The sequence below is a fragment of the Juglans microcarpa x Juglans regia genome, chromosome 7D, assembly GCF_004785595.1.
Source record: "Juglans microcarpa x Juglans regia isolate MS1-56 chromosome 7D, Jm3101_v1.0, whole genome shotgun sequence".
In the NCBI taxonomy this organism is placed as follows: domain Eukaryota; kingdom Viridiplantae; phylum Streptophyta; class Magnoliopsida; order Fagales; family Juglandaceae; genus Juglans; species Juglans microcarpa x Juglans regia.
Genome location: NC_054606.1, coordinates 8605686 through 8675184, shown reverse-complemented (window position 1 = coordinate 8675184; position 69499 = coordinate 8605686). Strand labels below are relative to the sequence as shown.

The 69499-nt window shown below is 34.5% G+C and overlaps 9 protein-coding genes, 1 long non-coding RNA gene and 1 other non-coding gene across 16 annotated transcripts in view; 5 read left to right on the top strand and 6 right to left on the bottom strand.

Annotated features, from left to right (window-relative positions):
- The window catches only part of LOC121239860 (outer envelope pore protein 16, chloroplastic-like), a 2287-nt gene extending 2184 nt beyond the window's left edge, over positions 1 to 103 (bottom strand). Inside the window, exon 1 of the mRNA XM_041137209.1 lies at positions 1 to 103. This exon is cut by the window's left edge and continues 207 nt beyond it. The gene's annotated coding sequence lies outside the window, so the exon portion shown is untranslated.
- A 2399-nt stretch (positions 104 to 2502) lies between these two features.
- On the top strand, positions 2503 to 2576 carry TRNAV-CAC. Its single transcript has one exon. It is a non-coding gene; the product is annotated as a tRNA-Val (tRNA).
- Positions 2577 to 2626: 50 nt separating this feature from the next.
- LOC121239859 (outer envelope pore protein 16, chloroplastic) lies at positions 2627 to 4480 on the bottom strand. Its single transcript, XM_041137208.1, has 6 exons — positions 4277 to 4480; positions 4104 to 4155; positions 3781 to 3812; positions 3603 to 3636; positions 3414 to 3481; positions 2627 to 2922 (listed from the first exon to the last, which is right to left on the bottom strand). The coding sequence occupies exons 1-6, from the start codon at positions 4388 to 4390 to the stop codon at positions 2782 to 2784; spliced, it is 441 nt and encodes a 146-aa protein (XP_040993142.1). The 5' UTR covers positions 4391 to 4480; the 3' UTR covers positions 2627 to 2781.
- Positions 4481 to 7060: 2580 nt separating this feature from the next.
- On the bottom strand, positions 7061 to 10783 carry LOC121239858 (CAX-interacting protein 4-like). Of its 4 annotated transcripts, none has more exons than XM_041137204.1 (3): positions 10594 to 10783; positions 9116 to 10125; positions 7061 to 7317 (listed from the first exon to the last, which is right to left on the bottom strand). In XM_041137204.1, exon 2 carries the CDS (start codon positions 10096 to 10098, stop codon positions 9133 to 9135), a length of 966 nt encoding a protein of 321 aa, XP_040993138.1. In that variant the 5' UTR covers positions 10099 to 10125; positions 10594 to 10783; the 3' UTR covers positions 7061 to 7317; positions 9116 to 9132. The 4 variants fall into 4 exon arrangements, with proteins under 4 accessions (XP_040993138.1, XP_040993140.1, XP_040993139.1 ...); XM_041137206.1 differs by having other exon boundaries at positions 7061 to 7309; XM_041137205.1 differs by having other exon boundaries at positions 9116 to 10120.
- A 2903-nt stretch (positions 10784 to 13686) lies between these two features.
- Positions 13687 to 16097, bottom strand: LOC121239857 (glucan endo-1,3-beta-glucosidase-like). The gene is made up of 3 exons (XM_041137203.1): positions 14989 to 16097; positions 14180 to 14591; positions 13687 to 14080 (listed from the first exon to the last, which is right to left on the bottom strand). Exons 1-3 carry the CDS (start codon positions 16036 to 16038, stop codon positions 13926 to 13928), a joined length of 1617 nt encoding a protein of 538 aa, XP_040993137.1. The 5' UTR covers positions 16039 to 16097; the 3' UTR covers positions 13687 to 13925.
- A 14489-nt stretch (positions 16098 to 30586) lies between these two features.
- LOC121240058 (pentatricopeptide repeat-containing protein At4g11690) lies at positions 30587 to 33289 on the top strand. Its single transcript, XM_041137510.1, has one exon. The coding sequence runs from the start codon at positions 30701 to 30703 to the stop codon at positions 32387 to 32389; it is 1689 nt and encodes a 562-aa protein (XP_040993444.1). The 5' UTR covers positions 30587 to 30700; the 3' UTR covers positions 32390 to 33289.
- Positions 33290 to 34575: 1286 nt separating this feature from the next.
- On the top strand, positions 34576 to 38565 carry LOC121239949 (methyl-CpG-binding domain-containing protein 5-like). 2 transcript variants are annotated; one of them, XR_005935413.1, is made up of 4 exons: positions 34576 to 35252; positions 36743 to 36865; positions 36979 to 37267; positions 38415 to 38565. XR_005935413.1 is itself a non-coding variant. In XM_041137362.1 (3 exons), the coding sequence occupies exons 1-3, from the start codon at positions 34872 to 34874 to the stop codon at positions 37207 to 37209; spliced, it is 735 nt and encodes a 244-aa protein (XP_040993296.1). In that variant the 5' UTR covers positions 34577 to 34871; the 3' UTR covers positions 37210 to 37423. The 2 variants fall into 2 exon arrangements, 1 of the variants encoding a protein (XP_040993296.1); XM_041137362.1 differs by lacking the exon at positions 38415 to 38565 and having other exon boundaries at positions 34577 to 35252; positions 36979 to 37423.
- Positions 35761 to 38439, bottom strand: LOC121239950. Its single transcript, XR_005935414.1, has 3 exons — positions 38309 to 38439; positions 35988 to 36066; positions 35761 to 35894 (listed from the first exon to the last, which is right to left on the bottom strand). It is a non-coding gene; the product is annotated as an uncharacterized LOC121239950 (long non-coding RNA).
- Positions 38566 to 41037: 2472 nt separating the features above from the next.
- Positions 41038 to 45076, top strand: LOC121239601 (triosephosphate isomerase, cytosolic). The gene is made up of 9 exons (XM_041136876.1): positions 41038 to 41202; positions 41454 to 41529; positions 41608 to 41731; positions 42235 to 42319; positions 42482 to 42614; positions 42940 to 43034; positions 43586 to 43664; positions 44568 to 44650; positions 44740 to 45076. The coding sequence occupies exons 1-9, from the start codon at positions 41164 to 41166 to the stop codon at positions 44788 to 44790; spliced, it is 765 nt and encodes a 254-aa protein (XP_040992810.1). The 5' UTR covers positions 41038 to 41163; the 3' UTR covers positions 44791 to 45076.
- A 9235-nt stretch (positions 45077 to 54311) lies between these two features.
- LOC121238798 (probable serine/threonine-protein kinase PBL9) lies at positions 54312 to 57890 on the top strand. Of its 2 annotated transcripts, none has more exons than XM_041135829.1 (7): positions 54312 to 54536; positions 54785 to 54868; positions 55357 to 55682; positions 55984 to 56119; positions 56209 to 56351; positions 56478 to 56601; positions 56978 to 57890. In XM_041135829.1, exons 2-7 carry the CDS (start codon positions 54817 to 54819, stop codon positions 57412 to 57414), a joined length of 1218 nt encoding a protein of 405 aa, XP_040991763.1. In that variant the 5' UTR covers positions 54312 to 54536; positions 54785 to 54816; the 3' UTR covers positions 57415 to 57890. The 2 variants fall into 2 exon arrangements, with proteins under 2 accessions (XP_040991763.1, XP_040991764.1); XM_041135830.1 differs by lacking the exon at positions 54312 to 54536 and adding an exon at positions 54976 to 55111 and having other exon boundaries at positions 54796 to 54868.
- Positions 57891 to 60844: 2954 nt separating this feature from the next.
- On the bottom strand, positions 60845 to 63769 carry LOC121238797 (serine/threonine-protein kinase PCRK1). The gene is made up of 4 exons (XM_041135827.1): positions 63217 to 63769; positions 62371 to 62631; positions 61816 to 61938; positions 60845 to 61605 (listed from the first exon to the last, which is right to left on the bottom strand). Exons 1-4 carry the CDS (start codon positions 63613 to 63615, stop codon positions 61027 to 61029), a joined length of 1362 nt encoding a protein of 453 aa, XP_040991761.1. The 5' UTR covers positions 63616 to 63769; the 3' UTR covers positions 60845 to 61026.
- Between the last annotated feature and the right edge of the window lie 5730 nt (positions 63770 to 69499).

Here is a 69499-nt window from a genome sequence, read left to right as displayed (position 1 = left end):
AAATTAGACGAATTAATTGGGATTTTATAGGGCTGTTGGATTAACAGATGAGACAAGAATAGTTGTTAGATATTTTTGTAAGTAACAGTAAAATGAGATATTTATAGGATTTTAAAAATGAGAGATGATAATTATAGTCGTAAGTGTGTAAGTACTGTATAATCATTTTAAAAAAATGAATAAATTTAAAATTTATATGAAAAATATTAATTTTTAATGGTAGACTTTACTCTTTTTTAAAGCAAGTGCAGTACTTGTACATTCTACGACTGTATATAATATTACATTTAAAAAATTGAGAGATAAAAAATTGAATAAAAATATTGTAATGTTAAACTATTATTAGAATTTTTTTTTTGTTTTTAAATTTAAAAAAATTAAATTATTTTTTATATTTTGTTTGGAAGTTTGGAGAATTTGTAAAATTAGGTAATAATTAAATGAAAAAGTTAAAAAATTAAATTAAAAATTAAAAAGTGTTTATGTTTAAATAGTATTTTAGTATTGAGATGAGATGGGACTAGATGGATTGAAACCATCTATAGAACCAAACGGGGCCTTAACTAAACAATGATTTTTTTTTCAATTGTTTTTGTCCTAAGTTCCATACCGTAGGAAAATAAATGGATAATTTGTAAGATATTTATTTTTCTACAAAATCACAAGCTATGCTAAACAATCACTCATTTGAGCAATTCAATTCAAACTGACGATTGATAGTCATGAAGAATTTTAGTTTTTGTTTTTTTTTAACTTTTTTTTATGTGTAGACAAAAAATGAAGTGGCATTGTAAAGTAATTAATTATTTTCAATGATTTTTCTTCACATATTTGATTCCATGGAAGGGAATAAAGATGATTATTCTATGAAATATAAAAATGAAATACTCTAATTACAAATGGATTAGATAAAAGTAATCGCATAAATTGATTCAATCTAATGTTGTTCATCAGATTATAAAGATATTTTTATTGTAAAATAAATCTTATAGATCACATAAAATCACATCAATTTATAAGATTTTTTTTTTATATAATTTTTTTATGGTTGTAATACAGTCTAAAAAGAAATAAAAAAAGAAAAAGAAAAGAGAAGAGAAGGCCGCCCGAGATCTCTGCATGAGCCGGTAGTTGGGGCGTGGGAAAATGTGGGTGTGCATGTCGGTAGTTCTGTGTCTCACTACTACACTTGGGCTTTTTGTTGTTAGGTTGGTCAAAAGTGAAAATTGGGTTTGGCCCATTTGATAACCACAAATCTGACTGATAATAATGTATGGTCCAGGCCCTTAATCTTCCAACTGATAGGCCCCGTAAGTTTACAAAGCAAAGTTAGACCCAGAATATTTTGCACAAATAAAGTAGAACACCAAGATGTAAATCAAAATGTCAGTGAAGTTGGGGTTTTGAGCATCAAAAAGGAACATATTTGTTCTGTGATGTAGCACTGCAGCCTGAGCATATATGGGCATAAAATATGTGAAACTTTGACAATTTTTTTATCCTGCTAACAACTGAAACGAGTAAAATATGAAAGACCTTATAAACACGTACTGTGTAACTGTAGGACGCACTCTTATCTTGGAAAAATGCAAAGTTTTGTATAGCCTAAAATACTCACATCCAAAAAGAGAGCTTAATCTTGCAAGTAACGCCCCCCAAGAGCTTTTTGGTAGCGGTACTAGCTAGGTTAAATTGTGACACCAAAATATACTACTAAGCCTCTGGTTTTTGAGTCACCTACTCTTTATGTCATTCACTCAAACATTAAATGTTATTTAAGCCATAAAAATACTATATGACTAAGTAATTCACAAAAATAATCAGATCCAATCACAACTACAGTACAGTCAACAGAGATATTTAGTTCTAAAGAAACAGATTGTACGAGGCTAACAGAATACTATTTTTTTCCTCTAGGAGAAGAATATGAACAAACCCTTTTTCAAATCATTGTAACTATAAGGCCTCGTTTGTTTTTATAATTATTCTATTATCATCTCATCTCATCTAATCTAATCATTATAACTTTTTCAAATTTTTACAAATAAAATAAATAATTCAACTTTTTCAAATTCTAAAACAAAAATAATATTAAAAAATTATATTCTAACAATATTTTATTCAACTTTCAACTTTTATCTTAACTAATCTCATCTCATCTGCGAAAACAAACCAGGCAGATTGAACCAAATAGTTGGAATTCATTAACTATCAACGTTCGGTTGTCTTTCTTACTATCAAGACATCCATTGACATTCCAGATCACAAGCAAGACTTCGGCAACACACATACTCCTACCAGTAACTCATCTACACAACAACCCGATAACTCCAAGTCCACAAGATAGAATCTGCTGCCCTTAAGATACTATCTGTTATGTTTCAAATGTATTTGTTATAGTTTAAATTTCAAATATTCAAGTGTACTTATCTCTCAATGTAATTATCACTTGTAACAAACTCTTATCAATATAAATAGAAACTAAGAAATTTGTTTTCTAACGTCTGGGTGGTGTAGTGGGTTATCACGCTAGTCTCACACACTAGAGGTCCACGGTTTGAACCCGGGCTCAGACATCTATCAATTATCCTTTATTACTTATCAAAAAAAAAAATAGAAGAGCACGTCCACCAAATCAAGTGGAAAGACTTATTCAAAATTCAGTTCAGTTTCTATACTTACAAACTTACTATTTCACAAGGAAATGACAGTAAAAGGCCGTACATTCTTCCTTCTCGGAGTGTTATGATAGAGATAAGGGAGAACATTAGAGCCATCAGTTCAGACGAGGTAGTTGAGGAACTCTGCAGCAGTGGCAACCGCACCGCCTGTAATGGCATCCATCATAATCTTGTCTTTGCTGTTGTTGCTGGCTGCAGATACCAGGGCACCTGTCACCACACCGCCCATCATGGCATTCTTCTGCGATACATCCAACGAAAATCAAAGTTCGATATGGATTTTTTGATTGCCAATCAATGATGTAGGTAAATGCTTGGTGCTTTGAAACTATTCTAACCTCAATGATTACTACATCGATCTTGCAATGAACACATAGGTTTTTGCTTACAGATTAGAGCAGAGTATCTAAGCATGAAAAAAGAAAAAGAAAAAGAATAGAACTAAACCGATGCAATCAATTTTGCTTAACAAGAACCACCTCTTGTTAGTGAACAAGTAGCAATCTAATTTAGTGCAATCCAGTACATACAAGCGGGGTTATCTGGTCTTATTTCTCAGCTCTGATTTTTGAAGCTTCATAAACAGGTTAACTATAGGCACAAACAGCAGGAAACTGAGAAACAGAGTGGAAGCCAAAATATTCAGAATCAGTGGCCATGCCTGAACCCTGATACCAAATTGCTCAAGTGTGGACTACAGAAAACTAAACAAGCACTTTATAGCAAACATACCCAGTCTCTTGTGCCACGAATCCTCTCTGCTCCATACTCCATTCCCACATACACTCCAGCCACAGTTCCTGTAAATCAAAGGGATTCTTAGTTTAGCTCCTCATTTTGCACAAGTTAGCTGAAGCATTAACCTAAGAAACTTTCATTATCTCATAGAATTAAAAAACATGCAATATGACTCGCACTTACCCCAATACGCGCCTTCTTTACACATCTTCTTCAGCTGCAATAACAGTAGTTTGCATTAGCAGAGCAAGTTTAGCATGCCAGATTCATCTCTTTCAAAAAAATAGTGTCAACGTCCAAAATGTGGAAACCACGAGGTCAATCATGGTTGAAAAATCAGATCTAGTCAACAGATACTCACCGTGTGCTCAAGATTGTGCTTAGAAATATTCCCTGAAATCAGCATGTTACATTAGAAGAGAAATTGTAACAAGATCATCTTAGTAGGTGAAAATATCAGAGAGACGGAAAAAAGCGTCAGACAAGTTGAATATGAGATTTTTCATCGGTCCAATCTATTTAATTTGGCAAAACAGCGTAGCGTAGAATACTAGAGTGGCATTAATTCCGGTGAAATTGAATTCTCCGTGAAGATGCGGAAAACCAAAACGATGTCAAAACCAGCCATTTTTCTCAGTTTTCTCGGCGACAAAATTCATTGGAGAGAGAGAGAGAGAGAGATACCTTTTCTAAGGACGTGATAGGCATCCTCTGCAGCTGCTCTGGTAGCGGCGACCTGAGCAAAAAAATGAAGAAGGAAGCCGTCAAGTTCTCTTAAAAACGTTACCCAGAAGGAGAAGAAGAAGGAAACTGAGAGAGGGATAGAGATAGAATGAAGAGGGAAGGAATAATATTACGGTGCCGATCTTCAAGAAACCATCGACGGTGAGGTTGAGGAAAGGGTTGCCCATGTCAATCGCGACGTCGACTTTAGGAGTAGTCACAGAACCAGAAAAGCTGCTCCGCGGCATCCTTCTCCACTTTCACACAACACACTCTCGCTCAGAGACTGCCTCTCGCTGTCTCTCTTCTCTCCGTTTTGTTAATCTCTCCTGTACAATTTGGCCTCCTCAGTTCTCAGAAAATATTTTATGTCGTTTAATTCTATCTTATCGTTATAATTTTTTTAAAATTTTATATAAAATAAAATAAAAAATTTAATTTTTTTAAATTTTAAAACAAAAATAATATTAAAAAATATATATTCTAACAATATTTTATTTAATTTTTTAATTTTAATCTCATCTCAATTCATCTTTAAAAATAAACGAACCGACGAAATAATTGAGATTTTATCCGTCTATTTAACTAACGCCCGTTTGTTGGATTAAACAGGTGAGACAAGAATAGTAGTTATATATTTTGTAAATAATTTAAATTAAGATGTTTATAAGGTTTTAAAAAATAAGAGATAAAAAATTAAATATAAATAAAAAAATTTTATTTGTAATCTCTATTTAAGAATTTTATGTTCAGGCCTTTTATTAAATATGAAAAAATATTATATTAAAAGAGATATTTTTATAATTTTAAAATTAAAAATATCTAAACTTATATTATTGTTTTCAAAAATGAAGATCATACGTACTATTACTTCTATAAAAAGAAAAATGTTAAAAAATCCGTTTTGAGCTCCCGTTTATAGTTCCGTTTGAGGTGTAAAGGCCTTTACACTACTTTTTTTTTTTTTTTAATCTTTTTCTTCTCAACCGTGACCCTTTCCTCTCTTTTTTTTATTTTATTATTATTATTTTGTTTGTCTTCTATCTTTTCTTTTCTCACCTGCCCCTCCCTGACACCTCTCCATTTCTTTTCTTTTCTTTCCTTTCTCTCTCTCTCCTTCCTTCCCATCAACCAGCTTTTCGCAGTTCAGTATTGTTACTGGATACAAAAACAATTCAATCAAATTTCAAAATTATAAAGTTGTGACCAAAATTTTGAAATCTTAGAATTTTATTAAATCTATTTTTGTACCCGATGACAATACTGAATTGCGAAAAGCTGGGGGAGGGGCAGCGCATACAGGTGAGAGAGGAAAGAAAGAAAATAAGAGGAAAGGGGTCAGGGAAGGGACAGGTGAGAAAAGAGAAAGAAAGAAAGACAAAAAAAAAAAAAAAAAAATACAAAAAGGTAGAGGGGGAGGGGCCACGGGAGAGAAAAAAAGATTAAAAAAATATAAAATAAAAATGTAGTGTAAAGGCCTTTACACCTCAAGGAAATCATAAAAGGAAGCATGTTATAAAGTTAAATTATTATTAGGATATATATATTTTTTTTAATTTAAAAAAATTAAATTATTTTTTATATTTTATTTAAAAATTTATAATGTTATAAAATTAGATAATGATTAGATGAAAAAATTAAAAAGTTAAATTTAAAAATTAAAAATTAAAAAATATTTGTGTTTGAATAATATTTTAATGTTGAGATGAGATGAGATAAAACGAGATGAATTGGACTATATGTAAAACCAAACAGGGCCTTAACTGAACAATAATTTTTTTTTTAATTGTTTTTGTCTTAAGTTCCATATCATAGGAAAATAAATGGATAATTTGTAAGATATTTATTTTTCTTAAAAATCACAAGTTATCCTAAACAATCACTCGTCTAGCAATTCAATTCAAAGTGACAATTGATAGTCATGAAAAATTTTATTTTATTTTTTATTTTTTTTTTATGTGTAGACCAAAAATGAAGTGGTATTGTAAGTAATTAATTATTTTCAATTATTTTTCTTCACATATTTGATTCCATGGAAGGGAATAAAGATGATTATTCTATAAAATATAAAAGGGAAGTACTCTATCATAAATTGATATAATTTGATGTGATTTATCATATTATAAAATTATTTTTATTATAAAATAGATCTAACGGATAAGAAAAAATCATTATGTAATATGGACTCGTTGAAAATGATTCTGATCTAGTTAATGGCCTATTAGTATACATAATAATTATTAGTTAGTAATATTTGTTTTTAAGAGTTGTACAATGAATCGAATCTGTTGATTCGGAATCATGGGATGAATAGATATCACAGATGATGAATTGATTTCTTACCTATGTCACTCTATTTTTGTTGTCGGTCTAAAAAGAAATTAATAAGAAAAGAGAAGAGAAGAGAAGGCCGCCCGAGATCTCTGCATGCGCTGGCAGTTGGGGCGTGGGAAAACGTGGGTGCGCATGTGATCCACATTGAGTTTGCGCAAGTCGGTAGTTCTGTGTCTCACTACTACACTTGGGCTATTTGTTGTTAAGTTGGTCAAAGTGAAAATTGGGCTTGGCCCATTTGATAACAACAAATCTGACTGATAATAATGTATGGTCCAGGCCCTTAATCTTCCAACTGATAGGCCCCGTAAGTTTACAAAGCAAAGTTAGACCCAGAGTATTGCACAAAGAAAAATTCTATTCATCATCTTTTTTCTCATCATCCTCTCATCATCATATAATATAATATTAAATGATAAATTCACAAATAAAATATAATAAATAGCTTTCAATCATCTAATGCCACATCATGAGCTTTTTGGTAGAGAGAGCTTAATCTTGCAAGTAACGCCCCCCAAGAGCTTTTTGGTAGCGTACTTGCTAGGTTAAATTGTGACACCAAAATATACTACATGACTAAGTAATTCACAAAAATAGTCAAATCCAATCACAACTACAGTACAGTCAAACAAGTTCGGATTAAGTAGAATATACAATGCAATAGGCACCCCAATACAATAGGTTAATATGTTGAGGCTCCTCAATACACAAATTAAACACCTCGCACCTTCAAACAATCCAAATACAAAAGCAGGTATAGATTTTGGTTTGCCCACCATTTGGGTTCCATCACTGATTTGCCGACTTTAAGAGAGATCACCATATCCATTAACCTGCATTTCTGCAAATTCAATCATTTTTTAAGGCAATAAGCAACCGATGCATGTGTTATACACAACATTCTAACAACAGAACCTCCCAAGGCATAATAAGATTATATCCAGTTGCGTCAACTACAAAATAGAAACAAAAAAAATGCTTCCCAAGTCCAAATAAACAACAATAAACCCACCAATCGATGGCCATCAAAATGCATGGTAAACTAGACAAGAAAAACTCATTTGATTATGTTGACAAGCAGCAGAGACTGGAAATTCTTCCAGATTTCTGACTATCAAAAGCTATTTCCTTCTCTGTGTTTATTGATGATCCTTCTTCGTATTGATTGCTCATTACTGATTAAAACCATATTCAATACAAGCTCATTGGGCTTGTTTATGTAGCAAGGTGTTCTCAGATATTTCCTTCCCAAACATCACTACTTAACACAAAATACTTTTTTTGATAGGTCACTCTTAACACAAAATACTTTTCAATTATAAATCTTCATCTTTTTCATCTAACCATTACAACTTTCCCAAACTTCCAAATATAACACAAAAAATAATACAAAATTTTTCAAATCTCAAAACAAAAATAATATTAAAAAATTGTATTCAAATTTAAATTTATAAAATTTTTATTCTCTCTCCTTCCCCAAACCTAATAAAATATTTTAACTCAAAACATTTCACTACTATTCACAAATATTCTGAGATATTCTAAGTGTCCAAACTTCATCTTAGGGTCGATAAAGCCACACTTTAACTTTTTTTTTATAAGTAAGAATAATTTATTAATCCACATAATTAGGCATATCCCAAATATACAGGAAGTATACAAGAGAAAAACCTAATTACAACCTAAAGCCACACTTTAACTATACTTATCAAAAAAAAAAAAAAAACCACTCTTTAACTAAGGATGGGATCCGACTCCGAGTTGAACTAACTCCGGCTCTGCTCTACATGGCTGGTGTCAGAGCAAAATTGGGGTCATTGTTCAGAGTTGGGCTAACCAAAGAAGAACTTGCACTACACATTTGTGTATGAAAATTAATCAAAACTTCAGGAAAATCAACTACTGCAATAAATAGAAATGATTGCATAACAGAGCACAAGGAAACAACAAACAAACAGAACCATAAGCGATAATCATAGACCTTTTTTTTACTGGTAATATCATAAAATACCTGGCAAGAACACAAACAAAAGAACTGAAAAGAAGACTGCTCAAAAAAATAGACCTAATCAGAACCATACAGCAGGAGAGCACGTGATCCAGGCAACAACTCAACATCAAGTCAATGGTTAAGCACTAGAGATTGTCAGCAAGATCATGAGAAGTACTCGTGGAAAAGACAGCATGTAGACCAATAAAGATAAAGAAAAGGGGAAAAAAGAGAAAGAACACTGAGACCAGTTAGGCAAACCCAAGCTCTTTTTTTTTTTGATGACGGGAGAATCACCCCACGGCTGAGCCCTTAGGACTCACCCATGGAACCTAAACCCCGGGGAGACTAGCACAGGAACCTACCGCCATGGCCTCCCACTTAAATTGCAGTTTGATCCCAGGAGGAATCGAACCTATGACATAGGACACATGCACACAAGTTTGCCCTTACCACTTGGGCTACCCAAGCTCTTTATTAGCAATCAAATAATGGTGTATTCATCTTGTAGGAAAAGAATTTAAACCAAAGTTCTAGTAAGCAAACTGACAAAACTAAAGCAAAAGGTACACACATTCCTTATTCAACCATTTCATGGCATACTGCAAAAGATTAGAAAGGAACTCATTAAAGTAACGAGTAAAAATACCTTTCCCAGAACAAATTCTACGCATCCTCATAATGACGTCGTTTTCTGCTCTTCTTCTCATATCTCTTCTTGTCCCTGCCAACCCATGAATCATCTAAACCACTTGAATCTGAATCAGATGGTGAAGCTGCCCTCCTGCTTGTTCGCTTACGCTCTCTACCAGAGTCCTCAGATGCATCAGAGTCAGAATTGTCTGAATGCCGGTGACTTCGCCGCCTCCTCTTCTCTTTCCTACTCTTCCTATGCCGTCGTCGATACTCGTAATCCTTGTTTGAGGACTCATCCTTATAACTGCGCTTCTTTCTCCTCTTCCTACCTCCATCCGAATCATCCGAATTACCATTTCCTCTCTTCCCACTCCGCTTCTTAGATCTACCTCTTTTCTTTCTTTCTGAATCTGTATCCGATTCATCTTCATCTAAATCCTTCTTTCTCAACAACCGACCCTTGCCACTAATCTTCTTCCCATTTCTCACAGCAATAATCCTCTCAATCTCTGAATCTACAGCTGAATCTGAACTCTCACTATCCTCTTCATCACTCTCATCAGAGCTCTCAACTGCACTTTTCCCTTTCATCTTACCCACATTCCCCTTCAACTTATCCAACTCAGCCAAAGCTGCAGCCTCGATAGCTTCTGGGTCTTTATCCTTACTATCATCCTTAATACTCAGAAAATTCCTGCACTGAAATGTGAGGTGTCCAACACGGCCACACTTCTTGCAGGCCCCACGGGCCTCATTGGCATTTGATCCAGTTATTCGGGCAAGAGCCAGTAGGCCTTGGAAGCTTGCATATGCATTATCAGACTCCGGTTCGGCGTTCATTGAATTGTGGCTTGCAGAGTTCTTGCCATCATCCTTGGTGGGTGCGTATGGGTCATAACCAATCGCACTCTGCCATATACCATGGGTTTGAAGGGCTGCACTACTGTGCACCCGATTATTGGCTGGCATGCGAACCCTACCCGCCGTAGCCGGCATCTTGAAATTCAAAGATCAAACTCTGCACTAGAACAAAATTATAGTAACGATTATAATATTTCAAAATGATAACAGTTAGTTAAAATTTCATTCTATGAAAGACCAGAGTTTCTTCGCATACAAATCAAAAAAATTTAAAATCTAAACCTAACTTTAACCCTAGAGCCTAAGCTTTTAGTTAAATAAATAAATTAATTCATTAATTAAATAAAAAAAAAACCTAATAAGAGCTCGAAATTTAAAAAATCGAATTCTAGGGTTTCTACGGATTACTCGCAATGAAGCTTAGATACAATGGAAAATGCCCATGAAAGTTTTCAGGAAGAAAATCAAGAATCCGAAACCAGCAGGAAGAAACAGATTTCATATCAATTACGGTTACACGGAAAATAGAAAATCGAACGCCTTGGAGTTAACAAAAAAAATAAACCAAAATTTTTGCACGAAATCTCCTGGACGAATCAATGAGACAAATTCGATCAATAAACCTCTTACCTGTGCTGGAGTGAAACTTGTTGAAGAGCAAATCCGAGAGGAACAGAGAGACGGCAATCTCAGTAAAGGAACAAAATTTATTGTGCCTTTCTTCGCTTTATAGATTAAAAAAATAAAAGAATGTGAAATAAAAAGACACCGTTGGTCACCAACAGTACCATCTAGATTCTAGGCCACCGTGTCCTAGTTTCGAAAATTAGTAACGTTAAGGCCTGTTTAAAATTCATTAGTAAAAGAGAAATAATTTGTGAACTATAATAAAATAATTTGAATTTAAATATTTTTTGAAATTTTGAAAAAAGAAAATGATACTAGGTAGCTTGGCTTCGTGAGTTTGCCCCCCAAAATAACTGTTCAGATATTTTATTTTAGTTATTATTTTTTTAATAATTAATAGGAAATTGATATATTTTTTATTTTTAAAAAATATTTAAAAATATTTTTAAAATATTGAAAGAAAAATAAAAAGCATAATTTGCACTAGTGGTAAGTTTGAGAGGGCAAACTCATTGTATTGAGTAACAGCAACTTTTGAAAAATGAGAAAGATAAAGTTAAATAAAAATATTATAAATTTAAAATATTATTTTTTAATATTATTTTTGTTTTGAGATTTGAAAAAATTAAATTATTTTTTTTATTTTATTTTAAAATTTAAAAAAATTATAATGATTTAGTAATGATTAGATAAAAAAGTTAAAAATTTAAAATTAAAAAATATTTGTGTTTATGATATTTAGATGTTAGGATGAGATGTGATAGGATAAGATAGGATGTAGATACGTTTGGATCCAAAGCTCGTCTCAACTCATCTTATTTAATTATTACAATTTTTTCAAATTTAACACAAAATACAATAAACAATTTAACTTTTTTAAATTTTAAAATAATAATAATATTAAAAAATAATATTTTAACAATATTTTATTCAATTTTTAACTTTCATGTTAACTCAATTCAATTTAATTTAACATCTAAACGCAACCTAAATCTCTTTTGAAAAAATGTGATAAAAAGTTGGACCATGCTACTATGTCATCCAGCACATACACCATTGGGTGTGACCACTACACATTCTGCATTTAAAAAAAAAAATTCTTTTAACATTTTTAAAATATATATATATATATATATACACACACAAATTTATTATAGTAATTTTCTAAACATTTAAAAAAACCAAAAAATAAAATAAAATAAACTTGCATTTTAGAAAATATTTAAGGTTTTTCAATTTTGCAATCTTGGCCTAAAATAAGAAAATATTTAAAAACAAAAAAAAAAATATAAATCTAACAATTAGGATAAAACTGAAAAATAAATGGACTTTATTGTAAGGTGTGGGGGTGAAGCTGGTCCACCCCCTATTTGTTTTTTAGTTTGAATCTATTTGGACAGATGTCACGCTACGATTAGAGATTAGGTGATAGCTCTTCACTGCCTGAATGGCATAAGTTGATTGCAAGGTCATTTGGACAATGTGATTAATCTAGTGGAATAAAATAGATCATTATGAAAACTGGTGGTACAATTTTCAACCCTTCATAAAATCTTCCAATCCTTATCTCGCTGCCTTCAACACAAAGGAAATTCGTTGGGCTAATCTACCTTCAGATACTTTGAAAATGAAGTTAGTTCTCTTGAAAGAAACCGATAAATTTCTCATAGAAAGAGACCAAAAACCCTTTCTACTTACTTGGAAGATGGTGGTATTTATAAGTTATCTACTGTTGGTACGGTCATGCAAAAATTCTTATCTATCTATGATGCCTAATATTGATGGATCTATATGAATGTTATCTTATTTCGGAAGAAGAGTCATTTTCTTTTACATCTTATTTTGATTCAAGATATTCTAGACATGAATGGTCACGAGGATTGCAGTGATCCTATAATAGAGTTTTTCTTTTTATTCGCACCTCGATTCTTCAAAAAGGCTTTTTACCCTCGCTGAAAAAGATATCAGGATCACGAGAATTGCAGGATTTTATAATTAGTAATGTTAGATATAAATTTTAAATAGATAATCTTCATACAAGTCTTTTATAAAATAATAGATCCCACTAATAAATAATAATTTTTTTATACTTTTTTAAAGTGAGATCCACTTTTTTACAAAGGCTTGTATAAAACTTGTCTAATTAAGACTTGTACAAATCATTTCTCTTCTATAATATATATTTTTTTGCTTGCACCTTTGATTTTCCATAATTGGTACCCTATCCGCATAACAAACTTTTCAGTGAAATTTTGTGTTTACAAAACAAAATTCTAGCAACACAATTCTACATGCCATCAACTTCACTAGTTTATAAATTACAAAGAAAAGATAATTATTAATAAAAAATCATAATTTTACTACACTTTTATAAATAATTTACATCTCTATTTGTAAATTATTTATAAAAGTAATGTAAAATTGAAATTACTTTGAATTAAATGACACAATTATATCATTTGGTTGTAAATAAGATGTAAAAGAGTTATGAGTATCACTATCTAATAATAAAATATTGACAGTAAATTAAAATGTAACCTCATGATATATATATATATATATACATTCACACTCTTGTTTTGCCCTTGTTACGATTTTTTTAATAATAAAACTTGTATTAAGATTAAATATAAGAAAATAAGAGGTGAGAGTGAAAGAGACTCCATCAAGTAATGATATCCACACAACACATTTCACAACATATTTCACGACACATGTTTTAAAGTAAGGGTATTTTTAAAAAATAATATTACTTTTATCAAGTATTTTATTAAACTACAATTCATTTTAAAATATGATTGTGTAATGTGTTGTGAAAAGTGAAGTGTGTTTAACATTTTTCTTTCCTAAATAGCTCAGATCGATGGCCACACATGCATAAGGCCACTCATGACCAGATCCGCTAGATGTGGAGGTGAGTGACCCGTTCCTCTTCAGTTTTAAATGGTCGCTTTTTATTTGTTTGTAAGCCAAGCCTCCCAACGTTCAATTTTGGTACCTTCATTTTTATCTCTAAAAAGTGAACGAAATGCAAAAGAGCACACGACTGAAAGAAGAATGAAACGTCAGAAATACATCCAAAAGTCAAACCAAGAATACAAAAAGGTATCTAATCTACATCGTACATATATATAGGGTCTCTACAGCCAATAAATAAGGCTTTAAACAACGTAAATGGGTGCAACATCCGCCATAGACGACAAAAGAAAAAGCTTTGAATTTTGAATACACCGAAGAGCCTAGCCGTTGGAACCCAAAAAGGCCACCCATGACCCACCTACCCCCGAAGGACCCACGAAAAGCACATTAAAAAATGAATAATAATTAAGCTAACCTCAAATCAGAGAAGAAAAGAATTGTATCCCTATCGTTAAGGAAGCTAACGAAACGAATAGCCTCGTCATGGTGCGGCGATTCACCGAGCCTCCCGCCACTGACTGCTCCAACTTTTGATTTAGATCTTGGAATGGGTACGTACAAGTTTGGTAACCTGCAATCACAACCCACAAAACAGTTTATGTTTCCAAGAATCCATTTATGGCCAATTCTCAGGTAGGTTTTAGGGATCGAGCGAAAAAAGTAATCTTACTGGGATCGGTGGTGGTGAGGACTCCACTGTGGTTGAAATCGCAGTCGATGTCATGGCGACCAGAGGCCTGGTAATAAGCGTTCATGGCGTACGATGCGTGTGATCTCACAGTGTTGGGGTTAAAACATGGCCCACCCTCCTGTATCGACTTGCAGTCCACTCCCTTGCTGCACACGTAGTCTATATTCGCCTGCAGCGCCTCATCCGTCGCGTTCGTTTTGGGCACGCACCATTTCCGACCGGAATCTCCAGCCGGTGTTGGTGTAGGCCCCTGTGCAGTAACCGGTGTTGGTGTAGGCCCCTGTGCAGTAGCCGGTGTTGGCTGTGCAGTAGCCGGTGTTGGTGTAGGCCCCTGGGCAGTAGCCGGTGTTGGTGTAGGCCCCTGGGCGGTAGCCGGTGACGGGGACATTGCCTGCAGGCAAAACAATGGACGGTCATGATTGGCTTTACTTTTTCATAAAATCCAGGAGCAACAAGTTATTATAGCACCGATAGTACTGAATCATATTTGACTTAGCACAGAACAAAATGGACAGGTGTCTTCTGTCTTGGAGGAGGGGCGAAGTTTGAACATTTACGTAAAAGCTGGCAAGCGTCAGAACCGAGAATCTTTGAACACGGAATGGAATACAGGTGGCTTAGCTTGACGATGTCAGAAGCAAAAGGCCCCAGAGATAGCCACGAATATCAACGTTACCCTTGCCTTTTGGGGTGTCAAACCGACTCAACCGGCTTCAAAGACTTCGACGGAACAACGACGGAATTGAATAATAATTAGATAAATATCGGAACAACTAAACTAAAAATACCTGCTTGTTTCGTAAAATACCGACGTCGTAAACGGGAGTAAGATCCGGCTTGAATAATCCGAAGTTTCGCTCCGAAGTGCTCGGTTTGAGGTTCTCGTTGAACAAAGAGAAGAGGTAAGTCTCGAAGGTCCTGTTCGGCATCAACGGTGTGCCTTTACCGGAGTTCACGTGCTTCACGAGGTTACCGTTATAGGACAGCGCGTTCTCCAGGTTCACGTCCGGTTGGTTCGGGTCACCTACCGAGGGCCAACCTGTTTCGGCCACCACGATGTCCACATCCTCATACCCCAACTTCTTCATTGCCGAATAAACCGCGTCGAGCTGCCCATCGAACATATTGGTGTAGTTATACCCCGTGACGTTGTCAAAAACGCCACCGTTTGGCCTGAAGAGCGCGTAGTTTAATGTCCGGGCCGTGAAACCGAAGAACGGGTAGGGGTTGATCAGAAAGGGGGACTTGGTTTGTCTGTGATACTCGAGAATCGAAGCGAATATGGCTCGATCGTACCCGCGTCGGAATCGCCCTGAGCTCGGTGGCTCCGAGGCGGACAGTATACCCAAAGAGTGGGGCGTGGAGACCTGAACACCGGTAACATTTGCCAAGTCTAAGGCCTGCTTCAAAGCCTTCATAGCCGGTAAAAGGTGCGCGATTAAACTCTTGTCTGAGGTTGCAAGAATTTCATTACCGACGGCGATGCGGTTGATTTTAGTTTGAGGGTAAAACGGGACAATATTACTGGCGACCCAGGACCGGGCGGCGGGGAGCTTGGCGAGGGAGGGAACATCACCGTTTCCGACGGTAACGGTGACGTAGATGCCGGAGTTGGAGAAGGCGCGGAGAATATCTGGATTGGCGTCGAAGATCTTCACGCGGTCGATGGTAGTTTGGGTTTTGAGAAAGGTGGCGACTTGGGAAGGTAATGGGAGGTTGTCAGCGACGGTGCCATAGTTGACGCCGATGGAGTAGGAGGCGGAGGAGTGGTGGATGAGGTGGTTAAGTGAGAAAAAGAACAGAAAGAGGAGTGTAAAGAGATCACATGGTATTGCCATGGCGGCTAGCAGAAAGCTGAGAGTTTTGGGCAGTGGAGTTGAGATAGTGGTGAAGTGAGAGCTTTAGATCACAGATGTGTGTTTGTTTTAAGCGGAATAGGGAGGTGGTGGGGGCCACTGATACGCAGAAGAGATAGTGGTCATTTTGGTTTTCTTGGATGAACAGCTCAGTACAGGATCGTGGGTGCTACACGCGTAGGCTGTAACAGAGACTGCCGACTGGTTTTGTAAGATGTAACGGTCCGGTTGGTCCCATTTTATGATTTTATATTTTTAATAATTAATTCTGTACCGATTATTCTTTAAATTGATAATTTCGATTTTATCAATTTCAATCTGATTCGATCTAATTTTTTTATTTGAATATATAATATTATAGTGATAATATATTATAATATTTAATGATATAGTATTAATATAACTATTAATATAATAAACTATACTGTAAGACTGTTCATTCGAATTTCGGACCAGATTTTCGAGTATACCTAATCCAGAATCAGAGTCGGGTTTCGACCTGAATACACTCGGATTATGACTCGAGTCGGAACCCGGATGAACCAAGGTTTCTACTTCCAGCTTCAACAAGATTTTCTTTTTTTTAAATAAAAGCCTACAGTATCTAATTTTTTTCAGAAAAAAATAAAGCTCAAAGTTTATTTTTTTCTAATCTAAAAGCCTATGTTACTGAAAAGTTGGTAATATATATTTAATTTGAAATTAGATAATCTTGTACATGTAATATATTCCATAATATATATTCCATATTTCAGTATGATAATATTACTGTTAAAAGTAATCGATCAAATAGTAGTACTTCTAACCTCTACTACTTCTAACCTTCCATGGCCATGCATTATCATGTAAAATGCATGCAATAATGTGATTCACTACATATTAAATTAAATTACATTACATTACATCACAAAACACAAAATTATAATATATGAAAATTACAAAATGCTTCAATTGTAAGTTTGAAACTGCCATCTATTCAACTACTTTTGTATCCTTTAAGTGTTTACTAATTACATTAGCACGTCATGAGAAACTAAGGAACCTGAAAAAAGTAAAATTTTTACTAATTACAAAATATAAATTGCTATGAACATAATTTACTTACATATTGGCATCTATTTTCTTTCAAATGAAGGCACAAATGCACATTCATAAACATAGTACTATCATGTTTGCCACATGCCCATAAGTTACACGTCTAAACTTGATTATGTGGCTATCTAGATTTATATATATAAGTCGAAAAACATTGAGAATGTTGATCATACAAATAAAAGAGTTGGCTGATTATGTAAAAAGAAAGTACTTACTCTAAATTTTTTTTAACATCAATGGGAAAAGAGACTCACAGCATCCTCTGTTGAAGATGAAGCTAGATGATCATCTAAAAAATATTAAAAAATGAGTTAGATAGATAATAAACCGAGATAGATAGATATTAAAAAAATATTTCAAATTTCAAACTTACCTTCAAGGTCCATTGACTGTATGTATTCTTCCAACTCCCGCATGTCGATAGCTTTGGTCCTTAACCAATTTTGGGTGCAAATGAGGGCTTCGACAGTTTCCGGAGACAATGAACTCTTAAAAGGATCCAATATTCGTCCTCCAGTACTGAATGCAGACTCCGAGGCAACAATGGAAATAGGGGTGGCTAACACATCACGTGCTACCTCAGCAAGGACAGGATAATTGGCGACATTAACTCTCCACCAATCTAAGATAACAAAACCGAGCGAGTCATTTACACATGCCTCAGACAAATACCTCTCTAGCTCCGATCTAAACGCCATAACACCCTGCTCTTCAAGAAATTTGGTGAACATGATCTTAAATTTAGTCGGAGGCGGTGTTGGCTCATTAGAACTCCCCCCCACTAGTAGTGTTTGGCATCCCTTGAGCCACATTAGAACTCCATCTAGCCACACGAAATGTATTATACTGCTCGATCAAGCGGCCTAAAAGGAGTTTAACCTTGTTCTCTATCTTATCCGCCAACTCATACCCTCTGCACTTTTGCAACCAAAACTTCATTGCCATCATTTTGTTTCGTGGATCAAGCACAAAAGCGACATATATCATTAAGTTGAACCTATTTGTGTTACCTCAATACTTGTCATACTTCTCATATTTATGCCCATAGTACAAGTGATAATATCACTACTCAAGCACATATCATTTAATACATCTTCAATTGTGCTAAGTTGCTCAAAATATACATTAGTAGTCACATACAAAGAACCAGAAATATTCAATGTAACATCATAAAAAGTTTTCAGCAACTCTACAAAAATCCGTACATTTTTCCAATTATCACTAGTGGGGTTTACAAAATGTTCATCCACAAAAACAAATTGTTCAAATACTTGTTTATGTTTTTCAACGGTACTCAACATCAAATATGTGGAGTTCCATCTAGTAGGGACATCCAAGCAAATCATTCTCCAAATGATCTTTTCCTTTGCCGCACAAACCTTGAACTTTGCAAATTTTGACGGTGAAGATTTCACATACTTGACGGCATCCCTAATCTTTGTTACAAATTCATAAACATCCTTCAAGCCGTCCATAACAATCAGATTCAATATATGAGCAGCACACCACATGTGAAGAAATTCACCACCCATTATAGTACAATCATTGTCTCTTATTCTCCTTCTCATGTAATCAACAACATCATTTGAGGAGGCATTGTCAACTGTGATGGTCAAAATTTTATCAATACCACATTCATGCAATCTCAAGTCTAATACATTCCCAATAGTTTCGCCCCTATGGTCAGGAATTTGGCAAAACTTAAGTATTTTTTTATGCAATCTCTAATTGCAACCAATAAAATGTACGGTGATGCACATGTAGTTTATATTGTGCACCGACGTCCAGGTATCGGTGGTAAGATAGATTCTTTGACCATCCAACAATTTCTTTAATTGTATCTTCTCTTCGTTATACAATTTAATACAATTATTTTTTAAAGTGATTCGGGATGTCAAAGTAAATCGAGACTCTAACTTAGTCACGAACTCAACAAACCCTTCATGCTCCACTAGCCTAAAAGACAATTCGCACCTAATAAAAAACTTAGCGGTTGACACCCTAAGTTTTTCTGCATCATACTTCACTATACCTTGTGGGCTACACACTCTTCCCTCTGTATCCCTCTTAACACTAAACTGACTTTTTCCAACTCCTTTAAGTCTAAGAGGGGAAGTTTCACATGCATTCTAGAGGTGATGTAGCATAGATGAAGTGTCATTCTTGTAGTGGTAATTGTATAGCTTAGCGCAATAATTGCACTGAGCTTTTGGGTTATCGTGGTCAATAGGTTGCACTTTAGTAAAATATTTCCAAACCACCGATCGGTTACTAGGAGTTTTTTTATATTTCTTGGGTAAAGGTGGGATGGAACGGGTAGTCTGTTGTGTATATGTGGATGAATGAGTTGGAAGACTCCCATGCTCCTCCACATCCACTGGAATAGACGAGTCACCACCAACATCTTGGGTTGTATCGACATTACAACTCACAGAATCTTCTTTCATCTGTTATTGAATAATAAAAAACACCAAACACAATATAAATATAATCAAACTTAGATTATTCTAACGATTAACACTCAACATAATGAACTCTAGTCTCAATAGATTTAGATTTTTGGTTCTCTTTACTGAAATAATACTCAACAAACAACATACACCTTCAATCTATAACCTTTGTTTTTCATTCTTTAGTCATGGGGTCAGAGATTGCACAAACTACCTAGATACCAAAGCATATTTACAAGCAGATACAACCACCACATATACTACAATAGAAACTTTTTTTTTTTTTGAAAGAAACTTACTACAATACAAACTTATTTTTTATATATTTTTTAAGGCTGACTATATATGTGGTTATGCAGGTGGTTTGGAGAATCATGTGAGGAGGGGGAAAGGTTTCGAGGCTCAGCGATAAGGATGCCGACCTGTTTCTATCAAGTTTGTTTTGTTTTTCGTTTTTTTTCCCCTATGTGATGTAATAATCTAATTATAGTTATATGGGTATGTGGGTTTAGATCAGAGGTTGAGTAGTAGTATGTAAAGATGTGAAATTCTAGAATTAGATGCGCTAATCAAATTAGAAGAGTTGGAAATTCTAATCTTCAAACTTTTGTTCATTCCTTTTTTGTTTAAATATATATATTTTTAAATTTGTTTAAATCTGATATATTTTTCCTAGGTAAATGGGTTGTAAGCAGATATATTGTTCTGTAAACAGATATGCCTCGAGCATTTGACAAACTCCTTCTCATTTTATTTAAATCTGCCATATAAACAGTTTATAATAAACCCACCTTATACATGATTCTGTTCGATGAACATATAAATCAATCAGCACTACTTGAGCAGAAGAGGAAGCATCGTCCATTAGACAACAAACGATATTCAAATAATTTTATACCCAAAAAGAGGGAAATAAAATAAGGTTGAAGAAACAGGGAATACCCAGAAACGGAAAAAGAAAAGCTTTACGATTAATCCGGATTGAAAAGAATCTCTAATGATAAAAGCAAAAAAATTATTACACGATCACAGACTCGGATGCTCCTAAAAAAATTATTACACGATCACTGCCATATAAACCCACCTTATACATGATTCTGTTCAATGAACTCAACAATATAGAAATCAATCAGCACTACTTGAGCAGAAGAGGAAGCATCATCCAACAAGACAACAAAAGATACTCAAATAATTTTCAACCCAAACCCAGATCAGACTCACGGAGAAACCCATAAATCCAAACCTAAACCTAAATCTGTTCGATACTTTTCTCTCTTGGAAAGGCAAACCTAGAAATCCAATGTAGAGAGAGAGAGAGAGAGAGAGCAGACTCATGGGGTCACGATGGAGGCAGTGACCTAGGGAAAGGCCGATGGCGACGGAGATGCGGCGACGAAGATACGGCGGCAACAATGGGGTCTTGGCGACAAAGAGGCACGGACTTAGGGTTTCTACTTTCTTGCAAGCATAACGAGAGAGAGAGAGAGAGAGAGAGAGAGAGACGGATTCGGGGGGTTTCTTTAGGAGGGAGGCATAAAATGTAATCCATATCCGGGCTGGAAAGGTCCGGATTTTTCAACCCGGGTTCCAGCTCGGATTTGATCCGGGCCGGAATCCGGAACCGGATCTCGGTTTTCTGGGTTTCGGACCGGGCCGGGAAAAAACCCGGCCTAGTTGATCAGTTTTAAACTATAGTAATATAAGATTTTAAAATTTAATATTATATTAATTAGTAATTTATCATATAATACAAAACAATTTTATATATAATTTTATATTATATATATAAATTATATACAATATAAAAAAATATAATATATATATATGAACTGTTCTTTGAAGTGATAATATAAATACTTGATCTCAGGTACAAGAAAACTCTCTTTGATCTCTAGACTTTCTTGCTTATTTACAGTCAAAGAATACTTACGGACTTTACCTTTTGGAGGCTCCCAGCCCCTTGGCCGCTACATCAACAATTATGTTTTGTGGTTAAGTAAAGTTTCGTTTAGATAGTGAGATGAAATGTGATGAGATAGTTTTAGATAAAAGTTAAAAGTTGAATAAAATGTTATTAGAATATTATTTTTTAATATTATTATTATTTTTAGATTTGAAAAATTAAATTGTTTATTATATTTTTTATATATATTTTAAAAAAATTATAATAATACAATGAGATAAAATCTCCAAATCTATGAAAATGAAAATGAGTTGAAATGGCCCATGGGTGACTTGAAGGGATTTTAGTTAAAAGAAATAGCCGTTGGCATGGTGGTTCTTTAGGAGTGAATTGCCTCTTTTGAGGTGTTTGTCTCGATTGAATTTAAAATCCACCTCAACTCATCTTAACTCATCTTATTTCATCATTATAATTTTCTCAAATTTTCACACAAAATATAATAAACAACTCAACTTTTTCAAATTTCAAAATAACTTTTCCAATTCTCACACAAAATATAATAAAAAATTTAATTTTTATTCTACTATTCATAAACCATCACAACTCATCTATGAATCCAAACCACTCTTAAGAGAAAACCTACTCTGCCGCCTCCCTATTACTGCACAAGTGTACCACTTGGGAAATTTTTTTTATTTTTTTACTTAGTAATTAAAGAAGTGATTTTAAGTGTATTGGTGTATTTTTTTATTTTTTAAAAATTTTTAAATATATTAAAAAATATAAAAAAATGAAGAAAAAATAAAAACTCAAAAATTACTATGCGGTCAAACCGAGTGACTCTTTGATTAAAGTGACTAACGAGAGTTTTACTAGGTCAATGTGTAAGTGCACTGGCAATACTTAGGCAAACGTCAGTGCATTTTCAAAATTTAAAAAAATATAGATAAAATGAGTTGCATTAGTGTAGTTAAATAGTAGAAACTTCATATATAAGTTGTAATATTTCTAACAAAAAAGCTAGTTGCACCTAGGACGAAGGACACGCCACTTATCCGGGTTCCAACTCAGCATTATTTAAACGGTGCGTTTGCACCTTAAGTTAAACGCACCGTTCTGTGCTTAGTTTTGTTTCTAAAATAAAAAATTGTAAAATCAAACTGACCCCCATAACGATTCCGCTTAGGACTGAAGACACATCGAAACACCCATGGAAGACGATGAAGAACCCCAATCTTCACCTCGCACGGTTCACACCTCCAAGCTTCCCAAGCTTGCTATGAAGACCATTCCCCCACGAAGGTACGATGGGTGGCCACAAGCTTCTCCTCAAACAACCTGCCCCACCGACGTGCTGCCAGACACGAAACATGAAGGGAGTCACAAGTTGTTCTCATGCTCTTGATCTCATTTTCACACTTCGCATGCCCTAAAACGAGATGGGTGTTCTCAAAATCATCGAATCAGTATGGGTTTAATTTTGAATTTATGGAAACCCTATCCTTAACCCTAACAGTAATAGGAGATTTGGAAACTCTCACTGATTCGAAATAGCATTTGATTTAGAAACATTGAATGTGCACATGATTTATTTGATTTTTCGAATTTCTGGAAACCTTAACCGTAACCGTAATGGGAGATTTGGAAACTTTCACAGATTCGAAATAGCATTTGTTTTAGATTCGAAATTGCAATTGATTTATTTCATTTAGACAATATCAATTACATTTATAAGGAAATTGCACCCGATTTATTTGATTTGGTAGTGTTTCTTCAACCCATAACATCTCTCTCTGTTTTCTTTAGTTCTTTATTGTTAGTTTTCCTTTTGTTTCTTCTTCTCCTTTCAGTTTGAGTAGCAGTAGCAATAATTTATGTACTCATTTACTCGACACCATCTGTATGCATCAATATTGCTCCAACTTATGGCATTAATATAGTCTTAAAAGGAAATTTGCATATATGCACGTACAGATATAGCTGGTTCATGTTGTTGTTGATAATTTCATCATTGTTATAATGAAAAACAGTACTATAATGCAATAGGTATAAACATACGTACATTTATAATGATCTAGGGTACTCTCATGATAGCATGCTTGGCCTTGAATTATGCTGAAGGCTTCAATCAACCCCCATTAATCAAATTAATTGGCTTTTAGATGACACTAGCTATATACGTACTTTGTGGTATATTTTATCGATCTCAAGTTAGCATTCTATGACAGTTTAAGATAGCAAAAATGGGTATGACAGTTTAAAATATGAATTTGCATTTTTTGTATCCACAATAATGGTACATAGTACTTGTAAACCTTATGTATAAGAAAACAATATGTGTATGATTCAGGCCTTATTTTCCTATTTTGTGAAAGTGAACATTTATGGTAGGAAGCAAATAAAATCCAAGTTGATTACTTATTCACCTAGTTGTTGTATTTTTTTTTGAAAACTCTATTGAATTAAATTTAAGAATATGTCATCATCCACCACAGACTTTTCTTCATCTTTTGGTAAACGAACTCTGGGTCGACCATTATGCTTCTGTGAAGTTGAAGCCCAATTGAGATACTCATCTCCTGCAAAAAATCCAAGACGACCCTTTTTATGTGAGTTGTACTTTAGACCATTCTTAGGGTGTTCAAAGTACAACACGAATGTAACTACATTCATGTTCAATAAATTTTTTTAATATTATGTGCATCTAACAAGTTTCAAAAATATGTTTAAAATGATTAGGGATTACCATATTATAAATATTTCAAGTGGATAGAGGGGGATGAATACAGAAAGTACGATCTTGAAGAAACTCACAATGAATTGTTAAGAACTAAGAAAGAGTTGGAGAAGATACTCGACAAGATCGAAAAGAGCAAGATTGATTTTCATAAGAGAGCGGATGAGATCGAGATGAGAGAGATGGTGCTATTCAATAGAAATGAGGAGGTTGTGAACAAGGATTTGTCACTTGTTGTTCGCGAAGCTCAAATAAGACGTTCATGCAAATTACTCCGGGTGTATTGGGCCTTTGCATTTGTTGTAGCGTGTTACTTGTCTTGCCTATATAAGTGACTTAGGATTAGTGTTAGAAGTTAGTTGCTATGTGTATCTAAATTGTTTATATGTTGGTGATGTTAAAACTTACTCTGAATGTGTAATTTAAACTACTCCTGGTTATGGATATTTTTTTGTGTTAGTCAGAACTTTATTTGTACTTTTATTTTCAGTTTTTTATCAGTTTGGAATGGGTTCCCATATAAATGGAAGAGTTTTTCATTTTGTTAATTAGTTTCTTTTTAGTGTTTTAGTTTTTTAGTTTTAGTTTTTTCAGTTTTTCAATTGTGGAAGAAATAAGATTTTATGCAATGTGTAAGGCACTACGAGCCTAGAACTAGAAGGTTACAATGATATACAATAATTTTTTTCCCATGATTGCACTTGAACTGATCAATGTGTGCTATATTGGGTTTCATCTCCAAGAGTGTGCAATTGTTTTCCTGACTCTAAACATTAGAGGTTAGTTCGTGTTCAAGAATTGCTTGTGTTGGTTGATTTTATGCTTTTGGGGTCCTTGCATATGCAAAAGTTAGGCAAGTTAGACTTTTTGCACTTGAACATGTAACAAGTCTATTTGGGAAGTTCATTAAAACCCAATGACTATTGCAAGGGGCAATAGTCATGTAGAAGCAATTTCCAATTTAAACAACATATTGGGCGAACTAAATACTCATCTACCAAAGACAATCGAAGGGACACCAAATCCACAATCAGATGACATAATTTTATTTTGATTGGTACAATCAAATGGCATAATAAAAGATGAATGCTGCGGGTACCATAAATTTACAAGAAAAGAGTAACAATTGACATGGCTTCTACATGTATCACACTAACCAACCTTTGAATTTGGTTTGCCCGGTGCTTAATTAGCAGCTTTCACAAATTACACTCTCATTAACCTAAATGACCACGAAAGCCTTAATTGAACGTATCATAGTTTTTAGCATCCCTATCGTCACTCTATAATATACAGATGCCTAACATTCAACAATACTGACTTAAATAGAGTCTTAAAGTATAATTTCAAATATAGAAAATTCTATGCTATACATCCTAACTTAGCAACATGGGGAAAATGCTTTTACATAGCTTGATCACACTGTTGGCTTGAGCTCAAATCCGGAGCCGGGATCATCACTGCAAGGAAAAACCTCAAGGCTAGTAACCAGTGCATCTGCTGGACCCCGACGACACCTTTGCTCCATCTCCTCCACAGCGTCATGGCTCCCAGAGAACAGAGCTTCCACAGAGCCATCCCTCTTGTTCCGCACCCAACCTTTAAGCCCCAATTGGTTAGCATTATCCACCGTCTATTTCCTGTAGAACACCCCCTGCACCCTTCCCCTTATCGCCACCCTCACCTGTACTTCAAAACCCAAAATTCGTTAAAACCCTATTTGGGAAGTTACAAATTATAATCAGGCCGTGACTGATAAGTTCGTTAAAACCCTATTTGGGAAGTTACAAATTATAATCAGGCCGTGACTGATAAGTTCGTTAAAACCCTATTTGGGAAGTTACAAATTAAACCCGGGCCAATCTATTTCTAGAACCCAACCACACCATTGCTATTTCTAGAACTCCAATACACAACAAGCTATCTAGTGTAGTATTATACAACCCAATAAAAATCACAAGGACTTCATACCTTATGCAAATAGAATTTCACATCCCTCATGTTAATGACTATGTCAGTTGCCAACTCAGTTGCGACATATCTGATGGAAAACATTTCTCATGTTAATTAAACTTGATTTAAATTATAGAAAAATGTTTAAATACCCAACTGGTCGATGCAAATATTACGTAAATTAGTTCCTTGAGCCTTCCAACGATGGTTGAACCATTTGTGATTCATCCAACCCAATTTGCATTGGTTGTGATCCATCCAACCTGAATTGTATCTGTAAGGATTAATATGCAAAAATTAGAGTAATGTCAATATTACTATTAACAACAGAAAAGTAAAGAAATATTACATTTTCTTGACTCCCAACCACTGTTTATCCGAGCTGGGTTCCACCAATGACATTAGTTGATTTGTCTTGAACAAGCTGGTGATAAATAAAAAAAATACATAAATATAACAATTCAAATATAAATATACCAAAAATAATATAATTGCACGTAATTAACATTACAAATATCTATCTCTGATGGGCCAAATAAATTCTTGCACGTGTTCTGCACTGGTGTATCTCCTCCATCTCTCTAATAAACAAGTAGCATTGGCAACAAGTAAGTTTTTGCATTAATAAAATTACCCGCCTAAACATGCATATTTAAAGCTTCAATAATGTGCATCTGTTTCCGTTTCCGGTTTATTGGTGCTTTCTTTGTTTTTTCTTTAATTTTTCACATGTTTTTCTCCATCCTGGATGCTTTCTTCAGAAATTGAGGTCTGTCTTTCCCTCTGACAACTAATAGACTGAGTACTTGTTTTGAGCTACCCACTGTGGCTATGTCATTTTGAGTACAACCAACATTGGAACCAGTGAGGGTCATCGATGGGGTTTCTTGATTCTCACTATATAATTCAATCATTGCATGTAACTTATATGTGGCATCCTCAATATGTTTTTTTGAACCCACTGCATGAGTAATCATTTGATAACAGATTTTTAATAGACTTGAATATTTGCAAGCATCTGGCTGACAGGTCCCAACTTCATATTTTTCTGTCTGCATTAACTTGTTAAAAGAGACATTGGCTCAAACATTGCAAAAACTTTACCACGAGCACAGGCCCGACATCAACTTGCACCCCAATACTAGGTTTATTGTAAAACATAAAATATACCTATCTAAAACTATTAGAGCACCTTTGATTGTTCTTAAAATTGTATATTGCTACATGAACAGGCTGACCAGATTTAAGTGGTAGACTTTTTTGATTCTAGGATAAACCAGTCTTGTTTATGAATACTCATGTTGAATAAATTTTCGTGCATCAGTTCTAGAATAAATTCACAGGTTGAATAAATACCTGACGGTGTCGTTTCTTAAGACAGAGCAAGAGGAATACCAGTAGAAGAAAGGGTATCGCAGCTTTGTCACACTGGGTGGCCAAAAATACACAAAAATAGAAAAAAAATTAACTAAAACAGAGCAAAGAATGCTCATACCCACAACAAAAAAACTTAGATGCATAAAACAGAAAAAAAATGCTCAGATGGCCATGGAAGACAACAGGAACATAATGAAGAAAAATCAAGAAAAACAGAAAAAAAATGCATAAAACAGAGCATGGGTACGACGACACTCACTTGACGCCCGTTGCTCAGATGGCCATGGAAGACAGCAGGAACACGATGAAGAACGACAAAGATGGACCCACTTTTCTTTTCTGAGAGCACAAAATGGTTTCTGGTTTCTGAAATCTGAAATCAGAAATGGCGCCTAAGTCTGAAATCGGGTCCTTTCCATTTTTTTTTTCTTTTTCTTTTTTAAATATAATATAAAGCTGACGTGGCTAATGCCACATCAACGATTCCGCAACGGGTACCCGAAGGCGAGTACTTGTTGCATAATTGTATTTCGAAATTTTTTTTCATATTTAGAGTTGCATTGTTCATCTTCAAACATAATAATTTATTCCAAATATCATATCCAACTATTCCGTAACATTTCTCACGTTTTTCATCTTCAAAGTGATATTTATTCCAAAAAATCAGACCCGCCTTCTCCACAATAATTTAACTAAAAATTAAATTATTAATTAATATATGGTTAGTGTAGTTACAACATATGAAAAAAATTAAAACTATTATTATTAAAAAAATATTATATTATTATTTTGATTAATCCAATATGAGGTTATGACTAGAATGGTTTTGGATTTATGAAAAATATGTACTTTTAACTAAATTCTGAAGATGAATTTGATGAAACCAATGTCAATGCTCTAAGAATATCCAAATGGCTAAAACTCCTAATTTTCTAAATTTTAGCAAAACAATTTAACTTTTTGAAAAAAACCTTTCTGCATCCGGATCTCTATTTTAGGGAAATGTGCTCCCTAAACATGATACTATTCATCTTCAAATCATTTTTTATAAATATTTTATTCTAACAAATAAAACAAGTTATTCTTCCAATTATCTATAATTTTTCTCATGCTCATATTTGTTATAGTTTTAAGTAATAATTTTAAAATTAATTTAAATAATTAAGAAAATATAAAAATATTAAAAATATTATTGTACCCGCAAAAATATAATTAAATTTTTTATTTAAAATATTCGCTTAAGAGTAATAATTTAAAACATAAAAAAAATATAAAATAGTGAGTAGTTAAGCTTGTAAACGGAAGTGAGAAAAAAAGTAACAAAGAAATAATATAGAAATATTATTTTAATAAAATAGAAAAAATATATGGAATGAGATGTATGAAGTTTTTGAAAGATAAGTAAAATTTAGGAAAAAATGTTAGAAAATGTGTTTTTAGCCAAATTTTAGAAAAATTTATAGGAAATCCAATATGAATGCTCTAAACAATATATGTAGGATTTATTATAATTATAAAATATCAAAATATAAATATATTTTGATTTAATTGATATGATAAATTTTTATATAAAAAATTAAGTGAATATAAATGCTCGACACGACACAAGATAATTATTTAATTATTTAATAAAAGTTATTATATTTTTAAATTTGTGTATAAAACATACCATCTAGTAGGGGCGAGCAAAAATTCTTGTGAATCCAACTCCAACGGAGTCAAAAAATTCAGAATTTAGAATTGAAGTCTCGAAGTTGAAAAAGACTCCACACCATTGACTTCTATTCAAACTCTGACTCTTAGAAATATACTACATATATTTTATATTATAATTAAAATATTTGGAGGTTGAGTAGCCTAGTGGTTGGTCTAGTTTTGGTTAATCCCCGAAAAATAGTTCGAACCCCCACGAGACCAAATCATTTTAACCCCCATGAGATTTCGAGAACAATGTAAGTCGTGTCCTTCCTTCTGTTTCTCTCCCTTCCCTAAGACTTGTGGGCCCTTCTATGATTTGCTTCATTGCCTTTTGTTATGTTTCCTTGTACGTGTAAATCAAATGCTTCAAACACATTTTTCTTTTTGTCAAAGATTTAGACTTTCCTTACCAAAAAAATTGAAACTTTTTATTTTTTTGGGCTTTTAACACAAGCTGCTAATTTGGGTTTCATTTTCTTTTAAAGTTAGAAACTTGCGTATAAAATCCTATTCGTATAAGTTTTGTTTTCATACGTGAGGCTTTTGTATGTAGCGGGCGACGGATCTAGGTGGCCAACGTGATGGATCTAAGTAAGAAATTTGTTAATCTTTGTTTAAATGTTGTTTAGACGTGTCTGGATTTGTTTGGACATTGTTTAGATACTGGAAGAGTGTTTCAACCTCCGATTCCAACAACTCTGACCGGAGTCGGAATCCACTCAATTTTGGAGTTAGGGTCAAAATTCAACTTGACATTTGACTTTGGTCGGAGTCAAAGGTTAGAGTTGGGCTTTACGACTCTGACCTCTGTTAGAATCGGAGTTTAGCCCTACCATCCACATCACTGGCCTTGTTCATTTTTACAAAACTTCTCAGCTCATCTTATCTAACATAATCTAATCTAATTTAATCTAATCAGTACAATTTTTATAAATTCTCACTCAAAATAAAATAAACAATTCAATTTTTTTAAATCACAAAACATAAATAATATTAAAAAAAAATATTCTAACAATATTTTATTCAATTTTTAAGTTTCATCTTATCTCATTTGAAAAAATAAATAGAGCCTTAAATGATAAGATTTGATCTAAAAAAATTAAAAATTATTTTTTAAATTAAATTATATAATTTTATCACTTTGTTAAGTGCGCTTTATACACAGATCTGAAAATAAAACTTTTATTTAATTTATTTTTTATATTTTATTATAAATCAAACATTATCGGATAGAATATCTTTCTCACCAATTTGTCGATAAAAAGGAGGTGAAGGGAGTCTGCTTTGGCAAAACTGCTGATGAAATCAATAAAACCCGTGGCAAATTAGTATCTGACCCATTCGGTACCATTGGCTGAACATTCAATGGTGGGCCCGGGCACCTGCAATGCATGAAAGCCCAGTGCAAGCACAATAGGCAACGCCTGGAAAATGCCGCAATCGCATCAAGCTCTCGTCCTCATACTGAAAATGGTGAAAAGCCCGCCATTGAAAGCTCTTTCACTCTTCAACTCCTCAACTCTCCAAGGCCTCCAACACAACCACGAATCCTTATCCTTCATCTTACACCACATCCTCTCCTCCAACATGCTATCTCACGCCCACTCTCTCATTCTACAAATACTTTCTGGTCGAATCTCCTCTCCTGATTTCACTCCTTCGTCTCTTCTCCACTATCTAACACAAACTTATTCGAACTTAGATTCAAACCATGTTCATCTCTATGAAGCAATCATCAATGCCCATGTTCTATCTCAATTGCCAGAGCAAGCGCTCTTCTACTTGAATATGATGATTGATAAGGGCCTTGTGCCTGGACCACACACTTTCAATAATCTTTTGGGTTGTCTTGTCAAGTCAAATTGTTTTGAGAAAGCATGTGCTGTTTTCAATAAAGCACGGGGTAAGGTTCAAATGGATGTGTATAGTTTCGGGATTATGATTAAGGGTTGTTGTGAGGCTGGTGATTTGAAGAAAGGGTTTGAGCTTTTGGTTCAGTTGGAGGAAATGGGCTTGTCTCCAAATGTTGTTATCTACACTACTTTGATTGATGGGTGTTGTAAGATAGGCGATATTGAGCGGGCCAAGGAGTTGTTTCGTGAAATGGGAGAGCTTGGTTTGGTCGCTAATCAGCACACTTACACGGTGTTGATCAATGGGTTTTTCAAGAAAGGTTTGAAGAAGGAGGGGTTTGAGCTGCATGAAGAAATGGGGCGCAACGGGGTTTCTCCTAATATTTATACGTATAACTGTATAATCTATGAGTATTGTAATGATGGTAGAACAACTAGAGCCTTTGACCTGTTTGATGAAATGCGCGAAAGAGGGGTGGTTTGTAATGTTGTTACATTCAACACTCTAATTGGTGGCTTGTGTCGAGAGATGAGGGTTTGGGAAGCTGAGAAGTTGGTGGATCAAATGATGAGAGTTGGTATAAGTCCAAATTTAATTACGTATAATATGCTGATGGATGGCTTTTGTAATATTGGAAAGTTGGAGAAGGCCTCAAATTTATTTGATCGGTTGAAGTCAATTGGCCAATGTCCAACTCTAGTTACTTACAATGTTCTAATTGCGGGTTTTTGTAGAGTTGGGAATTCAGTACAAGCTTCTGATTTGATAAGGAAGATGGAGGAGAGAGGGATTTCTCCTTCTAAAGTGACATATACAATCCTAATCAATGCCTTTGTTCGATCAGGTGACATGGAAAAAGCATTTCGTATATATTATTCCATGGAGAAGGCAGGTTTGGTTCCAGATGTTTATACATTTGCTGTATTAATACATGGTTTATGCATAAAGGGTAATATGAAGGAAGCCTCAAAGCTGTTCGAGTCCATGAGTGAGATGCATTTAGAGCCAAACGATGTGATATATAATACAATGATTCTTGGGTACTGCAAAGAGGGTAGCTCTTACAGGGCATTGAGGTTGCTTCAAGAAATGGGTCAGAATGGACTGGTTCCAAATGTAGCCTCCTACAGTTCAACCATTGGAGTTCTTTGCAAGGATGGGAAGTGGACAGAGGCTGAAATTCTACTTAAATCAATGACAGAGTCAGGTTTAAAACCATCGATTTCAGTCTACAATATGATTTCTCAAGCCAAAAATGGCTCATGATTCAAGTTTTTGACATGGTATATTGAAGGAAACAAGAAATGTAATGAAAATTTTATGAATTCGCTGTTTTGTGGCTTGATTGACTACTAGCATAAAGCTACCATCGTACAGAGCTGAAATTTCGATAATTCTTGGTGCCATGATAGAATTATCCCAAGTGATAATAGAGGGCCCCTTCCGTGGAGCAGTACAGCGCTCTAACCCTGGTAGATAACATTAGGATTGGAATTGAGGGATTAATTATGTGCCAGTAGAGCTGCAGTGTAAAATTTATCAGCAGGGATGTTCTATTCAGTGCTGCACTTCCCGTTAGAAGACAGAATAGACGGCAGTGAATGAATGGGTAGAATGAGGAAGGCCCAATTAGCTGAAGCTGTATTCCCATGATGGTATGCCAGATCAATCATATGTAGGGTGGACTTACCATTAGAGACTCTGTAACTTAATTAGTTTAGTTTTGGCATTACAACAATAGGCTATGGCTCCAATCTCGGCCACTAAATTACAGCATCAAACAAACTATCATTTGTTCTCGTGGCTTCCATGAGGTGCAGCTCCCTGTGAAGTTTCAACTTAAATGTCTGTGATCATGGAAAATGATATTGTTGTTTGATCCCTCCTGTGATAACACCCTAGGTTGTACTTGGGAAAATCAAGAAATTGGGGAATGCAATTGGTGAAAGACATGAAAAGAATTGATATCAGTGTCTTAGGATTGACATGATGCAATTTGTGACCTTTCTTAAGAGTAGCTGGAATGGATTGTGCCGGGTACTAGGGTAGCCAATTTGCTCAGTAGTGGTTATAAATGATTGTTATGATGCATTGAAGTTACCTTTGGTGGTCGTTGTTTATTGCTGCAAAAGCATATAATATCAACTTGAGAGTATTGCATGTTTAGGTGGCTTCAGATATAAAGAATGGCTCTGATTTCTCTCATGTATGCGATAGTTTGAATACTGGAAAGTATTTTCTTGGATAGTTGCTCTAATTACGTATTTTCTAACTTGACATTTCCCCCTTGCTTATTTTTGCGTTTGTCATCCTTAATAAAAGATGGAAGTAACTTCAGAGCATGCATTTTTTATTATGATCTCACCATGTATGTGATCATCGTTGTTTATAGGTGCAATAGCATGTAATATCAACTTGAGATTATTGCATATATAGGTGGCTGCAGATATGTAGAATAGCTTAGCTTTCACTCACATACGTTATATGTCCGGTTGGAATGGCAAAAAGTATATGCTTGGGTCGTTGTTCTAATCACCTTTTTTTTCTTTCATGATATCGCGTTCATTACATATTATTGGATTGATCCTCATCTTAAGACATGGAACTGAGTTCAGAGCATGCGTTCTTTACTGTGATCTCACCATAGCTTGGGAGATTTGGACGCCTAAACTCGTTGCCCTTGTCAGGCTAAAATATGCAGATCTCACCACAAAAGCCACATTGCCAATCAATCTTCTGCAGGCCTGTAATTTCCATAGCTGAAACTCACTCCAAATTGCAGACAGGTACCTCGAGGTACTATGCCGCTAAGCCATGGGGTTGTTTTTTATTTTCAAAATCATTGATGAAAATTAATTGAAGTTCCTCTCTGGGGATTAGCTCAAGCCTAAGGATGTTGGTCTTAAGAGACTGATCCCATATTAAAGTTTAAGCCCATTTGGATAGTGAAATGTTTTAACTCATTTCATCATTATAATTTTTTCAAATTTTCACATAAAATATAATAAACAATTCAAAATTTTTAAATCTCAAAACAATAATAATATTAAAAAAAATAATATTCTAACAACATTTTATTCAACTTTTAACTTTTATTTCAACTTATCTCATCTCAACTTACTATCTAAACGGCGCCTGTAGAAAAAATTTCTATTTTCTAAGAGTTATGTCTCATAAAAAATATAAAAAAATGGACGATTTACTTAATGCCAATAAAATAAATAATTTGTATAAATTTTAAATAGATAAATGATATACAAACCATTGTCAACAAAGTGAATTCTACCCAAAAAAAAAAAGTGTAAAAAAAATATTTTTTATTAGTGGAGCTCACTTTTTTTATAAATAAATTAGATGAAGTTGGTCTATTTGAGTTTTGTAACTAATATTATTGAAGTTGATTTTTTATTTTAAATGAGGTTCACCTTTTTGACAACACGAAACTTTTCTATTTGTACAGCTTAATTGCTTATTTCTCCAGACTCTTATGTATTTTTTTTTTCCCTCAAATTATATAAGAATTCGCTCCTCAAGCTACTCAGTGCGTTGTGTTGATTCCTCAACCTGATCACTGGCCATCGAGCTTCAGACAATCTTAAGAGTAATCTTCTTCGTATCAATCGAGCGTGTCTCGGTAACGTAATCACGTATCTCAATAAATCTAACTCGGAAGCGGCCGAGTTCAAACCGTTGCTGAGTGATTTCACTTTCCGCCCAAACTCGCTGGCTGCATACTCCTCCAGCTCTCATGTCCACCTGGTGTCAGGATCCGAACCCCAACCCGAAGTCTCCCAAACGAGACCCGAGCAGACCCGGAAAATCCCTATCCGCCGAGCTGCCATCCGATCCGCTGCTCAGACCCGGCTCCTACATCGACTCAACTGCCACTGGGCGTGACGGGACTGCTTCGATGCTTGGTATGCGCGGCTCGTCCGATAGCTCGTCGCCTTCTTTAGCCTCGAAGACTTCTAACGGTGTGGCCACGCCGTTTCCGGAGAGCACGGAATCTCCGGCGGGAGCTCAGCAGCGTCGGGGGGCGGCGGCGGCGCTACCGGACTGGTTGCCGCCTGGTTGGAAAATCGAAGACAGAGCTCGGATCTCTGGTGCCTCAGCTGGAATGATAGATAGGGTAAAGTACATTTCAGTGCGCAAGTTATTGTTCTAAAACTATCGAAATAAATATTTCTCATATTAATGTTTAATGTCTGTTAATGCTTGTTTGGCTGCTGAGAAAACTAAAGAAGAAAGGGAAATGTTAAAAGATGTCCATTTTTAGCTTTGGTATCCGATAGATGAAGGTTTTTGGTCAATAAGCCGGACAGTCGTATGAGCTAGAGTAACTTTTTTTGCTTCTTCTTGTGGCTTACAAGTTATTGAATGGGGTCAGGTTTCATGAATTAACTTTATTTTGTCTTATCATTTTTGCCTTGCCTTTATAAGAGCCTAGACTTTAACTGTATTTCTCAACTCACCTTGACAAAGCCTAAAATCCCGTCTGTTTGATTGTATAGTGCATGCTCTGCTAAAACATTCCATTTGTTATTATCTTTTGTACTTGGCTTGAGCATTCAAGTTATATGTTTGTTGAATTGGATTATATGATTTACATCAATCATCTACTGGAGCAAGCCTTGTAGTTTTACTGCAATATATGTAGATGCATAATCTTATTTCTTAGAGACCAAGTCAGGTCTTTTTGTTTTTTTCAAAGAAGAAATCACCATAGCTTGATTTCACAACTCGCGTAGGGCTTGAGCTAAGCTACAGTACCCTACAAGAGGAAATTAGCAAGTATTAAACTACACCACTGTAAGAGACTAAACAAAACCTCCATCTATACCAAAGAAAAGAGGGTTATTTACACCTGACATTCAACAAACCGAATCTGTCCATCACCAAGCAGCCCCTAGCCCTTGAGGAGCATCTTGAACATCCAGAAGCTCCTGAAATAGACATTTGCCCCATTTAGCCTAGTGATTAGCAATATAATTCACTTCCCTGTAGATATGCTTCCATTGAACTACTCAATCCTGACGGCTTAAATGTATTTCCTTCAAAATATCAATCGTAGACCAATGAGCACACCCCTTACACACACAATCAAGCACCAATTTGAGTCAGATTCATTCTCCACCATATGAAAAATGAAGCTTCCACTTATCAAGGCATCTGGATTGTGTTTCTTTGTTCAACTAACCTTATAAGAGAGTTTGAGAGGGGTGTAAATAATTCTGCTTCATTATGTCACACCTACGACATCCAAAAAAAAAGGTTGCATCTGAAGTGAGTTTCTTATGTTTTGCATTGCATCTCGAATGACTGGTTTGCTACAAGTGTAGGGTCTATTCCTAGTTTTGATAAATCAACATTTTTGAAGTTTCAGTTATGATGACAGCAAATTCTGGAATTGATCCATCTCATAAAATGACTATCAAATACTATAGGTAAAAAAGTACATTAATATCCTTTTTTATGTGGACTCCTTAGAGTAGCCTTCTCCACTTGCTCTGTGTCCTCCATAAATACGGCCTAAATTGTCTCTGTATTGTGCAGTGCTTTATAATATCCTTTTTATAGTGGACTCCCAAATAAGGCCTAAATCGCCTCTGTAATGTGCAGTACTTTCTTGATCCAGTTTCAGGCCATCGATTCCGATCAAAGAAAGAGGTTTTTTTCTTCTTAGAAACCGGAACCAAACGGAAAAGGGGGAAAGTAATGGAGAACTCTGATGCTGATAAATTGGTGAGTCAAAAGCAGAACTTCACTTCATTGAAAGTTTTTGGAAATTTTTCCCCCTTACTCTACACTCTACTAATGTATCCTGCATTTTCAAATTTCTTTTTCCATCTATGAAGGGTTCTGAGGGCCAGAAACCAAAGAAGTCTGGCATGAAGTCGAAGAGTTCTGCTTCAAAATTTGATTTTTCTAACGTGCCTGAGAAGGTCGAATGGGTTCTCACAGATGCCGCCCAAGGATCCTGGGCTCCTTTTATTGGTGATGAAAAGGTGTCAGAATCTACTATGCAAGAGTGGTCCGCTGCATTTACAGCCGTCGCCTCCAGAGACAATGATCAGAGAAAGTCTTGAAGGCATTTCCAAACTGCCCATTGTTTCATTGGGAGTGTGATCTCTACTGACCCTTACAGGTCTTATTTTTTGCCCCCTCTTTCTTTTCCTTACTTGAAGCTCTTTTAGGTGTTAATTTTAACGTCATTTTGATTTGGCAGCCTTCAATTGAATTGCCATTTGACATTTCTTGTTTTAGGTTGTTGAATGTTCTAATTATATTTTGGTTGCTATTTTGGTTCTCGCTTTCGTTAGAATGTAACTTCAGAAATGATCTGACAGATCTGTGCACCGAAGGAATTCACAGACTTCACACAGAATTTTGCCCAAATTTTTTTTACTGTTCCGTAATTCACGTGCAGTAATCAACGTTTGGCATGGAGTCATAATCAATCCATAATGCAAATTGTCCCATGCTTGGATGTGGCGGATGCATGCGTCAACTCCATGAGTCATGTTTGGCATTTTTTTTTTTTTTTATCAATTAAAGTATATATCATGCTTTTACAAACAACTCGAGAGCCGAATTAAATGGTAGATTCAGGTTTTTTTTTATAGATTGGTGATCTTTACCACTTTGAACTTAGGTTTACAGATTGTTCAGTGTGCCTTCTTTGTTTATGTTGCGCTTATCTATAGCTAATTGTAGAGGTGTAAATAATTTTAAGTTCGAGCGAATAGTAAGGGGTAACACTTTGTTTGTTTAATTTTATTTGAACTTGACTTGAGCTCAAGCTCATTATCAAATTTCATTTCATATTATCAAATCATATATGCTTATGGTAATACCAACATGGAAAAAGAATATATATCCAAGGCACGGCTGAGCAGACCTGCCCGCATGAATCAGTTGTATGGAACAAGCATATATATATGTATGTATGTATGTATGTATGTATGTATGAGGAATATATAACGTTAAAAAAATGGTTGATTTATCATTTGTTTAACCATCATCTTTTTATTATCCTTTTACATAATATCAAATGGTTGGCAAATGAGTAATGATAACAAATGTTTTTCTAATCATTTGATGCAAAATCTAGACATGATAATCAAAGATGATAATTGAAGGAACATAAATAACACTTTCCCATGACATTAATGGTATTCATCTTACTATAAGAGGGAGTGGTTTGAACTAACTGGAAAGTGGGATACAACAATCGGAGCTTCAGATGGTTTTAATTTATTTTTGGATTTGCCTGACCGACGATGTTCCACGCAGCCGGAAGCTCCGATGGGATGATCATCGGAGACTTGGGAGGACGAGAAACACATGAAGAAACTGAATAAGGCAGAGAAAAGAGCCATTGCGTTTCTCTTTTTAATTGTTGTTGACTTGTTGGAAGTTCTTGATTTAGAGAACAACATCGTTGTGGGTATCTTCCGGAGAGAAGAAAGTCGGAATGGATGAGAAATAAATGGAAGATACTCAATTTATAGACTTTTTAGAATGATGGTAGAGATGGCAAACAGGCAAATTGTCTTGACGACCAAGGAAAAATGCATACGTGAAGGATCAAACTGCTTGGTGAGCAAGTACAGAAAGACCAATCAAACTGCTTGCATGGTGAGTTCTCGCCACGTTCACGGCTTTGTGGCTGTCGCCTTTGACTGCAGCCCTGGAATATGATATGTTTTATGTTATAATCAACAGCTTAATTGGGCGTTATTACTTATGGATTTTTTTTTTTGGTCGTGGAAAATGCAAGCTTTTTATTAATAGTAAATGTAAATGAGGATGATTTACAACACAGAATATACATCAAAAGGTATGGAAATTGGGAGAAATGCATGAGACTATAATGATCATAGGATGTATAGCCTTCAGCATCTATCTATACTCAATCAAGGGTTCCATACTTCTTAGTTGAAATCATTATAAATGGCATAAACTTCTCCCATATTGTGAAATTCTAGTCACCACATTTCTATAATCAATCCATTTAATACATAAGAATTTTTAAAGAATTTAAATAAGAGAACTACATAAAAACTTCATAGAATTTAACTTCGATATTAAAGTTATATGAATTTATGAGTTTTTTTTTTTTAACAAATTAGATATTATAGTTAACATCATTGAAAAAGGAAGTAAAATTCTACATTCTGCACTCTTGTCCCGCTTCCATCTTATTATAATGAGGTGGTATTGTCCATCAACTTTTGAATTTATTAATTTTTAAAAAAAAATTAAAAATGATCTAAAGATAATAAAAGCATTACATTTTATACAGTGAGATGAAAAATGTGATTCGTAGCATTACAAAAAATGAACCTGCATAAGTGATTTTATTATATCATATTGCAATTTATGACCAAAATCTTGTATAAAGGACGTTACTGTCACAGACAGACTCACAATAATCTTTCTTTCTTTCCTTGATCATCTTGGGTATATAACTCACGCACTCTCTTTGAAAAAAATGATTAAATATAGAATTTATGTTAAAAAATTAAAATTTTAATAGTGAATCTCATACTTTTTCAAAAAGAATGTACGAGATTTACATACTTAAAACTGTTACTCTTAATTGCCAAAATCATTTGAACCAATTGACAACACCTTGATTTCTCACTTAAGAGAATCGAGAATTGAATCCCCTTCCCCAATAATAATAATAATAATAATAATTAAAACTGTTACTCTTAATTAAATATATGACATTTGATTTCCCTTTTGACTTTTGAGTAAGTAGGTCCTGTTTGGATAGTAAAAGTGTTTCATTTTATCTCATCTCATCTCATCTCATCTCATCATTATAACTTTTTCAAATTCACACACAAAATATAATAAACAATTCAACTTTTTCAAATCTCATAATAATAATAATATTAAAAAATAATATTTTAACAGTATTTTATTTAATTTTTAACTTTTTTTAAAATCATTTCATCTCATCTTATTATCTAAACTGTAACTAAAAGAACTTCCTCTTTATCTATTTTCATTACAGTTTACACCTAGAATCAGACCTCATCGTTTCTTAGATTTAGGGCCATCATATATTTATTTAAATTTTATAGGCACACCATATATTTGATTAGTTGTACCAGAGTGGTCATCTATCACTTGGAAGTCAATACTACCCATTTAAAACCATCGCCACCATTATTTTTCATTTTTTTGGACGGTTGGTTGGTCATTTGGACCACAATATTGTTGACTTTACTGAATAATTAGAAAGGAATAAAAAAGGTACGATTCATGCCCAATGTAGTTAATACTTGAATATTTATGAAATTAAAAAATAACTTATTCCACTCAAATTATTTATAACTTTGATGAGAAAAGTTTTAGAACAGAGTTCAACTTTATATTCTTTCAAAAAAGTACTAGAGGTAGAAAGTGATTTTATAAAATTAAATTTACAAATTAATATAATTTTATGTGATATATTAGATTTATTTTATAATAAAAATAATTTTATAAATTAATATATCACGTAAAATCATATCAATTTATGAGTTGATTTTTATAAAATTTCTTAGTGATTAAATCCTTCTCATACTTTTATTGTCAGCATAATTGGCATAAAAACATGAAATTTGGAAAAAAGAAAAACAAAAGAAATTCAAATAGGTGCCATTTGCTTAGTCACTGATAATTTTGTGGAAATTAAGAGATTATCATATCATCTCGTCTAATAATTATGACTTTTCTAAACTTAAAAAAAAAATACAAAAAATAATTTAAATTTTTTAAAATTTTTAAATATAAATAATATTAATAAATAATATTTTAATAATATTTTATTTAATTTTTAAATTTCATATCATTTCATCTCACAGATCAAGCCGCTAATTTTAGAACGGGATTTGGTAGGGGTATTACAGTAATGTTACATAGACGAGGAAGGAGATACCCTTGCCCTTCACAAATCACCCAGTCGCCAAAACGCATCCATTTTAGTTGTTGGCTGTGAACTCTGGTTCTCTTCTGGTTCTCTCGTCTAGCTCTTCATCGCAAGAATGGTCAGGAAATTCTTCGTCGGAGGCAACTGGAAATGCGTATGTCTCTCCCCTTTTCTCATTCATTATCCTTGTGCAATCCTTTTTGTTCGTTTTCTTTTTTTATGAAAAGTGAGCGATCTGACTGTATTTCCGACCTCTCATATCGATCCATATGCAGTGCGTTTGGTTTTGGACCGTTTAATTGGTTTTCCTGATTTCGGATTTTAACCACTTCGATGAGATCTAAAGTTTTTTAGACACATACATCTATGTATCATAATCACCTTTGGGCTTTGATTTTGTTTCAGAATGGGACAGGTGAGGAGGTGAAGAAGATTGTTACTACACTTAATGAAGCTGAAGTCCCTTCTGAAGATGTTGTGGGTGAGTTTTTTTGAGCTTCTCGATATCAGTTCTGATTTTCGATGTGTTTCTTATTGTGATTCTTTCTTTTTCTTGCAGAGGTGGTTGTAAGCCCTCCATTTGTGTTTCTTCCTTTGGTGAAAAGCTTATTGCGCTCTGATTTCCATGTCTCGGCACAGAACTGTTGGGTTCGCAAAGGTGGTGCTTTTACTGGAGAGGTTAGGTATGTGTAGATCTCATTTATCATCTCTGTTTTGACGCACTGATTGGCAGATTGCTATGTATAACTTTTTCATTTTGAATATCCATGTATGGAAAATGTTAAGAGTGTAGTGATTAATCATTGTTGTTGTTTTTGTTATTGAATGAGCTAAATATAAATGAATTTTCCCTATTGGAGTTTAGTTTCCACGTTTCATTAATAAAGCTTGACTATAGATTATAGATTTCTGTTTCATGCACCTGTCCAAAAGAGGAAAAAGAAAAATTATTGAAAGATGAAAAGATATAAGGGGTTGTCTTTTGTAAGTGCGAGACTCTATTTTATTTAATGAGATTTCAGATCGGTTGATGAGTTTCTTGTATCCTGTTTTCTTTTATTCCTTATGAAGTCAAATGTTTTCCTTTCAATCTTTTCGAGTGTTTACAATCGGCAGCTCTTCAGGTATGGTGCAATGCGACTGTTTTATTATGTGACTAATATGAAGTTGATGTCTCTTTTTACAGTGCAGAGATGCTTGTCAATTTGGGCATCCCCTGGGTCATCCTTGGTCATTCTGAAAGAAGAGCTCTTCTAAACGAGTCAAATGAGGTGAGCATTGCTGCATTTCCTTAGATGATGTTTTCTCATCTGTTAATTATATGGTAGTTTGCATGAACAATTTTTTCTCTGGTGTATCTCGTCTTAAATATTAAGCCAACATTGGTTAATTGTAGCTGTTTACAGTCTCTAGTCCCATGCTTGTCTTTGCAGTTTGTTGGAGATAAAGTTGCATATGCACTCTCTCAAGGGTTAAAAGTGATTGCTTGTGTTGGGGAGACTCTTGAGCAGCGAGAGTCGGGATCCACAGTGGCTGTTGTTGCTGCACAAACAAAAGCAATTGCAGGTACCTCCTTGCTTTACTTGAACTTGAAAAGGGAAAAAGATGCCTTTATTTTTTCTTTTCTTTTTTTGGTTACTTTAAATTCTATTTACTTTGGTATTTAAAAGGGTGCTACAGAAGTTCCTGCTGTACTAGTTCACTCTTTTGAAATATTGCTAGAGAACTTGCTGCTGAATTAGTTTTGATTAAAAGATGGTTATTTTTAAATGGTGTCTAGTAATTTATTGTTAAGAGGATATTCTCATTTACAGTTGCACAATATTCTACTCCTCTCTGTTCTCTATACGTGATCTTATAGATGCATTACCTCATTATTCTTCTCTTGCAGATAAGGTATCGAATTGGGAAAATGTTGTTTTGGCTTATGAGCCAGTTTGGGCAATTGGAACTGGGAAGGTTGCAACCCCTGTTCAGGCGCAGGAAGTAAGTATGGGTTTAAGAATGTTTCTTTTTAGGTATTATTTAAATGTGAATTTTTACTTTACTGATTTACACATGGGGTTTCCAACTGAGGAACCTAGAACTCATGTAATAAACGCTCCATTCATGTACCATTCCTCCATGTTAGTTTATCTTAATGCTTGGGGGCAATTGATGCATGACTTGAAGGGCACTTTAGTAGGTGCCCCCTTTTATTTAATCTAACGGTATGAGAAACTCTTTTTCTGACTATCTGATTGCCTTTATATATGATACATTTATGCTCTTATTCAAAAACATATTTTATAGGAAGAATACTGTCTATTATTCTGCTACATGAACACTGAAATTGCACAGAGAGCTGCTGTCTCTATAAGACTATAGGTATCTAGCCAAGTGGGGTTCCCCTGTCCATCATTTTTTGCCCATTTTAAATTCAGTAGCACATTTTAGTGAATAAAGGCTATTTTTATGCACTCAAAAAGATGATGTTGCTTTCGTTTTCGGTAAATTGCTTCTTCTTTTCACAACTTTGCATGGATTTTTTCTTCCAGGTTCATGTAGAATTGAGGAAATGGCTTCATAACAATGTGGGAGCTGAAGTCGCTGCATCAACCAGGATCATCTATGGAGGTATTCTCACCTTGATAATATCAATATGTAATATGCAATCAGTCTATAATATATATATATATATATATATATATATATTATAGGATATGCAAATTTATAAGCTGGCTTCATATAAATGAAAGTTACTAGCAGACCTCATTGGAGTATCAACCATGTTTAAGAAGCATATACGGATGTCTTTGTTAGAGTGTCTGTGTAGAGAAGAAAGAGAGAGCACTTTGAGTAATCTGGTTATAGTGTTCGTCGTGTTCATATGTTTGTTGGCTGAAGTTTTTTGTTTGTTTCTTGTAATCTTTTATGCTCTCCTAGTTTCACAGTAATATTGCTGTGGGTGAATCCATTGCATCCCACACAACATACTCTAATTAAATACCTATAGTGACCAAGTAAGCCTTGAGCAAGTAGAATCAAGCCTCAGAGACTGAAGTACCTAAAATATCAGCACCTCTGGCCAGTTGCATCCTATATCGTATAATTCCATTTACCTCTGTGTACTATTGATGTTAGTTGTAGCATTGAGCATGTTTTGCTGACTGGAGCAACTATTTCTTATAGCTCGATATATCTAATCAGATATCAGACCGAGAACCATCCCTAGCTTGTGGGTTTAGTTCAATATAGGGTTGGTAATAAAATCAAGTTGAACGCAATTATGGTGTGGATGTTTTCCTCGTTTTTTACATGGTCTACATCATATAAGACAGCTGTTCTTTTTATTAGTGTGAATCTACTACTGTATCACTGTAGCTAAAAGAAGGTGTTTCACTGGTTTTTTTTTTTTTTTTTTTTTTTCCTTTTGATCGGTAAGGAAGGTGTTTTACTGTGTACTCTGGATGTCTTTTTACCTTTATAGCAAAAACTCTCTGGATGTCTTGCATTCTTACGAAAGCATTTCTACTGTAGGTTCTGTAAATGGAGCAAATTGCAAAGAATTGGCAACACAGCCAGATGTGGATGGATTTTTGGTTGGTGGAGCTTCCCTTAAGGTGGTTATTTGTCTGTCATTCTTTAACTTCTTTTAATTTCTTGTCTAGAACTGGGTGAGCTGATTCTCCTCCACTGTTCTTTTTAACAGCTGGAGTTCATTGACATCATCAAGTCAGCCACAGTGAAGAAGCATCATTAGAATTCAATACCACATGTTGGAATGGCTGCTCTTCTTGATTCCTCCTTCAATGCTTAATGGAAAAAAAAGGGAATATTATCTTGTAGTTGTGGTCTGTGTTTGGAGATTTAAACCAGCATAGTATAAAGAATAATGAGTCAAGATCTTTCTTTTTCCCCGTGAGTTGAGGCATGGATCTCACTTCTTATTTATTGTATGTTTTGAGTACCGGTTGAAATGAAACCTAATGGTGATGTTTGATTTTAGAAAATAACAAGCATGCAGTCAATGTGGAAGACACTTGTACTATTTCCTGGGATTTACCTTTTGCTATAAATCTTCCAAAAGTACAAAAAGACGTGAAAGTAAACTGCCCGAGGCCGAGGGCTCACCTTAGTTTCATCGTACCCACTGACTGCCAAATCATGTAAACGGGACAAGATGATGTTCAAGGCGAATTTGCATGCCCAAACCATGTGTCTGACTAGTTTGCAAAAATACTTACACGTGGCATACCTAAACTATTCGAGTGGTTGGACTTGGGCGTGGGTTAGTTGCAATTGATTGAATTGCTAAAGGAATGACACCAATTGCCAATACCGTTGGCATTATTAATTAGTGCGTGCTTTCTATCATGATAATTGAGCAGCTCAATTAGTACTCTTTTCAACCTTTTTTATGCTTCCTGACTTTAATGACAATGGCTGCTGCATCTTTTCCCCCCCTTAAATGAGCAGCCGTCCAGTACTATTAGATCAGATTCAAACTCTCCGAGTGATGCATTTCTTTCTTTTTTTGGGTTTACTTTTAGTTTTAGCGTCACTTTTGCGCCGCCCTCTCTCTCCCATTAATATGCAATCTTTGTTTTGGTTTGGGATTGTTTCAATTGAAGGCTTTTTATCTAATTTAAAGAGAACAAAACACAATATTGAATGTTCAACGGCTCATGTAGTATTTACGTTATGAAAAAGTTGTATAATAAATGTTATAAGACTCGTATATATGTTTGCACCTAACAGTAACACGTTATGCATGATGTGATTGAGATCTGTTAGGTCCAACAAGCTTACGTAGAAGAGAGTACCATTTGGCATTGCTGTGGACAAGTTCACTCTGCTTTCAATGCACCGCTTGATTATGATACCAACATGGGGAGTAGGAGGAATCAATTATCAATCCTTTTAGCAACCTCTGCCAATTAATATGTCAGTACATGAATTTAGTGAGTCCAATAACTATTCATTAGATGCTGTAGAAGAAGAAGAAGAAGAAGAAGAAGAAGGTGGAAAAGGCAAAGCACGGTTGATCAGAATCCTTTAAAATTCGTCGCTGGGGTGCGTACTAAGCTAGCCGGTTAGAAAGAGAAGCTCCTCTTCTCTAGAAAAAAAAAAAAAAAAAAAAAAAAAAATTCATTCTTTTCAAGTGCTTCTATTGTTCATCTTCCTCTCTATTTCCTTTTCCAATACCAATCTATGTATATATTTTTGTGATAATTTTTTTTTTCTCTCTTTTACACCGGTTTGATTTTGGTCAAATCTAACGCACTCTGACGATCAACTATCAATAAGTGCCCCATCATACAACTCTCCATCCGCCAATCTACCGGGATGAAGTAGAACTGCGGCAAAAATCTTGGCGAGTGACTCTCACGTGCGGCTTGCTCCATGTGTGGCCTTGATGCGCTGCCGTGCCATGATGTGTCTATCAGCTACACGTGTTGCACTAGTAGATTTTCCACCTCAAGATCTTCCAGATCTGCCCCTCCCATCTCATAACCACCAGTGCGTGTGAAGTAATTTGGCCCACCGCAGTCTAGTCCATCTGATGCCGATCTTCTTACTATGTTTCTGTTTTCCATAACCGATAATCTTGAGGAAGGTAATACGGGTCTATTCAAGAAACATTTCAAGACAACAAACCGTAGTGTACTTTCAGCTTCTACCACCTCCAGCGGTGGCTTCACAGTTAGCACATCTACGTGAACTAAAAAAAACTCATCATTTAAGACGGCGTCCTCTTTGCAAGATAAGGGTGGGAAACAAATATTTGATCTAAAATCCGCTTTTTTTCTTTACTTTAGCGTTGCAGTTGTTATAATTGGGTGTTTTTTAAGAAACCTCATCCCCTCCTCATGTATCTCATTTTTCATTATCTGAATGATATATTTGCTTATTTAGAAAAAAAAATTCTTTAAAATTCATTATTTACCATATTTTATTTTATGTTTTTTCGTCTTTTAGTATATTTGTTGCTATATTGGAACAGATATTTCTAAGTGATTGATTCTATTCTTTCTTAAGCTAGTCCCACTGTCAATTTGTCTTATATTATATAGAGTAATATTATATACTACAATCATCTTATTTTTATTTTACTATATAAGATGTGACATATTTATCATTATTAGATGATAAAAAATTATTTAATAAAAAATTATCTAATAGTGATAAATGTATCATATCTTATATAATATGATAAAAATGAAATTGAAAATATAGTTATAGAATTTTCCCTCCAACCTGCGTATACCTTTGATACCTTACACAAAAAGCAGTTTTTGCCTGGAAAGCACCTGGAAACAGGAAGGTCGTTTATCCCAACATCAAAGGTTGTCGTCGTCGTCGTTGTTGTTTTTTGTTTTTTTTATTGTTTTTTAAGTTTGGGTACGGCAGATTAATGTAATCATGAGACTGCTAGCTCCTTTTGAAAATGAGGAACAATCGTCCAATCTCTCTAACCTAAACAATTTCTTTCGACCGACAAATATATTCCCCGGCCAGTGAGAATTTCCACGTGAATTCTCTTGAATCCCCCACACTCCTCTTTTCTTCGGCTTTTAAGTCTTTTAGACCACCTTTCTTCGCGGAGGAAAAACGCAAGATTCACTGCTTCTCTGCACCACCAAACTTGTAAACTCTGTAATGTTGGTTTTACAGTGTTCTGTGTTTTTAACTGAATCTACATACATATCTAGTACGTGCAAGCTTCGTATACGTACAGTAAAAAATAGCGAGACCCATTAAAGAAAATAAGGTTTTTTTTTCCGTAGATTTCATTTTTTTTTCCTCACAATAATTATAAAAAAATTGTATTATAATATGACTTAATTTTTCGTAATAAGTTAAATATACATTAGAAATTTTATAATCAATATACTACATTAGATTGTATAATATTAATTCAATTTATAGACCAAATATTTGTCTATTTCAATGTAGTGGATAGTGTACGTATGGGGGTTTCGATCCAATAAAGAATTTAATTCTTAATATATGTAATAATAATTCCTTTATATTATTGGTATAAAATAAGAATAATGTTATATACAATTATAGAGTGTGTAAGTGCCGTACAGTCATTTTAAAAAAGAGTAAGATTTATTATTAAAAAATAATTATTATTTTATATAAATCTTATATTTATTTATTTATTTTTAAATAATTATATAATATTTATATATTTACGACTGTAATTATTATTTTTCATGAAATAATCATGTAACAAGCGGAAGTGGAGATCCAAATTCTTCGACCATGGTTAATGAGAATTGGAATTGTTTGGTTTCTATTTTGTTAGTTGACGCATGTGCCTTAAAAGAAGGGAAGTCAAAGAGTCAAGGCATCCATCCATGTGATGTACTGTTCATCATGATTCCCCGCGTCACACGATCTAAAACAGCTCTCTTAACCTCCACCACTCAGCGCTTTACTTTCTTGCCCTCTATGATTATACTCTAAACAACTTTAATGGACCATCGTTTAGACATTCCAATTCTAACGTGTATAATTATTAGTTATTTTCATCCTAATACAAACCATATTCTCCCTTGTTGTAATGGTATTTTGGAGATAAAAATTTTGTACAATCATTTTTACATACATTTTATATATTTTATTAATGTGATTAACTGTATCACTTTTTTTAAATATAAAATAACTGTTTTGACCAATCACATCAATAAAAAATATAAAAAATATATAAAAATAATTGTATGTTACAGAATTCTTCTAAAAATTTACAGGTCTGAATTTGTTTGCTCGAAATACGACTTAATGATTGCCGAGCCTTGCCAGCAATGTATATATAGCGACCAAGCTATCAAAATTAACTTTTAGAGCTTTTTCGCAATGATTGTTAATATTAAATAGACCTACCCATCTATCTAATGTGGGTAAAAATCGATCTATTATTTTGATTGTCAACGAATTCCATCAGTTTAAGTCAGTTTTAACTCAGTAGCAGCATTAATTTGAAACGAAAAATCGGAACAATACAAGGGTCTTGGTGGCCCTAGCATTGTCGATTTGAACTACACGAGATAGAGTGGAATGACTACATTTCAAGAGTAGCTATAATGGAACGAATAGGCAAACCATCCATTTATATTGAATTTATTTCAAGAGACTATTTATTTGTATTATTATTTCATTAGGGGATATTCACAATATTGGCCAAAATAGTGCTCATGTAGTGTATCATTAGTGAAGTTTTGTTCTATCGTCCCTCGATCATCTCATGATTTGGCATATTTCTATTGGAGGATAATCTTTTTATATTATTATTTGAACTCCTAGTATGTATGCCACATAAAGATGCCCCGGGGATGACATACTCGAGAAAGGATGCCAAATAGACTTATTCCACAAATCTATATATATATATATATATACATATATATATATATATATATATATTTATTTCATTACATCAAGGTAGCATTCTTTGTTTCCATGATCATGATGGCTCCATAAATAACTTTTGAACTTAAAAGCATATTGTCTTTCAGAGCCACAGAGCTTATTTTCTTTAACTGGCACCACTTACAATTTTAGTACTTCGCAGAGCGGGGAAAAATAGTATTTTTAAAGTTACATCTGTGTAATATCATTCATGTGACAAACAGTTAAGACCTAGTTTGAGTATTGAAGATACTCTCATAATATCATACTGTTATTTATTATTTTATTATTATTTTTTACTACTATTCATAAAATACTTAAAAATATCTCACTATTTAAACGCAATCTAAGATAATTATTTTTTATGATTAATGTTAACACATGGATAATACTTGGGAGTAAGAGATTAAAGTGAAAAAAAAGTTACTTAATTATAAAGATATTTAAAAAAAAAAATATTATTTTATTATTATTATTAATAAATAAAATAATAATGGATTATGGATTATTTAAGCCTACGTATATGGATTCATTTTTTTTTTCAAATAATAATAATAAAAGAAAATGCATGGGTATAATTGGGAAAATAAAATATCTCGACAGCATAATATTTGTGGAGAAAAAATGAATAACGATCGAGTGAGTGAACAACGATTCATTTAGGGCCTTCAAAATTCTTCCCAACATCATGATGATACTTGGTGCGTATGAAATGGAATAAATTAAAACATGATAATTAATAATTATAATGAAATCTCAAAAACTTCATCAAATAATTAATAAATGACTAAAAAGTAATAAATTATTTTTAGCTATTTAAAAAGTACAATAAAAATTAAAACGAATAACATTTTTTAGATTAATGGCATTATTTAATTATCTTTTTTTTGTTTTTTACTCCCCTTTAGCTTGGTAGTGCCATCCATAGTATCTAAATTTCAAATACTAAGAAAATTAAACTTTATCATACACTAAAGAATATCTATCTATCCAATCTTGCTTATTTTATCATATATATAAAAGCTTAAATTCATTATTAAATAAAATTATTAATAAAAGTGTTACAGTTGCAAAAATATTGTATAAAAATAAATTCACAAATTAATATAACTTCATATGATATATTAAATCTACTTTATAATAAAAATAACTTTACAATTTGACATACCACATCAAATCACATCAATTTATGAAATTTACTTTGTTGCCAAAATATTTGTCAATTTAATTATTAATAGAGCAAGAAATGCATAAACTCTCGTCACCTAAGCACAAAGCCTCGAGGCCAAGGTGAATCTAGAATCACCTTATTCCTTAAACATAATATACTGTTTAATGCATTATATATAATTATTTAATTACATATAATATGAGATATAAATATCCAACTTTGACCGATGCCTCACTCGCCAGATTATGTCATCGCATTTGTTTGTTAATCAGATTATTATATTGAAAAACTGAAACCGTACGCTCAAAAGACACATGAGAATTTTTATTTCTTTTAAATTGAGATTAATGGAATTAATTAAATGAGGCCTTGTAATTGTTTTTTATTCGTCCGACAGTTGGCTTTGACCGCACCCTTACCAGTGTTACCAAGTACTAGTAGCTGGGCATGGCTTAGCAGCTCACCCGGCTGGCTGGCTGGCTCTCTCTCTCTCTCTCTCTCTCTATATATATATATATAATGTCAAAATAGGAGGGGATAATTCACAGGGAAGCGAATGATGATGTGGGAAACAGATGATGATAAGGTTGGACGGCAGTGATTAGATATGGTTTGGTGAGATCAAGGGTGGGGATCGGTGATGTGGGGGTAGGGTCACAGCTACGCAAGCCATTGAGAAGATGGTACGTCATTTGAGGGTGGATGGAAAAGTAGGATTTTGGACTTACATTACACATCCAGCTGTCTTTCTGTTAGGTAAAATGTCACGGGCGGTGATCTCAACAAGTGTGCCAAAATCATGCAAGTTTTACGGTACTTTAACGCCTCGTTTGTTTTTAAAAAACATCTCATCTTATCTTATTTCAATTCAACTCATTTCATCTCACTTTATTATTATAATTTTCTCAAATTTTCATATAAAATAAAATAAATTTTTTTCAAATCTCAAAATAAAAATAATATTAAAAAATATATTCTAACAATATTTTATTTAATTTTTTAACTTTAATCTCAACTCATCTCATTATATTTTATTAATTTTTTTATTATTAATTTTGATATATTATTAAATAATGAAAAAAATTATATATTACTCTTCACGTTTAATACCATGTCATGACTCAAGAAATGATAAGAGATAATAACTGAAAAATAAAAAAAATAATACTTTTTGTTTAAATAACCAATTTTGTTAATTTAAATAAGAGTAGTGATATAAACTGCATTCATATTTCTCTTATTTCATTATGTAAATTTTTATCATCTTTAAATCATCATTTTTTTTTAAGAAATTCAAAAATTGATAAATAATGTTACGTACCTTACTACAGCGGAATGAGGGTGCAGTTAATTTTCTTTTAGATAATTTTAGAAACTCCTATATATATATATATGTATATTGACAAGGTAACACTCTTTTTTTAAGTAAAATTGAAATCATTCATTTATCAAAAAACTTACATCCATGACTAAATATATTGTGGGATGCTCCCCTATCAAACATGATATCATAAATCAAAATAATGTATTTGGAGCTCCACCAATACATTATTTCTTTTTGTGGTTGGTTTAATCTTCACTACTGTTGATACTCTCTACAGACAAAACGTTTAAGAGATAATACTTTCTACCTAAATAGAGACTCAACTTTACACTTTATAGAAGGAGATGACTCAACCTTTATACACAAAAGTTTGATAGACGATTTTTATTTTTATTTTAATTGACAATAAGGAAATAAAAAAAGAAAGCAATAAGATAAATACGTAAAAAGACAGATTACAGTTAGGATCAACTATAGATAAGCAACAGTGGAGATTTTTTAGAAGGAAAAAAATTAATTTTACAAAACTACCTGACATTTAATATAGAGTTGTAAAAAAATTATAGATTAATCATTTTACTTTAAACAAAAGGTAACTTTGCCTAAGATTTAGAAAATCTTGATCTAAAATTGAATAAAAAAATCTCACAAAATTAAGTTTATAAATTGACATGCATGGTTTTATATGTTAAATTATAAAGTTCATTTTACTGTAAAATAGACTTAAAATATTATATAAATTCGCGTCAGTGTATAAATTTAATATAAGTTTATCACTTTTTCGTATTGGAATGGTTTTTCCCGAGTTATTATTACTAGGTTGCACTAACCTAAAAAAGTTTACCGTTCCATGTAAATTTAAATATTTTTTCGCAACATATGAGTTTTTGGGCTCGTTGACTGTACTCAGTTTAGTTGAGTTCGGTTTAGGTTAAGACCTTTTTTAATATTTAGATACTAAACTCTTAAATTATTAAATTTATTTTAACTCAAAATTTCTTTACATGTGAGATCCACAATCTTTTTCAACTCAATACCTCTTTACATATAAGATCTATAATTTTTTTTAATTTTTTATAAATACATCTAAACTTATTTTAATATCTAAATACATTTAAATTTATCTTAAATAAATTTTATAAAACTCATTTTATTATTTTAATTTATTATTATTTATAAAAAATTTAATTTAACTTAACTCAATATCTAAACGCACCGTTAAAAGATTAAAGATTGATGGAGGATGGTCTTTTGAGCAGCTCACGGAGTCCCAAGTCCCTTTTGTTTCCAGGTAAGTTCTTTTTCAGCAAGTTGAGTCACGTGTTTTTTAAAAGTCTTAATAACAATATAATAAATAAAAGAATACATGCAAATACATAGAAGCATCGTGCAAGGAGGAGAGTTTATCATTTTGCAATTTGCAGTATGCACCACGAAAGAGGCCTCTCGTGGGTCCCTGAAAAGTCTGTGCCCGCGTCAGACGCTTGGCCATTAATACAAATGAAGCCGCCGCAGGGACCCCCCTTCTTTTTTAGACACTCGCAGAAGTTTCGTGTGATTGAGATCTAGATACAGTCAAGTTGGCTAAAGTCTTGCAAATTTCCTCATGCAGGGTCCCCCCCCCCCCCCTTCTTTTTTTGTTTAGGAATTGAACTTGGGTTTATTCATGTAAACAACAATATATGGAGTAAATATAGAGCAAGATAAGAATTGCTGCTTCATGCATGGAAGTTGACTGGAAAAACTGCCACAAATTTCTGCAATGCATTTCATAATTTACCAAACATTCAACCAGTACGCAATGTAATCGACAGAATAAACAATTATATGATTTAAGATAAAAGATTCCCATCTCATTTGTTTATACTGCGCCGTACGTGTCAGTCTAAGCCTAAGCTAAGAATACCATTATCCTTGTCTTTCATCAACCAATGGAAACCCAACTGGGACTAGAATTCGGGATATACCATTGTTGCATACTGTTGCAGACGAGCATCTTTTGATTATCTGTTCTTTTATTTTATTTATTTATTTATTTTTCTTATTGATGGGTACATGTATAGTCACGCATCTTCATTCTAGTGGATTTCAACAGGAAATAATTCGACTCAAACAATTTTGAACACGAAGTATAAATACAAACAAAGAAGAAGTGGCTTTTCGGCTTTAGTAGGTTGGTCTGAAAGCTGGCTTCAGCCAAAGCGGCTATGGAAAGAAGGATTTTTTCCTAGAGAGTTGAGAATTAGAATCCAACGGCTGAGAATAATAGCAGCTCTGAGCAGCCATATCTTCTCTGACCTGACTCTGTAAAGAGTGGGACCTTGATACACACATACAGACAAGAGTATTAAGGCCAACCTCTCTCTACACCCCATCCCCCCCCTCTCTCTACTCTCTGTCTAATAGCAGTCAAAGCTACGAGCTTTGGCATTAAACTTGTCAACTTGTTCTCTTGGGGAAAGCTTTATTGGTGCTTCTCAGCCACCAGAATATTACTCAAGCCAAACCAAAAACCCAACTCTCCCTCCCCTCTCTCTCTCTCTCTCTCTCTCTCGAGTTGTATGTAAAAGTCGAGGTCGGTTTTGCTAAAAAAGGTGGGCTTTTGAATTCTTTATGTGGTTCATGGATTTTTGTTGTTATATATATTGAATTTTCAATTTTATGGCGAGTTACAGTTATAATCCAAAGCAATCAATTGGAGAGATTTAACTTTCTTTGGATTAGGCCTAATTTTATATTTTTGGGGGAAAAGTTTGGTTTTCACACTCAGATCTGCTTCGTTTTGCTGTTCCGAGTATAGTTCTTTTTGTGCTGCTGAGTGTCTAAATTTCTGTGATCTGTAGGAAGGAAAATCAAAACCGCAGTTGGGTTTCATGGGGATTTGCTTGAGCGCCCAAATTAAAGCTGAGAGCCAATGTAACACAGGTTCTCAGATTTTTCATTTCTTGTATAAATGATCCATATATTTGCGTATTCATTTCATTATGTAGATGTAGCCGTGGAGTTTAAATTGATCGTGCAGAAATTTGCAGGTTTATTTTTCATATTTTTTATTTGGGATGCTATATGGGTTTCCTTCCTGTGTCTTCCTTAAAATTTAGATTTATGGTATAATTTCTTCAATTTCTTCCTCTAAAGCGCCGGGGAAATGGAGGAAGCTCTGGTTAGGTGAGCTGGGTTTGTCCTGCATCTGGGAATTCTGTTTCACTTGGGATTGTTTATTTGTTGGAAAACTTGCTTATTCGTCTTCCTGGGTAGGTGTAGTTTGTAATATCATATGTTTCTGGGTTTTTACATTTTCTTTTGTAATATCATCCTAGATACTAGGGATCGAATTCAGTGGAATGTAGGAATTTTGTTGTGTAATGTGCTGGGAATTAATTCTTGTAGAGATTATGTATTTGCTTGTGCAGGGGCGAATTCGAAATACGTTAGCACTGATGGGAATGATTTTAGCAGTACAAGTAGCAAGGTCTCATCGGTATCAGTGCCTCAGACCCCTCGCAGTGAGGGTGAGATCTTGCAGTCAACCAATGTGAAGAGCTTTAGTTTTTCCGAACTCAAAATGTCCACCAGGAATTTCCGTCCTGATAGTGTGTTAGGAGAAGGTGGTTTTGGTTCGGTTTTTAAGGGATGGATTGATGAGCATACATTTGCTGCAAGCAAGCCTGGGACTGGCATGATTATAGCTGTGAAAAGGCTAAATCAAGAAAGTTTCCAAGGTCACAGAGAGTGGTTGGTGAGTCGAGTCTTACCTTACAATTCTCTTTAGATATTGAGAATTGGCTCATTATCATTACTGTTGTTTATATGGACAACTGGTTAAGCATTTAATTCATATGTTGTAGGGCACATGAGAATTTATATGCTGGTGCCTTTGGATGTAAACTAGTGGTCTTATTGGATGAATCTTGCGTACTTGACATGCTGACTGGGGAATATTTTCAGTATTTCTTTTTATACTTGTGGGTGTGACCTGCAAACATACCTTGTTTGAAGTGAAAATATTTATTGACTTTCGTGATTTCTCTGACCTATAGGCAGAAGTAAATTATCTCGGACAGCTTTATCATCCGCATCTGGTAAAATTGATAGGCTATTGCTTGGAGGATGAACACCGGCTGCTGGTGTATGAGTTTATGCCTCGAGGCAGCTTGGAAAATCATTTATTCAGGAGTGAGCACCTCTATACTTCTCTTAACTTGAATTTAATCGATTTGATTGTGTTACGTAATAGACAGAACTAATGATTGTGGCTGCACCAGGGGGGTCTTATTTCCAACCTCTTTCTTGGAGCCTCCGTCTGAAGGTTGCTCTTGGTGCTGCAAAGGGGCTTGCCTTCCTTCATAGTGCTGAAACAAAAGTTATATATCGAGACTTCAAGACTTCTAATATTTTGCTTGATTCAGTATGTGACTTCTGTAGTAGAGCTTCTTTACTTCTATGATATTTTCTCTTTTGATGGACTCAGGAATTTTCTTTATCTTCCTTCTTGCCAGCTTTTCTTAAAGCTTCTTTTCTGATGTAATCACAGAACTACAATGCAAAGCTTTCTGATTTTGGGTTGGCCAAGGATGGGCCGACTGGTGATAAAAGTCATGTCTCTACCAGGGTTATGGGGACCTATGGATATGCTGCTCCAGAATATCTGGCCACAGGTAATATTCATATGCTTTGTACTTGGGCCATTGCTGTGGACTTTAATGGCATGGACCTTCATGATTTCTTAGTTTCTAATGTGCCTACATAGATAGGACATACTTTGTAATTGGCAGTTGTTGCCCATTCTTGGATTAATAATACTTATTTTACTTATAAAAAAAAAAAAAATATTCATATGCATTATTTCCATGTTCTCATTGATTCAATTTCCCTGATTATTCTTTTCCTCACTGGCATTGTTTATAGATCATTCAACTAAGAGTCCTTGCTATGTCCTGTTGTTGTGCACTCTTCATGCTTAGCTCCTCAACTTATTGTTGATGAATTTATGTTCTTCTGATAATCGCTTCATTTTTTTCATCCCATTGGTAGGTCATCTTACTACTAGGAGTGATGTCTACAGCTTTGGGGTTGTCTTACTTGAAATGTTGTCTGGCCGGAGAGCAGTTGATAAGAATCGGCCAGCTGGAGAGCACAATCTGGTGGAATGGGCTAAACCCTACCTGGCAAACAGAAGAAAGATGTTTCGAATCCTAGATAATCGTCTTGAAGGGCAATATACAATGGAAGGAGCATATAAGGCAGCAACCCTTGCATTGCGATGCCTATCCATGGAAGCCAAGTTCAGGCCAACCATGGATGAGGTTGTAACGGCCTTGGAGCAGCTACAGGAAGCAAAGGACAATGGAGTCATTCAGAACAATCCGAGTACTGGACCCAGGGTTCGAAGACGAAGTACTGGTGATACTCCACATGGAAGGAGCCCTGCTGCTTACCCTCGGCCCTCTGCCTCCCCTCTTTATGCATGACAATGCAATGGCAGAACTTAACCAAAGCTGCTTCTGGTTCTACTAAAACTACCATGGCAAGGTGGGTTTGGTGAGAATCTCATGATCTGGAGTATATACATATATTGGTCTAATAACTGTACAGATCATATTTCAGCTAATATAGTAGGGAGATCAACCTTTCGTTGATGGGAAAATCTTCTGTTGACAGTTTCCTGGTGCACTTGTAACATGAATGCCACGATGTTATGTCTTACAATTGTCTGTAACTTTGGAAACAGCTTGGAAAGTAGGGAAGCAAGTGCTGTTGTATGGTGACTGTGGGCACCTGTTCTTTTTTCTTTCAGCCTGGGGTCCTTTTTCTTTCAGCTTGGGGTGGTATATTTTCCATTTGTTTTACTTTTTAGGTGGGTCTGTCTGTCCTAAGTTTGATGTAATATCTTATTTCTGTTCTTATTCAAAGAAGGAAAAGAGAAGAATTTCAGCTGTTGATTTGAGATTATGTCTGTGATATCACATGGAGAAGTTGTTATCTTATTCTGAGCAAACAACTGTAAATAACAATGACACAGAAAAGGCAATGAAAGGGAAATTATTAAGTAAAGGAAAAGTTTACTGTGCCGCACGACCGCTCAAGTGTACCGCTTGGAAAAAAATTTTTATTTTTCATTTTTATTTAGTGATTAAAGAAGCGATTTAAATGTATTGATGTATTTTTTTTATTTTTTAAAAATATTTAAATATATTAAAAAAATGTGAAAAGAAAAATAAAAAAAATTCAAAAACAGCTGTGCGGTGGGCGGCATAGTAGCCCGACTCGTAAGTAAATGCAAAGTTATAGTTATGTAGATTGATGGTGTCCAACTCCACCATGCTAAATCAGAAAAAAGTATGTACAAATAAAGAGCAGAAGATTAGTGAGGCACACGTGGATGCATCATGCATATCCTTTTCTTTGCTTTCAGTCCATGTAACTTTTGAGCTTTTGACTCCGTGTGAAGCTAAAACGTGAAAAAGGAAAGAAAAAGAAAATAAAGGTGGGGGAAGACTTTCCAGGTATCAGAAGGGTCCAAAGAACCATTTGTTTCCTCATGGGGGGGGATCTACTTTTGGAATACAGATACAGCCACCCACCCAACTGGCTTTTGCCACTCTCCAAGGACCAAGAGGGACCACTGCTTAAGATTACAGCTTGTCCGACAGCCTGAACTTCAACGATATCTTTAGAGATTGTGCAGGGTTAAAACCTGGCTATTTGGCACTTATTAAGGTTGTTCTATTTGTTATTTTTTCTCATTACGGAAAATACTTAAATATTACACAAAAGTAAACCCATAAATTGATGTAGTTTGATGTGATACGTCAGATTGTAGAGTTAATTTTATTGTAAAATAGATCTAACAGATCCTATAAAGCCACGTCAGTTTGTGAGTTTGCTTTTGTATAATCTCTTTATGTCTATAACATACCAAAACTAGAAAAAATAAAAAAGGCTTGAAAATATATATTAAGCTAAATTCAATTAGACTCAACATGATGAATTTCATCGATTTGTAAAATGCATAAAACTGAATTTTAAATCTATGTATGACCTGGTTTGGAATTTGGATTGCGGCGAAGTGCGCCTATATTGTTTGAACTTTTCTCCTTTTTTTTCTAAAGGACGAGTTTGGAAGAGTTATGAAGTTGAAAAACTTGAAAGCCATTGACAAAGCCCAGCCCCATACATCCAGTTTAGGACTTCTACGTCAAATTCAAATTATTCCTGTAAACCGGATGGGTGGTGTTCTTTGAAATTTGGAGTTCTGTTACATTGCTTAGCACCTCCAAAATGAAAAATATGGCCATGGGACACAGTCAAAATGCGTTTAGACAGCATATTCATTCATGCCAAATCTAAGGCAAAAACATATATGATGAAGAAAACTAACTTAGGCCTCTGATGGCTTTCTAAATTTGTCTTCCAAGTGCAGAAGCTATCAAAGTAGTACATGGAAGAGTTTCAAAGTCATTTCCACAAGGACAACAGTATTCATGCTGAGCAAACATATAATGAGTGGCATTTTGTGCAATGAACATGTTTGAGAAATGGTTTTTTACATAGCTAATGAGAGAGATAAGGATATATGCTTATGTACTGGTGTAGAGGGTATTGAGGAAATGATGGTTATGATCTTTTTATAGAATAGTTTTCTAGTTGTTCGTAAATTGAAGGAAGTGAAACAAATGAATATTGGTGAGGTGTGTGTAGGAAAATTAGATATTGAAGAAAAATAAATGCCAATGAAACAAAATATCAAACACCTAGGATGTAGGTTTTACCCTTTCACAAATTGTTAATTAAAAATGCTCAAATCTCTCTTTACTCAACCACCAACCCATTCGTAAGGATCATGGTTGGAAAATATAATAAATCATGCACAAGTTATGTCTTAGCCCAAATTCCCTACTGAGTTGCAAAGCTAGATGTACAATAAAAGAAGTCTATCAAATTCTTGCGTCAGCTCAAGTATTAGTTGTGCCTAGCATCTACAACAGATCAGGATTCATGAGAAAGAATTCCAAGCTTCTCCCAATATAATAACATTGCAACTCAATAAGTTGTGAAATGGAAATCAATAGAAAAGAGAGCAAATCAAACCAATCTGTTACTGGGTTACTCCCCAAAACCTAGGTTTAGAAATTTAGCCTAACATCACCGAATCCAAACACTCCATCCACATTTTTTTTTTTGAATCTACCTAAAAGAAAATGAAGAATAAAAATGGCCAAAAAGTCTGAAAACGACAACCAATGCGCTCGTGCGCTTCTTATTCTTTGACCCTCGAAATGCCTTGCTTTATATTCTTCTCTCGTGCACTCATAATTGGCTGGCTCCATTTCCCTTTGGCTTTCTGCTCCACTTCTGCACTTGAGGCCACATGCCAACGTGCCTTCAATTCCCGTGTGTGAATCTGTCCAACCTTTGATTCCAACCAGCAAGCCCAACACTCCCTCGTCCCACTCCATAACTTTTTTGGTTTTGTTTTGTTTCAGCTCATAGTCCCTTACTGGAAGCACTTCCAGTACATTCTTTAGGTGTTGCCATGCTAGTTGAGTATTTCCAAGAATACCCTTGTGTTCCTTTTCCAATAGTGGCAACAAGAGAGAGGTTCTGAAGGTATTGCATTGAGTTCACATGGAGCTGCGTTGGTTGCTGCTGCATTGACTTCTGGTTGCCAGTCCAATTGGTGGGCTCAAGTGAATGAATTGAGATATTAATTCTCATGTGGCTTAACAGCTGCATAAACCCTTTTAAGTGCAAAATATCTGGATTTAACATTGAGTCAAGTAATAAAAATTACTACAGAGTTAAGTACTTAATTCATTTTTTTTGGTTAAACAATTCATTCACTTTAGCAGCTTAATCATGTAATTTTTAACACTTTATCAGCCTCAGCATATTCAGATATAATAAAAAAAGGATGGTTCACAAATGCAGCTTTCCTTGCAAGCAATATTTACAACTATACTCCAAGCAAAAGGAGAGAGAAAGCATAAGCTCCATATGTTTCCAGGATTCGCAGACATATCTACATCTACTGTCCATCCCAGAATTGAGGGGTTCTCTTTACGGCAGAGGCTGAGTACTTATCACCAAGTTCTTACCAATCCAGGTGTCCAATTTCTCCAATCTAATTTACCAAATGATTTGTTTTTCAAATTGACCATTTCTCTAATGTCAAAAACCTTCTTCAGATAATTGTTCCCCTGCTTGGTGGTCACGGGCTCGGGCTCGTTCTCGATCTCCCCCGTGATTTCTTCCCTAAACTCTTCATTTCCATTGACAAGCTGAGGGGCATCTTCATCTTGAGATATCATCTCGTTAATGATGTTTCCCAGTATCTCAACCACCTCACTCATTTTAGGACGGCATTTTGGCTGCTTCATCAGACACTTGTTTGCCAGAGATGCAAGTTTCTGAGCTGATTTAATGCAATACTGTCCTTCGATTCGAGGGTCTACAATAAGGTGAAATTTCTTTGAGTCCGACACGTAGGGTCTTACCCATTCCAACAGTTTCTGCTCGCTTCGGGGAAGGTTTCTTTCCACTGCTCGTCTCCCCGTGATAAGCTCATAGACAACCACCCCAAAGCTCCAAACATCACTTTTAGCAGTAAGCCTGCCGGTCTGAACATATTCTGGAGCGGCATAACCTACCGTCCCTACAACCTTATAAAGAAAAATGGCAAGTAAGAATATGTTCAGCATATCCGAGTTGATTATGTGCACAAGTGTTACTTAAAACCCAAAATTCAAAGTAGTGGCAATCAGTACATTCGCATAAGCTCCAAACCTCACTCAGAATCATCTTTTATAGAAGGTGAAGAGTTCTGATAATCGTAAAAAGATAATCCATTGAATTTGCACCCAACAACTTACTGTTGTTGAAACGTGGCTTAGTCCCTCACAAGGTCCCTGCCTAGCCAGTCCAAAGTCCGAGAGCTTGGCATTGAAATCCTCGTCTAGCAAAATGTTTGACGTTTTGAAATCTCGAAATATTAGCTGCATCAATTATGGAACAGGAACAGATCAAAATCATGTGGACCAGCATTAATGTGAAAAAGTAAAATAGTCACCACAAAATCAGGCTGCAGCTTTTGTCCTTTTTTTTTTTTTTTTTTTTTTTCAAAAAGTAAAAGATATGTGTGTATCATCATCCACCTTTTCATTTTTTCTGCAAATATAATGCAAATAAAAGGCAGGTAAATCTCAGTAAAAATAGGTAGCAAAAAAGCCATGCCGATGAGTTTGTTCAAGCTTTTGCACTCAATTTATGCATTGTCTAGAATAAAGGGACATTCACACAATCACTCGAGACATAAAGAAATTTTGGGCAAAACTAGGGAAAGAGGCAAGTAAACAAGAACCCTTGCTTGCTTGTAGACACTTATAGATCATGGTTGCAATGTTCCTAAGAGTAGAAGAATAATGTACCTGAAAATCCATTTCTTCATGAAGGTACGCCAAACCACGGGCTGCATCCTGGGCAATTTTTAACCTTGTAATCCATGGGAGAGGAGAAGGTACTCGAGCCAATAGATGGTCCTCCAAGCTTTTTTTACGCATAAGCTCATAGACAAGAAGTCTCTGAATCCCTCTCTCATCATCTTCTGCACAATATCCCACTAACTTGACGAGATTTGGGTGCTTGACCACACCCAGAAAGTTCACTTCATTAATCCATTCCTTATGCCCCTGAATACTTGAACAAAAAAGAGAAAAGTACAATAAGATGACCTTAGTCCTTAGAGAATCAACCCTTGTTTACTACAGGTTTCCAGGGGCTTATAATGATCCTCGGAGAAATTTTTCAATCTTAATTATCTCATTATTTCTAATAGCAAGCAGCACCGATACAACGGTTTCTACTCTCAAAATACGACAAATCATACTGTTTCTTTGACACTAAACAAGCCAGACACATCTTTAAGCGGTAAGCAGCAATTCTTCAACTTTACAAAGTAAAACGTGAATGGTGATATCGCATTACCACCGCGCAGCAAGCATATCAATGTGGCTAATCCTATATAGCTGAGGTAAAGCTTTGTTTTATCTGTTATATTCTTCTAAATTACGACTCGAACGTATACACAACTAAGAGGCTAACACCCTCGTTTTGTATTACAACCTTGGCATAACGACAAACTGAACTAACCCATCTAATAAAAATAAAGAATCAATATCCAAATTTGCCTCTTACAGGCATTCAAAGCCATCATCAAAATCATCCATGAAAAATGTATGCATACTCCATGCATAAGAAAGGAAGAGGGGGCATGCCTGGAGACCATTACGATTCAACTGCTTGATCGCAACCTCCATTTTCGAACCCGGAGCATCAGTCCCATCGCCAGGAACCGTAACGACTCCTCTGTAAACGCAACCAAACCCTCCCTCCCCAATTAGCAACGCCCTGCTGAAGCCTCTGGTGGCAGATTTAAGCTCGGAGAAGGTGAACACGCGAAGATCGTTGGATCGTCGCTGAGTCAGGAAGTCGAGGAAGCCAGCCGAGTCGGAGAAGTCCCTGTTGTCGAGCGTGCTGGACGTGGAAGCGACGCTGAGAGAGCGGGCCCAAGACACCTTGGACGCGGCCCGGGAAACGACGCCATAGACGCCGTAGTTGTCGTCGTCGCCGTCGTCGCGCCTCTCTTCGCCGTTGGTGAAGTGGAAGCACTTCATGAGTTTTGGGTGAAATCCAAACGAAGGAACTTTAGGAATCGCAGAGAGCGCTTATATCGAGAAAGAGTCAAAAGGCTACGAGGGGAAGAGGGTTTGGTTTCGGATTGGTCAGCGGTGGCGGTCCACGGATCAGACTACTCGCCATTGGGGGAACGTGGTTGGATTCAGTACTTTTTTTTTTTAATTTTCTTTATTTTAAATAGAATTAGGCGGCTTTTGTATCGCATTAGTTGGGCAGAACCGCAGAAGGATGCATTATTTCTTTCTGAGAGGCACTACGGCCACCGGCTGGGAGCTAGCTACCGTTAGTGCTTTTGGAATTTTTCTTTTTTATTTTTTTACACATTTAAATATTTTTTAAAAAATAAAAAAATTCATAATATTATTAAAAAGTATTTACTTAATCATTAAGTAAAAAAATAATAATAAAAAAATAAAAAATTATAAGGGTAGAAATTATTGGTAAGAGTAATATTATTCTTTCTTTATAATTTTATTATCTAAACCTTTCTATATAAAAATAATATGAGCGGTGTCACAGTCATCGAAATAATGTGTCTCTAATAGAATTATCGAATAGTGCATTTCAATTTTTTATTTTATTCTTTTATTTTTTTCATGTATTTTTTTAATCATTATAAATATTTTTTTAAAAAATAAAAAATTCACAACATTATTAAAAAATATTTTTTAATTATTAAGTAAAAAAAAAAAAAAACTCATTTGAAATACTATTTGGATCCCGAATTAGCATTTCTGAAATAACAGAGTTTTAAGGCTTGTAAGTCATATTTTTTTAAGAAAAAATAAATTTTTTCATATAAATCTTATATATTTCTTACTTTTTCAAACAGTGTGAAATTTATATACTCTTAACCGTATAAACTATAAATAATTTAAAAATATAGATGTGAATTTTATTATATTAATGTTTAGGTTAACATTAAGAAATAATGTTAACCTAAACATGTGAGTTTTATTTTATTAAAAACAAAATCGCTTAAAAATGTTTTTATAATAATAACAAATATTGATGTTTTAATTTTTCTCTATAGTTATAAAAGAATCTCAGTTATATGTCTTGATTTATAAAAAGATATATATTAGAATAAAAAAAAATTAAAAAGAATCTAAAGGGGAAAGCCCAAAAATACCCCACATGCAATGTTGGCATGTTGCAATGGAATGCGGGGGTCTGAGACGCTTGAGGCTGATCAGATCACGAGGGAACTGCAGACTGCAGAGTGTGACTGCAGCAGTGTCTGGTTGAAGTGTCCGTATAAACATTAGAGAAAGCACACCATTGTGGGGCCCTCCCTCGTGTTAGTTTAGGGGCTTAAGAGGGATTTTTTCTGTTTGTTATGCCTTTTTTTTTCGTCTTCTTACTTCATAAACGGCCTGCAATTTTTTTATTGCCCCAACGGCAACAACTGATTAATCTAGTACGATCGACACAATGTCAAATAAAACATAAAGATTCAATGATTTGGACCGCCAAAACCGATGTTTTTTTATTTAAATGAATGGGTTGTTCGAAGAGGCATCAGTTGGGGGCAAAATAAGTGCTATAAATATAAAAGTTTAGATAAAAATAAATTTATAAAATGATATGATTTCATGTAATTTGTTAGATTTATTTTATGATAAAAATAATTTTATAATCTGATTTATCATATCAAGTCACGTCATTTTGTGAATTTTCTTTTATATATTCTCTTCGTAGTTAAAGTATTTCTCTATAACAAATAGTGTATTTCCATACTGATGATGTCCCCAACTGTTAATTCACAGGGTACATGGAGTTTGTTGATCTTCTTAGGCAACAAATGGGCACCAACATTTGCCGCTCATAGAGAACGTAGACACTTTCTCATAATCATTTGCATTAAAGCGGTGCGTGAAGGTCACGAGCAATTGTGGTGAGTAGAATACGACAAATCTAACTACTCAAAATTAGTAAAATGATGAGAAAGAGTGAATAATTAAGAGGAAAAAAAAAGAAAAAAGAAAAAAAGGAATAAAGAGAGCGATCAAAGAATAGAATGATGGTGATGGATGAAGAGTAAAAGTTGAATCAAAAGAAGTAAAAACAGAGAATCAAAAACTAAAAAAGGGAGAAAGGGATTAGAATTAAGGAGAGGAGAATGGGAGAGTAGAGGGAGAGGTAACTTAATTTGAATAGTAATTCCATAGTTATTTGATGGTCTTTTCTTTTTGTTTCTTTTAATTCATTTTAGAAAAAAATCATTTTGCTCTTCAAAATTCATACCTAATTTTAATTTATAATGTGATACCTAAACTATTAAAGTTCATACATTGCATTTTTTTCATTATTTTGGAGTGTTCTTTAAATTTAGTCTTGTATCAAAAAATAAAACGACTGAAATAAAAACACTCTAAAATAATGAAGAAAAAGAAAGTAAATAAAACCTAGAAGACAGACATAGTTATGATCAAGAGTAATGCTAAATATAGTGATGGATTGTGCAAGCACCGCCGCGCACTCCTTTTAAAAAAGAGTGGAGTTCATTATTAAAAAATAAATTTTTTTATATGAATCTCATATTAATTAACTCATTTTTTAAAAAAGAATACATAACGTTTGCAAACTCAATAATATATATAGTACTAGATGCTTGCGGAAAGTGTTTGCATATTTGAGTAACCAAGGGAGGCTTGTAAATGTGTAATTCACAATTGCACGTTACTAATGAAAGGGTTCAAAGCTTGAGATTCACGTACATTATTTATAACTTGAATCATAATATTAATTAGAAGTTTCGGCGATTACAAGTTTTCTACCCAAAAGCATTTGCCGGTGGTTACAACTACATGCATTTATATCGATGAAAAGCACGTATGTTAGCAAACATCATATACTCTTCCTTCTAATACAAGCAATTCCTCGTATTGGGTTTATCAACTTTATCTAAAAAATAAATAAAATAAAATTGTAGTGACCATTGATTAAAGCAGCTTGAATCTGAAAATGATGGATCCATGGCACCATTGCCAACAACGAGTTTTTGGAAGCATGCACTTCCCCCCTCCAATATCCATGGTTGTACTAGTCAAATAACTTAATAATTACTAACACTTGTGTTTTTTTTATGATCAATACGATACTGGAGATCATAATAGTATATATCCTGCCAGCATGGGTATCTTTGCAAGACCTGTTCTATAGGTGTCAACTTCTCGCGAGGTAAATCTCATCGGGTATTCATTGCATTGTTATAAGATTTTTTGCGTGTTACTTAGTTTCAACCCTACCTCGCCTTGTATCATGTGATCTTCTCATGAACGTCCTCGCTCGCCCGTGACGCATATTGTACCTAACAATTAATATTTTGATTTTTTTATAAATGAATTCTACTATAAATATATAGCGTATTTACGTACACATAGCAACATATAAATAATAAAATTCATATATATAAGTAGTTGCCGACATATATGGATTGTACTTAAATAATGTCCTTCATGATTATGAGTATACGTCTTCTCTACTCGACTCGATTCGACGTACCCATCATTTCTAGTGATATCGCTGTTTAATTATAATCATGCATGTCGACACTGCATGATACTACTGCCTTTTCTCCAAGAATGGGTAGAGAATGCATGTCACTTTCTATAAAATATATAGTGCATGCATGGAATCGAGTGTACATGGGAAACACCATGCATGGCAACCGATTCGAGACATATAAGCATGGGAATTGAAATCAAATAAATTAATAAATACGTACGTACATCTCTAGCTAGCTTCGATCTTGATCTTACATATGTTGATCGATATTCTTGTTTGAGTACGTTCCATATATAGATGGTACATACAACATTGTGGGACATGTCTAAGAATGTCTTAACATGTTAACTCAAGTACTTCAGAATTTTAAATACCTCCTATTAATACATTTTTCTGACGGCATCGTTGGAACTCAACAATACAATTGGATGGTCGACAATGATGGCTTAGACTTTACTACAGTACTTATATGCTCATCCATAAAATAAATGATAAATAAAGTATATAAAATATAAATAAAGAGAGAAATACAGAGATTTGCGTGGTTCAACATAAAAGTCTATGTTCATGGGTTGTTTGGCGACGAAATTCACTATATTGGGTGACTTTAGGGTTCTAGGCTGTAGATTTTAAGGGGCAAAATCCATGGGCCTTCTATAGCACTCAATACAATGAATTAGGAAATAGGGTTCTAGAGAGATTGAATAATATGCCTCCTTTATGGAGAGAGACCCCGGAGATGTTAGAGAAGCCTTTCTTTGTAGAGATATCCAATCCCTATGTTTTAGTGGTCCCTTTCTTTCATAAATGTCTCATTCCTTCTCCGGAGTAGCTAATTCATACCTACCTTATGTCACTTTTATCAGTCAACTTTCCTTATCTTTATCTCTTACTTTTATTTTCGGCAATGAGCTTCTATTAAGCTGGACCTTAATTCATTGCGATGTGTGCGTCCATACAACTAACAAAGCATTAATTAGTTTTGTGTTTTGCAACTAATTAATAAGGGGAGAAATGGAAGTATGGCCATAAAACTGGATATGTTTTATGATAGAGTCGAGCAGCCTTTTTTAGAAGCTATGCTGAGAAGGTTGGGTTTTGGGGAGAAGATAATCTGTTTGATCATGAAGTATGTGTCATTAGTGAGTTATTTAGTGCTGGTCAATGGTAAGCCAGGAAAGAAAATCATACCTTCAAGAGGTATGAGGCAAGGGGACCCTCTATCCCCTTACTTGTTCATAATTTGTAATGAAGGACTTAGCCAAATTCTAGTAAATTCATAACAAAATGGCAATATAAAGGGGATTGCAATGTCTAGGGGGAACTAGGATAAACCATCTTTTATTTGCTGATGATTGCGTGATATTTTGCAAAGCAGATGTGGAAGAGTGGAAAAAGATCTCTTCAATTCTTAGTGTGTATGAGAGAGCTTCTAGGCAGACTCTTAATAAACAAAAGACTTCTATCTTTTTTAGTTCCAACATAAGAGAGGAAATAAGACACCAAATCTTCAATGTGGCTGGAGCAGTAGTGTGCAATAGTTATGAAAGGTACATGGGCTTCCTGCGGTAATTGAAAAATCGAAATATAACACCTTTAGAAGCATTAAGGAGAGGGTGTGGCAGAAGATCCAAAACTGGAAGAATAATTTCCTCTCAAAAGCTGGTAAGAAAATTCTTATTAAGGCAATATTACAAGCTATCCCCACATATTCAATGAGTGTTTTTAAATTACCTAAGAAGTTATGTAGAGATATTGAGGCAATGATTGCAAGCTTCTGGCGGAGTCAAAACCAAAAAGATAGAGGCATTCAGTGGAGGAGTCGAGCCAAAATGAGGACTACAAAGGCAAATGGTGGTATGAGATACAGAGATATTGAGAGTTTTAATAAAGATATGTTAGCTAAGAAGGGTGGAGGATGCTGCAAGAGCCCCATTCACTTGCTGCCAGGGTATACAAAGAAAAATACTTCAAAAATGCCCTGCCCATTTAATTGATGCCAAACTTGGGAATTCCCCTAGCTAATATGGAGAGGCTTTTGGTCTGTAATGGGGTTATTGAAAGATGGGTTAGTGTGGAGAGTGGGGAATGGACAGAAAATAAAAATTTGGGGTCAAAAGTGGTTGCCAACACCTACCACATAGAGTTCAATCACCAATCAGAACTCTAAATACTGAGTCAAAAGTGTGTGAGCTAATAGATGAGGGGAGGAAACTATGGAAAGAAGATTTAGTAAAAGAAATCTTCAATGAGGAAGGGCTCATCAGATTTGTACTATTCCAATTAGTAGATTGGGGAATGAGGACAAACAAATCCCAGGTTGCACAAATAATGGTAGGTTTATAGTGAGAA

Bases quoted from the DNA above. Each gene is read 5' to 3' on its own strand.
- LOC121238798 (XM_041135829.1), top strand. From the start codon at position 54,817: ATGGGGATTTGCTTGAGCGCCCAAATTAAAGCTGAGAGCCAATGTAAC. The intron at 56,352-56,477 runs GTATGTGACTTC...ATGTAATCACAG, and splicing joins CTAATATTTTGCTTGATTCA to AACTACAATGCAAAGCTTTC. The intron at 56,602-56,977 runs GTAATATTCATA...TCCCATTGGTAG, and splicing joins TCCAGAATATCTGGCCACAG to GTCATCTTACTACTAGGAGT.
- LOC121239949 (XM_041137362.1), top strand. From the start codon at position 34,872: ATGTCCACCTGGTGTCAGGATCCGAACCCCAACCCGAAGTCTCCCAAA. The intron at 35,253-36,742 runs GTAAAGTACATT...TGTAATGTGCAG, and splicing joins CAGCTGGAATGATAGATAGG to TACTTTCTTGATCCAGTTTC. The intron at 36,866-36,978 runs GTGAGTCAAAAG...CCATCTATGAAG, and splicing joins ACTCTGATGCTGATAAATTG to GGTTCTGAGGGCCAGAAACC.
- LOC121239859 (XM_041137208.1), bottom strand. From the start codon at position 4,390: ATGCCGCGGAGCAGCTTTTCTGGTTCTGTGACTACTCCTAAAGTCGAC. The intron at 3,482-3,602 runs GTAAGTGCGAGT...TTTGATTTACAG, and splicing joins TAAAGAAGGCGCGTATTGGG to GAACTGTGGCTGGAGTGTAT. The intron at 2,923-3,413 runs GTATGTTTGCTA...GATGTATCGCAG, and splicing joins TTCGTGGCACAAGAGACTGG to AAGAATGCCATGATGGGCGG.
- LOC121239858 (XM_041137204.1), bottom strand. From the start codon at position 10,098: ATGCCGGCTACGGCGGGTAGGGTTCGCATGCCAGCCAATAATCGGGTG.
- LOC121240058 (XM_041137510.1), top strand. From the start codon at position 30,701: ATGCCGCAATCGCATCAAGCTCTCGTCCTCATACTGAAAATGGTGAAA.
- LOC121238797 (XM_041135827.1), bottom strand. From the start codon at position 63,615: ATGAAGTGCTTCCACTTCACCAACGGCGAAGAGAGGCGCGACGACGGC. The intron at 62,632-63,216 runs GCATGCCCCCTC...TCAAGTATTCAG, and splicing joins TGAATCGTAATGGTCTCCAG to GGGCATAAGGAATGGATTAA. The intron at 61,939-62,370 runs GTACATTATTCT...TAATTGATGCAG, and splicing joins ATGAAGAAATGGATTTTCAG to CTAATATTTCGAGATTTCAA.
- LOC121239857 (XM_041137203.1), bottom strand. From the start codon at position 16,038: ATGGCAATACCATGTGATCTCTTTACACTCCTCTTTCTGTTCTTTTTC. The intron at 14,592-14,988 runs GTATTTTTAGTT...TTTTGCCTGCAG, and splicing joins GTATTTTACGAAACAAGCAG to GCAATGTCCCCGTCACCGGC. The intron at 14,081-14,179 runs GTAAGATTACTT...TTGTGATTGCAG, and splicing joins CCTCACCACCACCGATCCCA to GTTACCAAACTTGTACGTAC.
- LOC121239601 (XM_041136876.1), top strand. From the start codon at position 41,164: ATGGTCAGGAAATTCTTCGTCGGAGGCAACTGGAAATGC. The intron at 41,203-41,453 runs GTATGTCTCTCC...ATTTTGTTTCAG, and splicing joins TCGGAGGCAACTGGAAATGC to AATGGGACAGGTGAGGAGGT. The intron at 41,732-42,234 runs GTATGTGTAGAT...CTCTTTTTACAG, and splicing joins GCTTTTACTGGAGAGGTTAG to TGCAGAGATGCTTGTCAATT.